Raw genomic sequence first — 72,089 nt, 5'->3', positions numbered from 1 at the left:
CCCACCCATCCATCCACCCATCCATCCATCATTCATAACTGACTCAACATCCTGCTGGGAGCTGTGGAAAAAAGAGACATGAAGTACCCCTGCCTCTGAGCAGCTTTCGGTGCAGATGGTATGCCAGGGACAATATACAAAACAGAATAGAGTTCATCAAAGTATTCTATGTTTTGTTATTCAGTTTTCAAATACGAACCCTGGATGGAAGCAGCCTTTGTTCCCCCAAGTTATCAGCTACAAGGAAAGAGCTCAGCCAAGTGACGAGGTGTTGCCGCAGTGATAACACGATTTTGTGGATTTTAGAAACATAGAAGAAAGGAGGTTGGAAAGAATTGGCTAGCACTCCCTGAAGGGAGGGGGGGGGTCCAAGTTCTGATCTCAGCAGAACTTTGAGGGAGATACAGGGTCTAGGCAAGAAAAACCAGGGAGAAGGATGGGCTTTTAGATGCCCATCATACACAAAACCATGAAATAATCTCCCCTGTCTCCTGATTAGTATTTGTCAGCCTCATTTACCCTTAAGATTTGTTCAAATGAAAAACATTAAATGCAGTTCTTGGATCAGTAATTAAAGATAATTATTTCAGTGGAAGAGATTTTTGTTTTCATAATCTCCTCTTTGTCTGCATAGAGCCAGCTCTTGGTTACATCTGCCACTGATAGCCTTTGCTCTGTTTACTTTAAAGAATAAGCCACTGTTTGATTTGGTTTCTTGTTTTCAATATGTAAACCCTGGTCTCTTGATTCCCTCTTCCAGGAAGGAAAAAATAAAAGAACAAGGCTCTTTAAATATCAGAGCCATGATGACTTAACAGATACACGCAGCCTCAATATTTTATATAACAGCCACTTAGGAAAATGCGTAATAATTTCCCAGCTGGCAGACTTGATTTGGCAGGTGTACTTCAATTGAACCAATCACTTTTCACTTGGCTGTCAATTTGTTTGGTTTTTCTGGCTGCATTGCACCAGAGTCTGTGTGTATTTCAAAAGGTCATTCACCTATTCCATGGTTCAAAGGGTTCATTCTGTTCACTTAAAGGGTCACTGTAATGATATATTAAGACATAGCTAAGGAAGATGAGCTAGAATTTTAGGTAGGGTAAAACTAATAGGAAAAACCTAGGCATATAAACCACAAAACACACACAAAAAAGGAAGATAAAAAAAGAAAACATCATTCTTCAATTAAAAAAAAAACAAATAAGTACCCCAAAAGAAAAATCTACAGCAAAGCACACTGTAGGAGTTTCACTAGATACTAAAATTAGCAATCACAGCTGCTGTAAATACTTTATCTATTTTATTCATATTCTGCACTGGAAGCATATTCCAGTTGCTTGTTTGATTTCGCTAACCCAAAGCAAAAGGAAAGTAGAGATTTATGTAAATTTCCTGTTATGCTCAGATTGTAAGGGAGCCACTAATTGAACTTCAGGTCTTCCGTATTAGAAGGAAGACCTGACTATGAATGGTGATGGATCTTATCTGCTTCTGTGGGCGCGGGGAGAAGGAGGCTTCATGAAACACTTGTAAATGTGTATGTAATTCCCCCACATCCATAAGTTGGCCTACTTCTATGAACAGGAAAACAAGGTAGTAGCCCCACAGTCAATTTTGTAAACCAGAAAATGTCATTCTTGTAGCAAGAATGAGGGAAACTCTTTCCAAAAAGTACCAGGTTTTCCAGATTTAGGGATTATGTTTGACCAAAACATCACTTGTCCTAAAATATTGCTATATTCAGATAAAAGGAGTTGCTGTCATTTAATCTTACTATATTAAAATATTTATACTTACATGGCATTTTCATGATACTACTATGGTTTTCACAGATGTTTGGCTTGCAAAAATGCTAAAGATTACAATCTGTAGGCCACCAACTAGCTGTATTTACGGAGAGCACAGGACAGAGCACAGAACAGCCAGGAAGCCAAAGCACGCTTGAATTACTGCCAGCACTTCCTGCCATGGGACTGAAACCTGAGTCCTTTCTGGGACTTTTCCTTGCATGTAAAAATGGGGGTGATGCCACCTTCCACAGGGATCCCATAACCATACAGAGGGCTTAGCACACTGTCTGGCACTCAGAGGCTTTGCTGAATCCTGATCCGCCCCCTCCAGTCAGCAACTGAGACCCCACCTTGGTCCAACAGCAAACACAGTGATGATGGTTGTACAGCCTGGATCCCGCCAGCAGGTGTGCTGGGGTAGGGAACGGAAGTCAGACATCTTGGTCTCCATACATATCCACTGATGGACACCCTCAATGTCTTTCACTAGGCTCACCCTAAAATGGAGAACAGAGAAATCAGCTCTCACCTCTGAGGCCAAAGTGGAGAGGTGGGCATGAGTGCAGATGTGGTGGGGGTGATGGTGGGGGCTTGCTGCCAATCTGGCTTTTCCTGTTATTGACATGCTCAGATGAAAGTGGGCCCTGTTCACAAACACAGCATCCATTCCTGGGACTCATCCCAAGCAGAACCTCAAATAAAAACCAGAACAAACTACACTAATTTGCTGAACCCCAAACGGAGCCAAATTCAAAGCTCTTATGAAACTACAAACAGAACCACAGTTTCAAAAACACCAGGAAAATAGTCTCAACAAGACATTACCTACATGCAGGATGTCTGAAATCTCTTTCAGTGTAAAAATGCTATAAGTTTGCTCTTCCACTTTCTAAAATTACTGCATTAGTTATTAAAATAACAACCGAAGTAATCTGACTGTAAATTGAGCTTTATTTTATTTACCCTAAGATCTCTTAATCAAATGGAGATATAACCAGGGTTATCAATGTAGGTATTTCTACTGCATCTATTCCTGTAACATATTAAATCTCTGTCTCTGTGAGAGAAGAACATTGATTTTTCCACAGAAGAACTTTTTTTCCAGCTCCAAGAACAGCTGAGGGCTGCAAAACTGAGCAGATGGCCACATGGAAGAATCTGCTTGGTTGATAAGATACTTTAAAAGAAAAATCACCTTCCTGCACATCCCGAATACCTGTCAAAGTAGGTCATGAACACTGTTTGATTGAAACAAACGAAAATATTTAACGGATCGAATCTTCCAGAGTTCATGATAACTGCCTCACCGAAGGTCTGAGCTTAAGCGTTGACGTTTCCTTTATTTATAAAGCCCAGATTGTGAGCAAGGCCAACAGCCCTGCCAGTGTGTTTGTAGGTCCAGACAGTGACTGTGCTGGCTCCACAATGGTCTTTATCACTGTAACTTGTTTGGCCTGACTGTAACTGACATGCTAATTACAAAATGCAGAGTGCGGGACAGGAATAGCCTGAAGATATGAGTCAAGCACTTTACCAGCCTCCAAACCCGAATATGCCTCAAGAATGTTGTAAACCTTACAAAAAGTGAACCCAGGTGTTTATCAGAAAAAAGACCTGTCGTACTGAAGAAAGAGTGTGGTCTGGACCTGAGGAAATAGCAGTGCAGAAGGGAATGTCTTTTCTCCACAGTGATGTGTGGCCGCAGCCTTGAACAGCAGATCTGCAGATTAATGAAGATAGTAAAATAGAGCACATCCTCCTGCCTCCAGGTATAATATTTTATTCATATAAAGCTATGTGAGCCTTGATTTATATGAACTTTCGTTAGTAGGCAAAATTCAATCATAAGGTTTCCTCTTTTCCCCTCTGGGCTTCCTTAAATTCAACACACAGTCAAACAGTGATTGGCTTCCCCTCTGCCTAGGTAATATCCCACCCCCAGCCCCCAAAAAAGGAAGAAAAAGAGGAAAATGAAAAACAAGCCCATTAGAAAGGTGGCCAGACAAAATGGTTTGCATCAACAATGCAACTTCTGATTTGTTCTCCTCTGAGACAGTCTAATGCAGTCTTGTTCAGAGGTGACCATTATTCCACAGAGCGCACTCAGGTCAAAGTAGAGACTTTTCCTTCACAAGTACAGAGATACAACAATAGGCTTACACGAGGGCTATTTCCAATCTTCTTGGAGAGGTAATGTGTTTCCATTGTGGGTCCATCTATTTGTGATGTTTTCTTCATAAACTGGCAATGCTTTCCAAATAGCCCCAAATTTCAAAGAAGCTCTAGTTGGTTCCAAATGGAAATGAGATTACATATTTATTATTACATTCTTCTCAAATGTTAGGTTTAATTAGGTTGGGAGCATTCATTCATCTGCCCATTGGGTTTGTTTACTTGGTTAAGAGACAACAGAATTGCAGGGAAGGCAAAAAACCACATAGGGCCCCCCAAATTGCCATTGTTTTTAGCTTTCATAAACCATTAAAGTGTAAGTCAAGCACATAAATACACCTGCGAAGAAAGGAAGTGGTATTGCTGAGCTCCCTGGTAGATGATGACGGGACTTCTTGGGATTCCACGTCCAGTATTTTCATCTTCAGGCTATCTCGAGTCACGTGCTTGCCAATGACAGTGGACCAGGAATCTCCAAAGGTGAGAAGGCCCTGGCCCACCCCAAAGGCAACTCCAGCTTGGTGAAAGCAGAGAAGGGGTGAGGCCAGGGACACAGCCATGGCCCTACTGCCCTCCAGCTGAGCTGCTCACTTGCCACTCCCAAAGAAAACTGAAGGGTCAACCTTTCCTTATGCAACCTCTGAAATTAATTTGGTGCTTAAAACCAGAGGCGGGTCAAGCGGCGGATTACCTGAGATTGCCTCTGGACTAACAAAGGCGTCTCTTCAGTGTGGTGAATCGCTCTGATGGCCCTGGGCCCGGAGCAGTGATTTGAGAAAATCACCCATGGCAACAATTAGGCAATGAGTCTCCACTGACTGCCAAAATCTCACTGAATATTGGAGGGAAAGAGAATTTATATGTAATCCAATTTAGAGCAACAACAACAACATCAACAATTTAATGTTCCCCAGTTCTTCGTGGGAAAAATTCAGTCCAGCTCCAGAGAGAGCTGCAAGCACAGGGCAGGTTACACGTGAAGTCCGCATTCACGGCTGGCTGGGGTCGGCACCCAGATGGCCCTCCCGCTCTGCCACGCTGTGCACTGCTGTATGATTTTCAAAGAGGCATTTATCTTGCACAGCCTTAGTTTCCCCACCTGTAAAACTGGATAGCCACCTTCCAGGCTTTGGGAGAAAATTCAATAAAAAAAGAATCTTGCCTAGGGCATCATAAGCCCAGTAAATAATAGATGTTGTCATTGTCATTATCCTCCAGGTAGCTGTGATACGTGGGATCCCAGAACCGAGTAGCAAAGGAGGTAGAAGTAGTTAGTACATCCCTCATCCCTCCTCCAATACAACTGAGAGTGCCCCAATTACCCTAATAGAAGCTCCCCTGCAGGAGCGCTCTGTCTTGGAGCTCAAGGAAAGACCTACAAGGGAAAACTGTAGCGCTGTAATCATCAGCTAAAAGAGGAAGGAAATTCTAATCTCACAGAGCCTTTGGAGACTTGTGAACACCTGAAGCTTGGAGGCTTCAACAGGGAACAAACTGTGAAAGCCACAAGAATGAACTTTAGCGGCAGGAAGGAGCACCCCATGTGACCCTGCACCTTAAAGGGATGCAGATATGTGATGGGTGCTTCTGGAATATAGGGCTCATTTTCCAAAGGAAAACCTCCATATGCACATGAGTGTATGGAGAGGTCATAGTCAAGGAGGCAGAGACGAGTGGAGACAAGGGATAGGGTGAGCAACCTCAGCCTGGCTCCACCCTATCTGACGCCCGACACCTAATGAACCACCTTTACTGGGGAAGATACGGTCAAGGATGAAGCAATTCCCCCTTCATATCTAGCTATGATTTATTCTACATAGTTGACGTGGCAAGCAATGTGCTAGCTGTTTTAAGCAGGTCATACTTCTAATCCCCACAATGATCCTGAAAGGTAAGTATTATGGAATCAATTATCTGGATAAATAACATGAGGTTCAGGAAGATTAACTAGCTTGCCTAAATCTAGGTAGGTAGGTAGGTAGGTAGAGAGAGAGATTGAAATATATTTAAAGAAAAAAAAAAAAAAACACTCTGTTTGCCCGACATTCCTTCCTTTAGACAGGATTCTGAATGTGGGGTGGGCAGGAGAGCTGTCAGTCAAGAAGCGAGCCTGCCCACCACAAGACTAGTCATGTGACCCAGGCCAGAGAATCAGGTTACCCCACAGGGAACCTCAGTGATTGGCCCAGGGGTAAGCAGGTGACTCATGTCGAGCCAGAGTCATATATTTGATGTTTCTTATGGAAGTTGGAAAGATCTCTTTTGGAAATGACCAGCTCCAGAGAGGATGTTAGCCTGGGAGTGCTGGGAGCTTTCTGTGTCACTGGGGAAAGGGAGACTCGATTCTCTGGATATCATTGACCATCTGGGTCCTGCGGTGCCTGACGTGCTGGGTCAGTGGTTCTCAAAGTGGGGCCCCCAAAGCAGCAGCAGCAGCAGCGGCCTCATGACCTTGCTGGAGATGCAAATTCCCACCACCCCCCACCCCCCACCCCCCGCCGACGCACTGCATTAGAAGCTCTGGAAGATGAAGCTCAGTGAGATCTGTTCCCAGGCACTTCAGTTGGGCCTGATGCTTAGTTTGAAAAGCATTGTTTTAGGTCAATCTAGGGGATTGTTAATTTCATGAGCCAATAGATATCCCTTTTCTTGCCTAAACTTTGATTATAATAAAAGAAAAAAACACCAAGATAGTTTTGAGTTGTTTTTATTTAAAAAATTACAATTGTTTTTTCATCACAAGTAAACTTCATTATTTTACCGTTAAAATCTCTTCAATACAGAAATTCCTTTGAGGTTTTCTAGTTTTGTTCTGTGTTTGTTTGCATGTGAGGCAAGACACCCCCGGATGCTTGCAAGAAAGAGACAATTTGAAGTGAAATAGGCAGATGTACAATCTGACCCTGTAAGTGACCCACTGCAGAGCAAACAGCTGGACATACGGACATATGCAGCTGCCTGTCATTTCTACATGACAGTTAAACAGTTGGCAAAAGGAGACTGGGCCACAGAGGAGTGAGCTGGCTAGAGGTATCGATCTAGCCATCGGAAAACACTGTTCTTAAAACAACACAAAACTCTATCCAAGGACTGAAAGTGATTGAATACGAAGTATTTGAAGAAAGATTTCAAAAAGTGAAAATGAAATGCTTCCTTTCTTTTGCTGAGTGAGTTGAGAGGGTGATGCAGAGGAGCAGAGAATGAAGAAAACACGGAGTGGAGGGACAGGGCCCACCTCTGTGGCAGCCAGCTTTGCAGAGGCTCCTGAAGACACAAGGTTGAAGGCCCTGGACTCAAAAAGGTCCTTGGATCTGCCAGTCAAGGGAGCCAGCTGTTTCCACAGAGGGTGGAGCCAAGCAAAAGCTGGAGAGTGAACAAGAGATGCTAGGAGCAATTGTCCTCAGGGTGGGGCCGCCAGGGCTGCCAAGTGCAGATGGCAGGTGGTTAATGTGAGGCCTGGTGCACGGGTCGTTGCAGGAGACCGGGATTGCCGTGTGCCTAGAAATGGAGTGAAAAAGAGAGTGCAAAGAAATGGAAAAGTTAGGAGATGTGGCATAACCTGTGAATCATTATCCCAAAGTGGGGAGGCTCATGGGTGTGTGTGTGTGTGTGTGTGTGTGTGTGTATAAGAGAGAGAGAGATCACATGTCTGTGGACAGAGGTGGGCTGGAACCCCTAACTTTCAGGAAACTCCTGGGTCCTTTGCTTCTTCTACCCATAGGTCTGCACTGTTTTTCTAGGGTCACTCATGTATTCATCCAACAAATATTCAACAGGCACCTGTTACACACCGGATATTACATACGTGTGGCTGTGCACGTAACTGCGAGGCCGTGTGCTACGGCTGCAGGGTGGGGATTGGGGCTTCAGCTCCCACCTTGTGCAATGCGGGATCATCTCCAAAGTCATATTGAGCCACCCCACATACAAATTTAATATAAGTAGGCACACTGTGCTTGCTATAAAAGCTTCAAAAGAAGGAAGCCCCTCCATGGATCACCACCTCCCTCCAAGCTGCAGTCCTAATCTCCTCCTATGTTAAAATCAGGGCGTTTAGAGATGAAGACCCAGATTCTGACTGAGGAGTCTCCCAGTGAAGGGACAGAGGCAGATGCTGAGTCACCCGTGACGCCACCAAGCTGAGTGGACCGCACAGAGGGAGCTGGACGCAGGGCACTCCAGCGTGGACCTCAGAGGCCTACGCTGCAATCCAAATCCTCCACGATGGTACACAGGACATACTGGGAGAAACTGAAAGGCCACGGGAGAAAGGCTTGCTCAGGGAAACACAGGTCTTTCCTGGGGCTGGAGCAAGGGAGGAAGAATTCCTCGGACCTCCAGTGCCAAGCTAGTGTTCGGACTTTCTTCTAAAGGCCATGGGTGAGCCCTTGGGAATATGGAGACCAGTCCGGCCCGCGTGGTAAATGGAGAAGGAAATTCTGCCAGAAGCTGGGAAGTGAAAGCTAACCCTGTGGGCTAGACATAAGTGGCATGTGGGTCTGCACGTAGGGTCATGGCAGAGGAAATGGGACAGAGGAACTGATTTGAGTATAGAAATCTTAACTGGGCTTGGAGTAGGTGTGTGAAAAGCCCTGAAAATGTATGCTGATTTTGATATGTGCAGATATTATTTTCCTCCTGGGGTAGATTTTAATTCTCAAAGGAGTCTGCGACCCCCCAAGAAATGTCCTCCCCCTACTTGAAAGTTGCTTAAGTGTCTAATGACCAGGAGTTGGTGTTGGTTGGATACCAAGCGGTGGGAAGAACACCCACTCGTTCTCGAGCCCCTGACTTCTAGACGGAGTTTCCAGGAGGACTTTGGAGATATGTTGCTTTTGAGGTATCTGTGAGGCGCTGAGAAGCGGGGGGCAGGAAACGCAGGCGCACGCGCACGCGCACTCAGAGTTGGCGCGTCTTTAGGAAGCTGCACATTCTCTAATTGAGTTAATTGTTCAGGCACTGAATGGAGCTGTTTCTGCTCCAGTCAGGGAAAGACGTGTCAGCTGTTTCTTCACTTATCTGACCTTGGAGAATCTGCTGTCTCCACCAGACACTGATCCTTGGCACTGCGAGAATCTGATACACTTGACTCTGGTCAGGATTTTAGACCTCACCCAGGAAATGAGCTCCAGTCTCACCCCAGGCAAGTTCAGAACATTTTCCCAACCAGGAGACGCCGGCCCGGGTCACACATTCCAAAGGCAGCCGGCAGCTAAGAAAGCCGCAACAATGGGAATCAAACAGCTCCTTCTCTCCACGCTGCTTTCGGGCAGGTTCCAAACAGAAATGGAGGGTGCCCTGCAAATTAAAAACAACAGCCTGCCAGTCAAAGGCAGTGTTTTTAAGCACAGAAAGCGCAATGCCACCGCAGGGGGCAGATAAAAGAGCTTTTGAGCATCTCGGAAACCGCTCACACACAAAAGCACCTCTGTGCCTTCACACAGGAACTCCTAGAAGTTTCCCAAGGTTTCATAACCCCAATGCCGCGGGTAGTGATGCGGTTTGGAAATTAACCTTGCTTTTCTCCCCACTGCTGTTTTACATATTAATTAAAGTGTTTTCCTCAGATCAGGAACGCCTGCAGGCTGGCTCGGCTCTGCAGAAGGTGCCTCATTTTCCTGCTGCTTCCCGCCCCGGCTCCGCTTGTGCATAGTTCAATGATTAAAACTCCCCCCAGTCAACTGTGAAGGCCTCCCCTCCCCTAGCCACCATCGTGATATAAAACACACACTTCAATGCGGCTTTTAAGAAATCCTCGCTTCCCCACCCCCACAAGAAAGTTGGGTCGTGCAGAGCTAATTTCGGGGAGTCCTTTGGAAGAAATCATTGAGAAGGCATCCAAGTATTTTGCTTCAACTCTGCTTACCTCATTCATGGACCTATTTCTTTTTCTTTTCTTTTCTTCTTTTCCAGTGCTTGAAAAAGGTGTACAAACAATTCATATATTATAAATACATTGACTTGGGCTGGGCGCAGTGGCTCACGCCTGTAATCCCAGCACTTTGCGAGGCTGGGGCAGGCAGATTACTTGAGGTCAGGAATTTAAGATCAGCCTGGCCTACATGGCAAAACCCCGTCTCTACTCAAAATACAAAAATCCGCCGTGCAAGGTGGCATGCACCTGCAATCCCAGCTACTCAGGAGGCTGAAGGAGGAGAATCGCTTGAACCCTGGAGGCAGAGGTCGCAGTGAGGCGAGATCATGTCACCACACTTCAGCCTGGGTGACAGAGCAAGACTCTGTCTCAAATAAATAAGAAAAAATAAACAATAAACACATTGGTTTGCTTTCATTCACCTATTTTGGGGATACGAGGGAGCTTAAAGTTTGAAAACCAAAACGGAGCTGGCCGCTGGAGGTGTGGATTTGCGCAACGAGGTGTGAACTTCAGCAGCCTGCGTCACTCTCAAACGCCGTGTCCCAATTTGAATGTTTCCAAGTCACTTAAAAAAATGGAAGATTCGTAGTGCCATTGAAAACATACCAGGATTAATTATCTATCCGGTACATCAACTTTATGTGTCTGTGACCCAAGACAATAAAAGTAAGTCGTAGTTACCTCCTTAGGTGCTGGACACTTCAGCCCAATATACGTCTTTCAATTTTGAGTTACAATTTGGACTGTCATGAGATTCTTGGAGTACGTTAAATCAACACACTTCTTCGTAATTATTGAGAATCTTTTGTGCCCTGTAAAATCAAGTGTAAAGTAATTTAAACTATAAAATGCAAAATGTAGGGACAATTGGTAATCCATAGTGAAAGTAAATGAAGTCTAAATAGCAAAGAGCAGATTATTCTCAAATTTACGTAACAGAGTTCCTACATGTGGAAGTAGATACAACTATTAGTACATTCAGTTGATTTATTAAAAAATTAAATGAAGCCACTCTGTTTTTCTACTTACCACTTGCTTATAAAATCCAAAAGGGTAAGTAAGAGACAGGATTCATCGCCATGAGTGTAGGGGCGCCATGGGGAGGCGACCTCCATCCCACGTGACAGTGGTGTCATCAGAAATTCTGTGATCGTCTGGACACGTGTCTACAGGGTCCCTCCGCGCATTGACTTGGCGTCCGTTAGGATGCAGAAAACCTGAATTAAACTAGTTTAATGAATAAGGAAACCTGTAAGCCCTGTGGTGGGACCTGCTTTACGGCTGGAGGAGCTAAGAGTTCTCTGGTTCACCAAAGCCCTTGGTTCTTTCCATCTTTCTGCTTTCTGTCACCCGCAGCATCGGCTTTGTCCCCAGGCTGTCCATCTTGGTGTCCCCAGCTCACAGCCAGTAGTAATCAGCCTGCTTGAGAACTTATCAAATCCACAGCAAGGTGCTTCCAGAGGCCTTCTCAGTGGAGCTGGAACCCCTTCCCGCGAGCCCCAGCAAGGCCCTCCTATGCCACTGCAATCCCCTGGATAGCAGGAAGAGGCCTGAGCCGGCCCTGTAGCAGCTGCAGGTGCAGCTGGCCTCCCCACCTGGGGCTCAGTGTTTTTACTGACATTTGTTGAGCTAAGCTCACCAAGTTCTCTAACAGAGGGACTGACTGTGTGGAGCTGCAAATGTCTGTCATTAGAACAGCTCAAGGACAGGAGAAAAGATTGACAGTCAGTTCAGAATGGCATCCCAGGATTTCTGCCCCGAGGAGAAAACTCAGTTCATCTGAGATCTTTTCTAACTCCAAGATTCTGCAATGTTATCTCTGTTTAAAAAAAGATATCCCACTTTTTGAGGATACAAGATTCCCAAAGCATTTACTGAATGCCTACTCTAGTATGCCAGGCCCTTTTCTCAAGTCTGCTGAACCAGGAGTGAAGAAAGCTGACATTACCGTCCATGTCACATTCTGGTAGGAGAGAGGTACAGTGAACACAATGAATCAGTGAAATCGGTCGTATTTTAAAGAGTGACAACAGCATCGAAAAGGAGGCTACGATATACTGACGTAATGGCTGGAGTTTTCATTTTAGATAAATAGCCAGAGAAGGGTTGATGGAGGCAGCAGCCAGCCCTGTAAGGAAGGAGACCCCTGCCATGGCCCTGGGACAAGGATTGAGTGGTTTCCTCTGGAGGCATTTCCAGGAGGAGAAGGAGGGATGGGAAACAAGGAGGGAAAAGTGCCAGAGTGTGTGTGCTTACCCGTGAATGAGTCCTGGGGGACACCCGGCTTCTCCAGCCCAGGCTCTTCAGATCATGAAGGGAGCACGTGGGGAGCCATGTGAAGCCGCATGGAGAGCCCTGGGGAGCATGTGGGCAAGCTCTTGGGGAGCACATTGAGAGCCATGAGCAGGGCGCTGAGGGAGGATGCTGTGGCCACGGCTGTCGGGCACCCCCAGGCCATGGCTGGGAGACCCACAGGCAGCGCAGGTGCTGGAGGTGGAACCATCCGTGCTGTGGATGGTCCACCCGGAAGGCAGTGGCCTCGGGGGTGAGTCAGAGGATGGGGTGACTGAGAGAGGCCCTTGTGGAGACAGCAGTTCCGAATAGAGGCGAGATCAGAGCAGGAGCTGGGAACCAAACCAGAAGGTTTTTGGGACATGGTTAGACTTTGACACTGCTTGAGGTTGGGGCACATCTGACCCACTTTGTCACCAGCATCGTGGTGGCTTCTTAGCAAGGAACAGGCTGAAAGGGGTAAGGCAAAGGACAGGGGGACCTGATGGGAAGGGGCCATTACCAACATCCAGGCCGGGCAGGGGTGGCATAGGTGGCAGGGGGCCCACGAGGCTGGGTGAGGGCGGAGGGCACCCCACTCTTGTCACCGCCGCTGGGAGGAGGGAATTGCCATAGAGTGAGAACGGGAAGCTCTGGGGAGGGGTTCTGCTGTGGGACAGGGGTCTCAGTTTGGGACAATGTTGACGCTTTTGGAGCTCATCAGCCATCCTGGTGGGTGACTCGTGGAGGTCACTGGATATTACAGCTCTGGGGACAAAAAATAGAGTCATCAGCATATTTATAGCCCTGGAATGGATGGGATGGCTGTCGTGACAGGCAGCAACTGCGTCTGAGGCCCCAGCACCTGCAGGGTCCCATGGGAGGCTAGGGCAGTAAGGGAGCAAGCAGAACCCACCCGGAGCAGGTGGGGAGTGAGAACAGATGGCCACTGTGCTGCTCTCAAAACCAAACGCATGGCCAGGCATGGGGCTCCCACCTGTAATCCCAGCATTTTGGGAGGCAGAGGCCGGCGGGTCACCTGAGGTCAGGAGTTCAAGACCAGCCTTGCCAACATGGTGAAACCACCCCCCACACACACACTAAAAATACAAAAATTGCCAGGTGTGGTAGTGCGTGCCTGTAATCCCAGCTACTCTGGAGACTGAGGCAGGAGAATCACTTGAACCCAGGAGGCAGAGGTTTCAGTGAGCTGAGACTGTGCCACTGCACTCCAGCCTGAGCCACAGAGCAAGACTTCATCTAAAAAAAAGTGCAGAGGTGCTTTACATCTTTACATAGAGGCGAATGGTGTAAGATGCAGCTATTTGATCAAACCTATGTGACTGAAACATTTGCATGGAGAGAAAGCGAAAGGATGGAAGAGGACAACATGAACTAAATAAGCTCCCTTTTGATTGCTTGCTTGTAGGTTTGCCTTAATGAACGCCAACATGAAGGTTTGAACCTTAAATTTAGAATAAAAACACGGAATAGCCAACTTCCTAGAGTGAGGGCACCATTCTGAATTTGCTGCTGGTGGACCTGGTGTGGCTTTTGGGGCCAATGTTCTTTTCTGCTAAGACAACCTGGCCTCTTGGAAGGAAAGCTGGACTTGGTTGCCGTGACTCAAACTGTTATTAAATTTCTTATGATGTCTCCACACGTTAAAACGAAATGAATGTGGACTTTATGGGTTTAAGCATAATTTTGAATGAATGAGGGAATTCAGATAGAGGGTTTCTCATAATGTGGTATCAGTTGGTGAGATCTTCTAAAGAAACGTGTACGGTTCTCTTGGGAATTGGTTCATTAAATCCAAAAGCCAAAAAAATAAAAACACACTTCTGATAGATTTGTCGGAGTTACACATAATCGTATCTTTCAAGAGCAGATGTGCCAAAATATACACCTCGGAGTGTGGCTAGGTGACCTGAACTGCCCGCGAAAGTCATTTATCAAAACTCAAAGTTCGTTTCCCGCAGGGTTGACTTTTCAGACCTACCCATGATTCCTCCAACAAATGATTGCAAAGTGCCAAACATCACATTCTTTGAGGGATCCAATGCTATTGGCACCGACACTTTGATCAGAGAGAGGCTCAAACCCACTGGAGCTAAGCTCTCTGAAAGGCTTTATTCCTTGGCAACCATAAGCCGACCTCTACAGCTGACTTTTTTTTTTTTTACATTTTTTAAAGGATTATCCCTGAATTATAAAACCACAGTTATCACCTTATTCTTGTAACTCTAACATATCATTCTGAGTCAATTTTTAAAACTTGATACATGAGAGTCACGATTCAGGGTCAAAGGGACAGTGACTGATTCTTACCCTCAAAGAGCATACACTTGAATAGAGAATGAAACAAGTGTCCCGATTCAGAGGCAAACACTATAAACAAAAGCCAAAGTGCTTTGGGTCAGTCACTTGTTGGAGGGATCAGGAAGGTCTTCATGGAAGGGTAACAGTGGAGAAGGGCCTTCAAAAATGGTGAAGATTTTCCCAGGCAGAGTTAAGAACAAAGAGAAAGCAGTCTGTGAGGAGACAGGAAGCATAAATGTGCTGGGAGTGAATCTGAGATCTTCCTGCCTCTGGGCTGCGATGGCAGAGAGGACCTGCCCATGAGCTCTCCAAGATGAAGCCGAAGGTTTCACGGCCCATGTTATGAGGCGCTGGAACACTGAAGTGTAGAATTTGGACTTTATTTGGTAAGAATGGGAAACTACTGAGGGTTCTTGAGTAGAGAAGTGCGATCATGCAAGCTGAGCATCGGAATGATTCGTCAGGTGATGCCTCAGAGATTCTCTGAATGGCACATAAACCAGAGACAAGAAGGTGAGTCCAGCTGTTTCTGTGGCCCAGCAGGAAGCAACAGGAAATAAGTAAAGTGACATCAGTGGAATGGCAAGGGAGGGGTGGTTACAAGTGACATTTCAGAGAGGAATTGATTGGATGTGGGGAGGGCCCAAGGGAACTGTTGGAAATAAGTGTCTGTCTCTAAATTTTAGCCCTAGTGACTCAGAGAAAATGGTCAAGAAGTGGAATTGGTTTTCAAGGAAGACACTGATCCATTCTGGACATGTGGAATTTAAGATGCCTTTAGAAAAAACAAATTAAGGCACCCTGCAGGCAAATGGCACATGTAACAGCCTGGCTTCTGGGATTTGAGAGGTGGCTGCAGAGAAGAAGGCAGTAAGGGATCTCCAAAGAAGGAGATCACACAGGAAGGAAATGAGGAATGAGAAGGTCATTACTGGAAGCTCGGGCATCAAGGACATTTAGAGAGCAGAGGGAGAAAGAGGGGGGGGCATGCAGTAGCCGAAGAAAATGTACAGCCACCCACCCTGCAGGGAAGATGAGAGCAGAGTGGCTGTGCATAGGTGTGGAAGTGGCCAGACTCAGGGTGAGGCACTGATTCTGCTAGTGTGGTCTTGTCACCTGAGACATCTATCTGAGCACCCTGTCAGCGCTTCCCTGCATTGTAAATGGGAGTTTTTGCAAGGGTGAAATAAGATGCAAGGTGTTTGGTGCAAGGTCTTGTGACAGCTAGCACTGAGGAATGGTGCCTCTGAGCTTTATGAGGCAGGGAGGAGTCAACCGGGTGAGCTGCTGCTGCGGGAGGGTGAGAGCTCTTGCAACATCGTCGAGAAGGCTGTCAGCACAGCCCTTTCAGCGGTGGAGGGTGGCAAAAGCCAGATCGCAAATGGGCAGGGCGTAAGTGGCAGGGCAAGAAATAGATAGATATTTTATTTTTTCCCTTCTCTATCTGGACAAAGGTCTTTTTCCTTCAAAAGTATAGCTGACATTTTCTCTCTCTAGAGCTTCCCTGGGGACTCCCTGTTTTCTAGTGTCTCCGTGGGTCTTTGTTCTTTGTATGAGGTCCCAATGATGCCACCCAGTCATTTACTTTCCTACAGGCATGTTTTCCACCAGCCACCCACACTGATTAGCTGGAGAGTGACTCAAGGCAGGAACGATGTTCTTGTCATAGAACAGACTCTACTCGAATGCTTGCTGAACAGCTGGCTAGCTCTGAGCACGAAGCAGAATGCAGGAAGGTGGGGTATGTGAGGAGCAGGGACAGCTTGAAGAAGGTGGGGGCTCCTGCTTGGGTCACCTCACCTCCTGGATATGAGACCACTGTGTGGAACAGGTCCAGTAGCAAGTGAGTGGGCCAGAGGAGAGAGAGTGAAAAAGTCCATGTATGGAGTCACCTGAGGTGCATTAAAAGAGATAGGAATAACGACACATTAATGGGACCTAAACAGAATTACAGACTTGAGGCCGGATGCGGTGGCTTACACCTGTAATCCCAGCACTTTGGGAGGCCACCCCGGCATGCAAATCATCTGAAGTTGGGAGTTAGAGACTACCCTGACCAACGTGGAGAAACCCCATCTCTACTAAGAGTACAAAATTAGTTGGGCATGGTGGCATATGCCTGTAATCCCAGCTACTCAGAAGCCCGAGGTAGGAGAATTGCTTGAACCCGGGAGGTGGAGGTTGCAGTGAGCCAAGATGCGCCCTTGCACTCCAGCCTGGGCAACAAGAGGCAAAACTCCATGTCAAAAAAAAAAAAAAAAAAGCATTATAGACTTGACTTAACTTGTAGTGTCACCTGCCACCCAGAGTCAGGAATACTGCTTACCACAGGTTACCTGGGGCCTGGAATTTGAAATCTATCAGCCTTTCTGGGCTGGTCTCTTGCCTCAGTTTATGCTCACACAGCCACCTTGGGATCAATGTGGACAGAAAATCACGTGAGACTGTGCAAGGGAGATGGGCTGGGAGGATGAGGGAAAGGAGAGGGACGGGAGGTGCCTACCAACTGGACATGGGACTGAACCACCACACAAGCTCATGGCAGACACCAGCACACCTTGACCTTTGCTCCCGAGTCTGTGAGTCAGGATGGGGGTTGGCGAGTGCTCATCCTGCTGGTTTCCTGCGTGTTTAGGACAACCAGACAGACTGGTGCCGGCTCTGTGTGGTCTCTCCTCATCCAGCAGATTCGCCTGGGCTTGTTCCCAGCAGACAGCTTCTGAGGATAGGGTTGGGACCGGCACCTGCCACTTCCTCCACATTCTATTGGCCAGAGCGAGTTGCAAGGCTGGCCAGACTCAGGAGCAGAGAGAAATACCCTCCACCTCCAGATGGGAAGAGCCACAAGGTGACATCACTGCTGGCTGGATGCAGGGTGGGGCCAGATGGCAGAGTGCATGGGCTGTTTTGACAATCAGTCTACCCTGAGATGCTCCAGGAAGGAGAAGGGGACAAGGATGATGGGTGCTGCAGCCAAGCAGGGGAACTTCTGCCTTTGAAATCTTAGACACGGATCACTTTCAGTTCCTGATAAGGCCTCATGAGTGTCCCTAAGACTTGCCATTTGCTGCTGTAATCTGTCACATACAATGTAATTTAGTGAATTGGGTAAAGGGTCTTCAAGATTTCTTACATGATTTATTTTGAATGTTTGTCATTTATTATAAAAAAATTATTTTATAATAATTTATCTAATTGGCTGGGCATGGTGGCTCACACCTATAATCCCAGTACTTTGGAAGCCCAAGGTTGTGGGATCATGATATCAGGAGTTCGAGATCAGCCTAGTCTACTAAAAACACAAAAATTAGCCGGATGTACTGGCACACACCTGTAGTCCCAGCTACTCAGGAGGCTAAGGCAGGAGAATCACTTGAACCAAGGAGGCAGAGGTTGCAGTGAGCCAAGATTGCACCACTGCACTCCAGCCTGGGCGACAGAGCGTGAGAATCTGTCTCAAAAAAAAAAGAGAAGAAAAAAGAAAGAAAATGATTAAAGACAGAACGACACTAAGTTTCATAATGATTTTTATTTAATCTATGTCTCCCACCAAAAGCATTATGCCTACTGTACCATATTATATAGAATGAAATAGATGATCCTATAAGGGACCAGATTCTATGCCAACTTCTAACACCATGACTTGAGAAGTCAGACCCAAGAATGTGGTTCAATTATTTTATCTTGAGCCTAATTTTTTTCCACCCTGGATTTTTCCATGATAACAAATTCCACACTTACTCTGGATCCTCTCTTTCAGTTTCAGGATTCAGAAATGGCTTCAGGGAAAGAGAACCCTGATGTTTTTACTTTCAATTCACTTGTCGGTGTTTCCCTTTGTCAAGAAACAAATGGGGACAGCACCCCTAAACTGTGTAATGTACTTGGCAGAGAAAAGCCCCAGGCCACAGAGGAGTGGTGCCTGCAGAAGACAGAGCGAGAGGAAATAGCTCAAAGACAAGGTTTCAGAATGAGCTTGCACCATGGGATGAAACCAGTGGATAGCGACATGACCGGGAAACACTTGTGGTGGCAAGCGGCAGCGACCAGCATGTCCGAGGTGACTGTGCCAGAACTGAATGTGCAGCCACTCCTGCTATAAAGGAAAAGAGGAAGGTGCAGGCAAAGGCTCTTATTCTCATATGCTGACTATGCCAATTCATCTAGATGACGCCTGTGTGGGCGTTCAGATAGGCATTTTTAACTCAAATGATTGGGTGAACGTGAATCACTTAATCACAATTAGATCTTTATTTTCTCCCTTCCCCATCATTCCCTTAGCTCAATAACATTTAAAGGTGAATGCATGTGCCATATTGGCACAAATGGGTGTGGCACACAGTAGGCCTCTGTGCACCCTGGGAGGGTGGATTCTGCTCCAAGTGTGCTGGAAGCCGCTGGGGAGGGATTTGATCCAGCTGGTGCCACACTGTGGCAGGGAGAAGAGTGGAGTGAGGGGAAGGATGCCGGGGGAGGCCACATAGGAGGCTGCTGGGTAGCCCAAGCAAGAAAGTATGGCAACTTTTCTATCCAGGGAAGGGATGAGAGGAGGTAGGATTGAGGCCGGGATATGCTCTGAGTAAAGGCCACAGGGTTGCTGAAGGATGGAGTGCGGGGAGATGGAGGAGCCCTGGCGAGGGTGCAGCTGGTTGGCCTGAGTGTGTGGACAGTGGTGGTGCTGTTTATGGGTGCAGAGAAGGCTGGTGGGAGAGCAGCTCAGGGATGGGCTGGGTGGGTCTGTTCAGGAAAGACCACACTTTTTATGTTGGTTTTGAGGCATGTGCAGGGTAGGCATGTGGAGATGCAGAGTGGATTTGAGTGCCATCGGCATGCAGATGGGCTCAGGCCACGTGTTCTTGTGAGATGCCAGCCCAGGTCCAGCCCAGGAGGAGGCAGAGGATGTTTGGCTGCAATGGCTGAGTGGGGCTTATATGCAGGAGGAGGAGCAGGCCGTGGCAGGGTGAGGCCTTCTGTGTGAGAATCTGGGGATGGGATGCCCATGGCACAGCCCTGGGTGTTGGCCTGCAGGTAGCGGTTGATGTGAGAGTGAAAGTCAAAGCTGAGGATGTTGATGAGGGAGTTGAAGTAATGAGGGGGATGAGTGCACCTGGGGAAGGGGTGTCAAGCAACAGAGCAGTGCACAGATGAGTGTTGAGTCTGACCAGCAGCCTCAACTGAGCGAAGGATGAAAAATGGACCCTGACACAGGCTTGCCAGTCAGCATGGCCAGGGGACCTCTGCCAGAGTCAGCAGCAGCCCCCATAAGCTGGTGATGTTTGCATTTATTTACTACAGATTAAATGACAAAGATCTCAAGTAAACACCATTAGAGGGTAATTAACATTGCTGATCCCCCAAGTAGAGAGCAGTTATGTGCCTGCAGATGATCAAAGGAAGGCCTTAGGACCACATGAGTTATTTAGACAAACTCCTCTACATTCCTTTGTATCTACTCCTAGCTATTAGCTCAAGGTAAGAGGATTAGGCTGCCTTCAGCCACAACCTCTTCCAAGAAGAGGCCTTCCAAGAAGGTTTACGTTTTCTATAATTTCTCCGACCATTCTGATCGATCTCCTACAGATAAGAAACCTGATCTTTATGAGACGGGAGACAAAACTTTGTGGATGAACAGTGTGTGGTGTCACGCGAACTCCAGTTGAGAGGCAATAAATATCTCACATCTTCTCAGCTGTGTCAACTTTCTTACCAAATGTGGAAATTCTGTCCAGCAAACTGACAGGCATATTTGCAGAAAGGGAGAAGGAAAGTCATCCAGGGCCACACTGGACTAAGACAGGGTCAGCAGGAATGGGAAGAATCAAGACCATGATGTTCACATGACTTTCAGTTGCTTCTCCCCAAGCTCCAGAAGGCAAATGTCATGTGGACCGCTGGGATACACGGGTGACTGCAGAGAGGCCTAGAGAAGAGCAGTCATTTGGGGTGAGGCTCCTCCTCTCTTTCAGGGTGATTTTACAGAGATCCTTCCAGCCAGTGGGTCTGCACTAGATCCTCCATCAGACATCCGTAGTGTGGACCGAGACTCGCAGCATTCCAGCAGCACCCTAGCCTCAGAGCCCAGACAGCTCGGGGTCCCAGCTTCCCTGCTGCCATGTCTGTGAGTCCATCCTCATGTTCTGCCTCGGGGCTTTTAAACCTTATTACTGTGCCCCCTGGGTAAGGCAGTTTGAGGAAGAATAAATAAGATGAGGGCCACTGACTTTCAGGAGCTGTCTCCTCTTCTCAACATGCGTTTCCTACCTGCTGTGTGGCTCACATCACCTGCCCTCTCCATCCAAATTGTGCAGCCTGGCCCAACACCGGCATCACCCAGGAGCTCCTTAGAAATGAGGCTCTCATCCTCCACTCAACCTCCTGAATCAGAATCTGCATTTTAACAAGATAGCAGGGAGATTCATGTGCATGTTGATATTTTTATTAGGCGCAGTGGCTCATGTCTGTAATCTGAACACTTTGGAAGGCCAAGGCAGGGAGGATCACTTGAGGCCAAGAGTTCAAAACTAGCCTGGGCAAAAAGGGAAACCCCATCTCTACAAATTCTTTTTTTTTTTTTTTTTTTTGTGATAGAGTCTCGTTCTGTTGCCCAGGCTGGAGTGCAGTGGCATGATCTTGGGCTCACTGCAACCTCTACCTCCCAGGTTCAAGTAGTTCTTTTGCCTCAGCCTCCCAAGTAGCTGGGACTACAAGTGTATGCCATCACACCTTGCTAATTTTTGTATTTTTAGTAGAGATTGGTTTTCACTGTGTTAGCCAGGCTGGTCTCAAACTCCAGACCTCATGATCTGCCCACCTCGGCCTCCCATGCTGGGATTACAAGCATGAGCCACCACACCTGGCCAAAACATTTTTTAACATTAGCTAGGCATGGTGATGTATACCTGTAGTCCCAGCAACTCAAGAGGCTGAGATGAGAGAATCCCTTCAGCCTGGCATTTCAAGACTGTGGTGAGCTCTGATAGCACCACTGTGTACCAGCCTGGGTGAAAGAGTGAGACCCTGTCAAGAAAGAAAAGAGGAAAGGAAAGGAGAAGAGGAAGGGGAAGAGGAAGTGGAAGGAAAGAAAGAAAAGCAGTATTATATATTATTAAATGACACTTCACCCAAGGTTTTCTGAATAAAAACTTCCAAAGAAACTAGACAACAAACATTCTTACCTCTCGATAAAGGACCCTCCTGACAATATTACGTATGCACCAAAGCACCAAAGCGAAACAACACAGACTGTTGACGTTCGGCTTAGTGACTGACATGGCTTCAATACCTGCCTGGTACAGTGCTTCACTCACTCTTTAAAGTCTACCTTTATGCACTTTTACTATTTCACTGCCACCCTAAAATTCTAAGCGATCATATTCTCATGCCTACTGATGATGAAGACCAGGAGGTTCCAAAACATCAACCTTTTTTCGCCCACCGCCCCACCGGACTTGAACCAAGGTTTCCCGAGTTCATTTCCTGGGGCCTTTGATAGTTCCGTGCCTTCTCCACGGGCCAGAGATTGAGAAGAGTGAGCTCTATCCTTTTTTGCAGTGTACTAGTTTTGCCTTTATGATTTAGACAGCTTCAGATCAGCTGGTTCCTTGTATACCAGTCACAAGTGGGTTTTTATTTTACAAAGGAAACATACAAGTTATCATTTTCTAGAAAAAGGTACAATAACCATTTCAATATACACTTTAAATATATTTATAGGCATACCTTGGAGCAGTTCCATAATTAAAAGTTTTACCTGTCTGCCTGGCCGCCAATGCGAAAGAAACATAATTAAAAGTTTTTCTGTTCCTTCTCCAAGATAATAGTTTATAGAGTAGCTCAGTGAAACACCGAAACTCCAGAACGGAAGAGGATGTGTGAAATCCCCTTTCCGGTGTGAACTTATTCTTAAACAGTCAAATGAAAGCGCCCGTCCGCCTCTGCAAGATGCTAACCATCTGGCCCCTGCATCCTGCCTGAGTCACCTGATAAATAGCTGCAGGTTGCTTTAAGCACACGGTGCCCGGCACAAGCTGTTTTGCTCTGCTACTCACTGCCTTTAGGTGTAGATATTTACTCCCAGGGTTGAGCATATTTTCAGCCACACCTGGATGCCTCCAGCTAATTAGGAGGAAACTTTTAGTGGAAAGGAAACAGCATACCTTTGAGTAGCCAGAATGTGTATGCTGGAGAAAGGTTAAGTGGGAAGAGAGGGGACTTGTCTCCTGAATTGAGTAGCTTTGCTTCCACTGAAAGGAGGTAGAAATGCTAAAAAGCTCTGTGGCTGCTTCCTGCTGGATTCAATTAGCCTTCCAGAGGATGCCAGAAGGAAGGTTCAATTATCAGAGCAGATCCAGGACTTAAGAGAATGCTGGAGGGCAAGCCAAGGAGGCTGCCATCTTGCAGACCTGGTAAGACCAAGGCGGGGCAGCTGTGTGACTGGATTATACACAGAAGCATTATTTTAGTTTCTGTTGCACTGGCCGGAGCTATGCATGCTACCCTTTGCATGGGGTATTGAAAAGTCACCGAATTTTAATAACTCAGAAGAGGAAAGTGGTCAGAAGTGGGAGAGCACATCTCTCCGAAATGCCCAAGCATTGGCCTTGCTGGAATGGGCCTCATCAGGGGAGCGGGGCCATTGCTCTGGGAGCAGGGGAGGAGGCCCAGGGCTGGCTCCGGCCTCTTGGCTGGACGTCATGGTTTCAGACCTAGCAGATAAAAGCAGGAGGCATTGACCGTGAGCCAAGAGCTCAATGTTTTCAGAAAATGGACCGGATGGGAGGAAAGAGTGTGAGTGTGCTTTCAGAGCAGTAAACAAAATATTGGCCGCCTGCCAGGGAGGAGTGTGCTGACATCTCCAAGCAGGAGATCCTCGAAAGCTCCACAGAGCAGCTGAGGAAGCCTCCTTAGGGTTATGGATAGAGTGGCCGGGCAAGGGCTACCGTGCCCCCATGCAGCAATGGGCATAAGGCCTCAGCCACACCCGGCAGGGAGGCCAGCAGCAGAGTCCCAGGCAAACACCTCTGGGGTTGGCTCCTTACGCCTCCACTCCCCGGCTCAGCTCCCTGAAGGGCAGGGCGGTGGAGGAGAAGCACAGCCAGGCGGTGCCCTCGGCCAGCTCTAGCTCACAGGCTGTTGGGGCTGACAGGTGGAGCTCGTGTGGATGAAGGCTCTTACCCCTGAAGTGAAGGTTATGGTGTTTCCTGGAGGGAGGGCATGGGGCTCTGCTCTTAACTGAGGCTTCCCTTCCCCTGAGGGAGGGTGACAAGAGGTGTCCAGACACATCCACAGAGACAAAGGGGGTTGCCAAGGTTGGCCACGGGAGTTTCTCATCTAATGCCTTTTAAATGAACTAGTCTGTGTCGCTGCTAGGGAACGCCTGCTCTCACACACCCAGCACTACACAGTTGCAAAGCAGATCCGACAGTGCCATGGCGGACCTCATGGTTTCTGGGCAGTCTCTGGCATTCGTGTGAAAAGACAGCCCGAGAGGTTAAATTCTTCGAAAGCCTTATCTTTGGTTATTTTAATAGGATATGACAATCTCCTCTCCTCAGGATGTCGATAAATGTTTATGACCCTTTACTGTCTGAGTGCAGGGGTCCTGCCATTGCTTGTTTTTATTTTCTTTTAGATAGCATGAACATGTTTAGCAGATGTAACCAATGATGGTAATTAAGATTATAATAATGCCGATAGCAATGTTTATATCCGTGGATACAGAAAATACACAGCCTGATACGTTTTTATTACTTGTAGTCATAAAATTAAAGATCTTAAACATGTGCGGGTGGGTGCGTCTGCATGGAGATCTTGTTAGAGTGAGTACCCAACCCATTCGGACACGGGTTTCATCGGAAGCCTTTTGAGTGATCAGACAGCAGTGAGATAGCACCTGTTATCCTGCAGCACAGAGCTGCGCCTGGTCATGGCGGGGTGCCCTGGCTCTCTGGCTTCAGAGAACAGCTTATCAGGACCGTGCCCGTGTGCAAGGACAGCACTCCTTGATGCCCTGGAACCTCCACTCCGACAAACTCTCCTTGGACACATCTGCACACAGAGAATCAATCGTACTCACAGCTGTGGTTTCTGCAGCAGCTCTGGGTCACAGGAGAAGCCAGTGCATTGTTGAAACAGCAGAGACCAGGCAGTGCCCGGATAGAAACCAGGTATTGAGCACTCGACCCCATTCCTATGCAGGCGGGCGTCACACACACCTTCTGCTGGAAGACACACTGTCTACGTGAACGCCCGGCCTCCCTGCGCCCTGCCTTCTCTCACAGAATATGTCGGCACCCCCAGAGAACACACCTTCAACGCCAAAGGGGAGTTTCTGTCTGTCTGCTTCACACTGTCCTTCCTCCTCTCCCACCCCTTCTCTGTATGAAGAAGTGAACAAAGCTCTTAATGATCACCCTTAAATGGCAAGACTTTGATAGACTATTTCTATAATTGGTTCTCATTTAAACATGGGAGTTCTAATTAGAGAACTGTAAGAAGCGGAACAAGAGGGCAGCCACCGAGTCGTGGCCATCTTTCCTGGTCTCTGCCCCAGGGACTTTGCACCTGCTGAGCCCGACTTCCTTTGGGTCCCCACAGCAGGCCCCTCGGAACTCCTTCTCAGAGAGGCCTCCTCTGACGGCCCCAGGAAAACAGCCTTCTCTCCCAAACCTCTGGGCTATCCCTCCCTGTCTTATCTTCATCTCGTGATTTATATTTGTTTATTTGCTGATCACTACAAGAAGGCCTTATGAGTGCAGGCACTCAGGCTTCTTCCCCACTCTATCTCCAATATCCAGAAGCATATCGGATGAGGAGGAAAATGCAATAGAAATTAGTTGCAGAAATCAATCAGGGAGAAAGGAAATGTGCTCAGGGAAGTGTTTCAAATATGCAGCCTACAAGACTTAAGCAGAAGACTCACAAAGCAGCTGACTCGCCCAGCAGGGGCACCCATTTTCACACTTTCCTCTTTCACCTTTCTTGTGGATAAAGCCACTGTGATGGCTGGAGCTTCAGGAGCCACTTTGGATTATGAGGCAACCTTGAAGACAGAAAGATGCGCACTGAGAATGCTGAAGCTGAGCGATGGCGGGAAGGTGGGTCCTTGGAAGTGATGGAAACCCCGTGCCAGCTTTGGAATGCCCACATCTGTCTAGTTCCACCTGAGAGAATAAAATATTGTATGTTCCAGCCATTGTTGCTTTGGCTTTTCTGTTATATACAAAGGTTTCCTGTACATGTAAGATATCAGAGAACCACTGGGATTCAATATTGGTCACTTACTGTAATTCAAAGAATGCGATTTACTTCTCTGAACAATGTTATGCCTTCCTAAAGCCAATAAAACGGGGTAATTGTTGAATAAATTGTGCAAATATACAATACAATCATTCAAAGCAACCTACTCTCTTAGCGAGTGTTCTAGTCGTTTACAAGACAAATGCATTCATTCAAAATATTCAACAAAGATTCGTTGAGCACCTACTGTGTGTCATGTATTGTGTTAGGTCCACTAAAACACAGTGGGAAAGAGTTGGAATTGAAATAATGCTTTGAATTCTGACTCACTGCTTATTAGTTGTGACCCTGAGCAAGGTGTTTAACCTTCTGAGCTTCAGTTTTCTTGATAGCACTTAGCTCTCAGATGTGTGTGAATACGGAATAAGAGGTGGATAAATGTCTTAACAGAGTTACAGTAACACAGTTGCAGTAACCTGGTTTTGCTACCATGTCTGCAGCGTGATCTTTTCCATCAAGGAGCCCCCTCGTGGGAGAAACATAGGTAAACAGGTAATATCGTGAAACTTGGAAGATGCCATAACAGAAGGATAAGCAGAGTGCCTTGAAAATCTGGAGAAGTGAGTCACTAGCTCTGTTTAGGTGAGTTGAAAATGGTTGCATTAGAGTCTTTGGACCCATTCACTGGCTATTTCCAGTTTTGTTTCTCCTGACACATGATAGACTTGTCTTGAAGAGTCGGTACAATTTTCTAGATGAAGAAAGAGGTTTTGACACTCTAGGGCAAATGAAACAGTTTTATACAAAGCACAGAGTCATAAAACGGTTAAAATTTGGTGATGGGCTCAGTGCAACTGTGACCAACACTGGGTTCACGGGGCGGTAGAGGTAGAAGGTGAGAATGGTTAGGAAGATGGGTTTGTATACTTAGGGCACCTTTGCACAAGGTGAATTTCCCCAAAGTAATTTGAACTTGAAAACCATTCATCAAAGCCTCTTGATTCAATAAACTAAGAAGGCTGGAGAAATGGCACCGAGTTCTTTGGAAAGGAGCACAGGACCAAAAAGTGGTCTCCACAGCCCATTTGTTGCTCATCTATAAAGACAACAGGCAAATCACCTCTCAAATATGAGAGATGTCAGGGAACAGAGCATATAAAAAAGTTTCTGGAAAAAAAGTTTTGAGTTGTTTGCTTTCAGTAACAAAATCCAAGCAATTAATAGATGGATAAAAATAAGCATGTTCAAAGAACCAGTGGCAGGAAATGAATCAATGTAAGCGAAGGATAACTATTTTAAACTCATATAAATTACATTATAGAAAAAATGTTTTTTTTTGTTATCTTGAAAATGCAGAAAACAACGTAACTGACGTAAATGTGAAGGAGGGGAAAAAGGAGAAAAGAGAGGTGAATGGAAATGAGATTATGAACGTCCTCGGATTTCAAAGGAATAAGTGAAGCAATGTTGCAGAGCATTTAAATGTGTATTTTTAAAAATGCTTCTAAATTGTTGCATAACTTTCCTCAAGGGATCTTTTAGGAAATAGTAACTCCGGGTAGATAAACATTTATTTTTAGAAGCAGCAATTCTTTGTCTTCTCGTTTTGTTATATGGTCTCTTCCTTCCTTGAGCTGGATATGCTTTATGTGCTCTAGGAAGGCTTAGGTGCAGTCACAGGAGGGGCGGAGTGGGAGGGTCAGGGCCTGGAAGATACACCTGGGGAATTGGGCAGAAGCCGGATCAATGGTGCCAAGTGTCTCAGGTCTACTATGTTCAGGAATTTTGACTTTTCCTAAAAGATAATGGGTGGGTGGGGAGGAAGGAGAATTTGAATCATACATGCATTTATTTTTTTCTTTTTTGAGACAGGGTCTAGGTGTGTTGTGCCATCTGGCCCCCAACTCCTGGGCTCAAGTGACCCTCCCACCTTAGCCTCCTAAGTAGCTGGGACTACAGGGGCCAGGCACAGTGCCTGTTTGATAAAGATCACTTTGTCGCTTTGGCTGTCTTGTCTTTAAAAATCTCTTCAAGCAACGTGATTTAGAGATGATCTATCTGCATGATCTTACGAACCCGGACGACAGTCAGAATTGACCTCACATTCTGCTCCTTCCTTCAAATTTTAGATCTTTCCTTCAGCTTTCTAAATACTACTTTGGTAAGTAAACACTTTACAGACTAAACTAGGCATAGGAAACTATCGTGCTTCTTTTTCCTGATTCAATCCAGTGCTCCGTAGTTCTCCCATCCTCAGAGAAGCCAGGACAAGGCATGGGACCAGGATCTCAGGCTTCAGGCCATGCCCTGGGCAAGTCCAGGGCAGCTGCTGACAGTAACAAAGCAGGTGGTGCCTCCTCAGTTGAGTGATGTGGAGCCCACAGGGGAGGGGCCGGTTGAGTTTATGTGGTCTATGTCCCCTCTCCCATCGCTAAGAAAAAAGACAATGAAATTGACAATTGTCTCAAAGTTGATATTTAATAACGCTTACTACTATTAAATTACTTTTTATGGAAATAGAAAATGTTTTTCAGATTGTATTCTACCCCTTTCTCTGGTTTTCTCTTCTTTTGAGAAGGTCAGCTGACCAGTCTTCACTTTATCCATAGCCCCAATGTTATCAATACTAATCAATCATCCTGTCCTAATGTTATCAATACTAATCAATCATCCTGTCCTAATGTTATCAATACTAATCAATCATCCTGTAGTTTCCTCTTTTCCAGTCTAAGTAGTCCTAGCTCTTTCATGTACCTTCAAAGGTCCAATTTTCCAATCCTTTGTATCTTGATGTTTTACAAGACAGCTTCCCATGTTGCACAGAATTTAATAACAAAAGCAAAGATATGTGAAGCCCACAGTGGTAGAATTATGCTCTGAGTCAGGAAAATAACAATTCCGTAAACATAAGCCAATGACGCCCTCCTCTTTTTGATCATGCTAGATTCATACTTTGTTCTACTTGTACTCTGTTATAAATCCCCCTTTCAAGATTGCAGTTGATGGAGATAGTACATTAGCAATATAATTGCCTTTGAAAAGGGTGGCCCTTTCATTTTCTGCTGCTGTAGCAGACACTGTTCATTGCTACTGAAGGGACAGTACTCCTTCTTTTTCCTGGTTACCAATGCCCAGCTTTTGTTCAACTGTCTCTTCATGGGATGCTGACTCCTCCCAGCCCTGGAGGGTGCATCTCCTTTAGTGTAAATCAACCATCCCCTTCCTCATAATCAATGAAACCAGGATCATGGGACCCAATCCCAGACAATGGGAAGTAAGGCAGAGTCAGCTGGGGGTGCGGTGGCTCTGGGATCATTTGCATCACTGCAAAAAGACACCCAAGGAACACACACTGTCTTAGCTGGACATTATTCTAAGAGAATATGCTTCCTGGAGCTGCTGCAACCACCTTAAAAACACAGGGGGCCAAGTGTAAGAAATGAAAGCACAGATCTGGAGGATGGCTGAGTAGAAAGATGAAGAGATCCAGGGCTTCCGTGCATGCCACTTAGTTGCCTAATTGACCAGCCCTGGACTTCCTGTTGTGAGATCATACAACCCTTTGCAATTTGGTGATTTTCATTGTGTGGTCCCGGACCAGCATAAGTATCACCTGGAAATTTTTAGAAATGCAAATTTTGGGGCCTTTCCCCAGACTTGCTGAGAAGAATCTAGGAGGGGAGTGCAACCATCTATTTTGACAATCCCTTCAGATCATTCTAAGAAGTCCTGAAGTTTGAGAACTACTGCTCTGAGCTTGCTGTAGTCTGAATGTCTGTGTCCTCCCGCCATTCAAATATTAAAATTCTAATCCCCAAAGTGATGATATTAGGGGGTCGGGGTCTTCAGGAAGTGATTCAGTCATGAGGGGAGAGCTCTCATGAATAGGATTAGTGCCCTTATGAAAGGGACCTCAGAGAGCTAGGTCACCCCTTTTATCATGGGAGGGCATGGAGAAAGTGCGTTCGTTCTATGAACCAGACACCAGGCCCTCACCAGACACCACATCAGCTAGCAGCTTGTTCTTGGACTTCTCAGCCTCCAGAACTATGAGGAAAAAAAACTCTATTGTCTATAAGCTACCCAGTCTATGGCATTTTGTTATAACATCGCAGATCAGCTAAAAGTCATTGAATTGGGGATTCAATAAACTTGCAGCTAAAGACATGCTAATTAATACAGCTCCTTGTTTTACGCATCTTTTCTAGCAAAATCTATCAGTCAGTGTTTTCTGTCAATGTCATCTGAGAATTAACACATCATAACTGGAAAGGTCTGGAGAGACAGGAGCAGGTAGTACAGTCCCTGATATGTGTTTGACACACCCAGACAGTCTGGTAAAGAGTTGGGGTAGGTTTCCTGGGGTGTAAGTAGTTTTGGTAAAAATTTAGAACTTCTTGAGTTCCAAGGTGAAAGGAGAGGATTTTGAAATACAGAAAAAGAAAACTTAGGAGGCACAAACTCAGACAGAGCTACGGTCAGAGGAACCAAGTGCCTGAAATAGGACAGAGTTTCCACATGCAGCGGAAAGACCGTGAGTAATCTGAGAGCTCAGGTAGGAAAGTAGGACCAGTGTGAAATGAAGGAGGCACTAATGATAAGCAGACAGGAAACCACCAAATCGCTATTTAGGGTGATTGGGATCTGCGGAGGGAAACGAGGCTGAAGAGACAAGAGGAGAGACACGGCTGGGAAGGTCGAGATCTAAAAGGAGCTCCTAAAGGGATGTTTTATGTTTTCAGGCTATCAACTGCAGCACACTAGTTCTGTCATCTGTGCATCACTGCCAGAGCAAGAACCATAAACATCAGATTTCACTCGGTTACAGCATTCAGAGAAATGCTGCTGGAGCAATGACAGAGAAGAGACACTGCACATTCTCAGTGGAGGACGCGTCCCCTCTGTCCTTCAACTGGTGCCATCAAAAAGCTGCTATAACAAGTGATGCTTGCTTCATTCAAATGCTATTGCCCCTGGTCAGCTAACAGTGATATGCACAAATGAACAACCCATCTAATCTGTGAAGCAATGCGTAAGGAAGGTTTGAGGACGGACAAGCTGCAGATCAGCTCAAGGAAGGGACTCAAATATCACGACAGTACCATGAGCTAAGGCACAGCTTGCAAGCTGCCTGCTGAGGCCACCAGTGGGTCAGAACCAAATTCTTCCAAAATTATTGCAGTCTGCAGTCATCTCATCTTGTCATGTAACACTTAACATTCTGGAAAAGGCCCTACATTGGTTTTGAGTGATCTTTCCAGGATCTGTGAACCTCTGAAACAACTCCATTTCCCTGTCCTTTATCCACAATGCTCTTTCAGGTAAATCACTTGTCCATGCCTACCTTAGAGGAGGCCTCTGGAATGACCGCATCATTTGCCCTGTGGTTGTTAAAATGGTTATCAGATTTCAGGTGTATCAAGCCTTGCAGATCAGTCTCTTACTCTTTGTGACTAACAGGCTCCTGCAGAACAAACCATCCAGGCACAAACAGGGGATGCAGCACGTGGCTCCCCCATCACAAGTTTCCACACCACTGTGTGTGCCCCACCTTGCCAACTCAAAAACCATCATTTTAAAAATCACCTTCCAAACTGCACTGATTTTATTTGTTCAAGAGGTAACATGCATATTACATGACTATCATTTTAGGGCAAAGTGGATGTACGGACAAACGTTTCCAGCAAGGAGGCAAAACTGTCCTGGATAAAATTTCACAGCATCATTTTTGTATTTTCTGCTTCCTGAGTTGCTTTTTCTTGGATATGATGATTTTGTTCTTGGTGTTCTTGATATACGTATTGGTACACCTTCTTCTGTATGCACGTCATGGAGGGAGCATTCTTGATGTACGCATCAGTACATCTTCTGTGTGCACATCACAGGTGGCATTGTTGACGTACACAGTGGTAGGTCTTCTGTGTACGTGTCATGGAGGGAGCATTCTTGATGTATGTATTGGTGTATCTTCTTCTATGTGCACATCCCCAAGGGGGCATTCTTGATGTACGCATTGTTGTATCTTCTTTTGTGTGCACATGATGGAGACAGACTCCTTGATGTACGCATCGGTACATCTTCTGTGTACACATCACGGAGGGGGCATCCTTGATGTACACAGTGGTCCATCTTCTTCTGTGTGTACAGCACTGAGCAGAGGTGCATAGGCAGATTCCGGTCCTGGTTCTATCACTCATGGACTGTGTGCCCGCAGACAAGTCTCTGAGCTTTTTAATCTCAGGCTCCTCCTCTGTAAAATGAGGATGGCAATTCTTACCTCCTAAGGTTGTCACGAGCTATGGTGAAGTTAATATTTGTAATACATTTAGAACAGTATCCAGCACGTCATAAAGACTCTATGTCGTATAGAGTAAATCAAAATGATCTTTTTTTGTTGTTTTAACACATTTGTTTTTCATAAATGTTGCTATGTGGCAGGTATTAACTGGCTTCTAGAATAAAAGTTTTAAAATTAAAAGGTATCAAAGTACTTTTAGAAGTCTAGTATTTGCTCACCTACTCACAAACTCTAAAAGTAGATTGGCTTTATGTTAAACAGAGAATTCATACAGAAAAAAAAAATCTTCAAAGCTGTATTCATTTCATAAATAATGTACTTTATTTTATTGCATATGGCTATTAAGGAGGGCATCCATGATCAATACAGACTAAATACAATGCACTATTCTAGTCCAGTTTATTCTCGTCTCCAGCAGCATCACATTGACCCCTATATACAGCGTGTACAGTGGAAGACAGAGCAAGATAAGTTAAGTCTCTTGTCATATCACAATAGCAAGAAATATATTTAACATCTTGATATCCAGAAACAATACGTACCCAAAAAGAAAACACTGTTTAATAACCGTTAAAGTTTATATAGCAAAAAATATTTTAAATTTAAGGTAAGTCAGGCAAAATGTACAAAGACCCAATATACATTGTGAAGTTTTAGCAAACATAACATTTATACATTTTGGTTCCATTCTGTAAACTAAATTAAAAATGTAAATATTGCATATGCCTTTTTTTTTTTGAAATGTACAGGATAGAGGAAAATTTAGTATATTATCATATGTGTATTTTGCTTGTTTTAAGCTGCAGTATGAACATGAACCATCTGTATAGTGTCATGACTACTCTAAGCATAGAGGGCGAGTTAACTATGCGCCAATACGCCGCATTCAGCAGGGTGCATATTCAGTCCCTGTCGTACCTGGGGGAGTTACAAAGCAAATACACCCATCGATGCCAATTCCCAAAACTAAATACAGCTTCAGGATGTTTTCTACATCTTCATAAAGCAGATCATACATTGAAACTGACCTTCCAGCTAACACTGTATGGCCTATGAGCTGCTGTGATGTATAATTTCAGAAAAGTAAAACTTTAAAAATGCTCAGGGAGATCACTTTACATTCAACTTTGTCTTGCAATACAATCCTCTGTTCTAAAGTTCAGCACGGAAGCAGGAAGACTTTTGCATTGCCATTAAATATATTTTTAAGACATTGAATTTTTTGGTCTTCCTCTAAAAAAGCCTCATTTTATTAATGCATTATTCTATAGTGATATATATCTATATATTTATATATTTTTTTTCTAAAAACAAAACAAAACAGAAAAACAAAACCAACAACTCACATCTCCAATGAATTAGTGTAACCTCTCCTTGACTACCAGAGAAGACAGGCACTGGGGAAGCCCCCGCGGGAGGAGAGGTCAGCAGCCCTCCGGTCGAGCGTCGGGGGCGCGGGAAATGGCAGGATGCCCTGCTGGTCAAGGTCAGCAGCTGTAGGCGACACCTTCGAGAACTGCCACAACACTGCTGTTTTCGGAATACTGAAAACACAGAACACGGGTGGTCTTGTTTGGAATTTTTCGACAAGTAACACGTACTGCGAGATTGCTCTTCTTTTTCTTTTTCCATCGAGAACATACGGGCTGGAATGCCTCTTTTTATCAGTTTCTTTCTTTTCTTTTTTTTTTTTTTTTTTTTTTTTGTTGTTGTTTTTCAGGGCAGCCTCACTGGTTGACATAATAACATTATATTAAAGGTAACAGATTTTTTTTTTTTAATTAAATCTGCCAAACCCGGACCACCCTGGAACTGCCAGCACGCCTACAGGGATTTTTGGTTACAGAAAGGCATGCCCAAGATTCAGGAGAGCAGAGACATCTGAGCTTGTAAATAGGAGAAAAGGCGTTTGCAATGTGAAGTACCTATATCAACATCTACATCGAGAAGATTAAACAAGTCTGTTAAAGGTAAAAAGAGATAGTCATCCCCTTCCCAAATCCCTTCCCTCCCACCCCCCACCACCCAATACAGTTGATTTTCAAAAGTAGGTTGCTTCAGTTATATATAATAATTATTATTTAGTAATCCGTCTTCTAAGTCCAATCCCAAATTCCACTTCCATTGAGAAATGTCAGCCCCACACTGGGCTCTGTGTGGACGTAAACATGGCAGGTACCTGCACTGGAATCCAACAAGCAGCTGTCTACTTGAACCAGTTCACTAAGGCCGAGGACCGCGCTCCAGACGCACAGGGCAGGGGCTACTACAGAAGGGCCTGCCGGACCCCCGCCGCATAAATCCGGCTTTACCTTGAACTGAGGTAGGACTGTGGTCGTTTTGAGTGTAAGCCAGTAAATACCAGATTGTACGACTTTCATAGGTACGGGTGCACTCTCTTAGCATGCTGAGGGTTACGTCTGCTTTGCCAAAAGGAAAAGAAGGAGAAATTAAGACACTGGCCACAATTTCAGAAGGCCAGTGAAAACATCCAATTTTCTTGAGAATAATTTCTTCGGCTAATTTTGTTAAAAAACAAAACACAATGCAAACAGCATAATGATGAATGCCCCATCCGGGAACAAGGGAGAGAGGCAGGTCACCGTGCCTTGTTGGTGCCTCGTCTAACAGAGTCCACAGGTGTTTACAAACGCAGTCAGCACTCAGGTCCAAAAGAAAACTGTAAGCAGCTTTGGGCTGAGACAATGCTGAGTATCTTCTTTGAATGATGTTCTCTGACGTGTGACATCCTGGTGACAAAGCCAGACAGATCTTCACTCTGAAAAAAAAAGGAGGGAAGTCAACAGAGACCCTCAGGAGAGCAGAGCAATCTCCAGAGTTCCAGAAAAGGCCCCTCTAACCCGCGGCTAGAACCTGGGTCGTTTTCGTAAACAGATGCCCTCTGAGAAGCAAACCCGTGTTCATTCTGTTTTCCGGAAATGAATTTGGTGGGAAAACTCTGATAGAGTTTTCCTAGAAGCAGAGCTGTTGGGTTCACGGTGAGTTGTCTATACAGTGAGGTTAGAAAAACACCCGTGCTTTTGTGAATCATTCTGTCCAATGATAGAAGAGAAGGGGCAGTTCGCACCGTGTGTCTGTGTGACCCGAGAATCACCCCTCTAACCCCCTAGACCTTATGCTTCCTGTGTTGTGTGAGATACACAGAAGCCACTGCCTTCCTCCCAGGGCCACAGAGATGAAAAACCATGACACACGTTTATTCTGCAAATGTGCATCACGTTAGGAAAGTGGAGGAACTGATAACTCCACACGTCTACCCTCAGAAAGCTTCCGACTGGACCATCCATGCCCTTTCTGAAAGTGCCCAGCACTGGAAGGCTCCGGCACTGCCTCACATGTTGTTACGTAAGCCTCAACATTAGGAAAGGGTTATTTTTATCCACCCAACTTTCGTATGATCCAGTTTAAGTAATTTACCCTTTCGCTGTGCTCAGAGGGGGCAGGGACTGAGGACACTTGGCCAGATCTAATTGCTTCCTCCCTTCCAGGTTGAAGGAGCAAAATTCTTTAACTTTTTCTCAATTTCCAGTGTTTTAGGCCTATTTTTACTTGATATATTCCTTCTTCAAGGACCAGAAGAAATTGGAAGGTTTTGACCTTTCACAGCGTGTTGTTTTTTCCCTTCTAAGCTTCTCAGCTTTTTAACCAAAATGACACACCGTTCATTTTCATCACTCACCCCCATGATGGTGAGCACTGCTTTGCTCTCAAACAGGTATATTTCCTTCCTGTGCAGATGCATTGATACAAACTGCATTTCTGGACACTCTTCTATAATCATTTACAATTCTGATCCTAGACTCTTACTCCATGACTTACTTTTTTGTGAATCAAATTCTTTCCTATTCGTCTTAAGTTCAGAGGACTGAACGCAACGAGACACTTCCAGTGTGCCCTGAAGCTGAGAATGAGTCCCTAAAACCACGTCTCACTATAAACTTGGGGCACTACATCCCATAGCCCCCGAAAACCCCAAAAGCTTGTACAGAAACAATACTTGTCAGTGTACAAGGTAGACATTTTAAAATTCCCTACAATGCGACATTCTGAGATTGTGCTGCTCTATCTTATTTTTTCTTATTATTTTTGAGACGGAGTCTCATTTTGTTACCCAAGCTGGAGTGCAGTGGCGTGACTGGTTCATTGCAACCTCTGCCACCCAGGTTTGAGCAATTCTTGTGTTTAGCCTCCAGAGTAGCTGGGATTACAGGTGCGTGCCACCACACCCAGCTAATTTTCGTATTTTTAGTAGAGACAGGGTTTCACCATGTTGGCCAAGCTGGTCTTGAACTCCTGACCTCAGGTGATCCACTCACTTAGGCCTCCCAAAGTACTGGGATTACAGGCGTGAGCCACCACAGCTTACCTACCTTATTATTTTTAAAAAGCTTTATGCCCATTAAACATTTTAAAAGTAAACAATGTTCTTCTGCCAATGAAACTTAACAGAGTTAATTTCCTCCTAAAGAAAGATTCGTCTTTCAGTTATTTCATTCATTATTGTTGTGATTTTTCAATCCCAAGAGACGTCAGTAAAACTCTAATTGTTTGTATCCCCTAAAAAAAACAGGCATTTGCTAAAATATACCTTGACTTGTAATTCACCTAAAATGAGCTTGCATTCTGTCCCTGAGGCCCTGATTATGGGAAGAATCCCATGGCCACCACAAAGCAGGTAACTGAGACTCTAAAATCTGTTGACAGAAATATTTCTAATCAATTGTTTATTTTACTTTGACACTAACAATTAGCTAAATATGGCTGAATTATCTCATGTTAACTCTAAGTCTGTTATCTTGAAAACAGCTAAACAAGTAAGTTCTTCAATTTCTCAAACTTAAACACTTTGTCATATTAAATTGTGGGTAAATTATTGCTGAAAAAAATTACTTTCCGTTTTCATTTGTGAATTCATGGGGCCACTGACATTTTCATTGTTTTTTAGGCTGCTGTATCGCTGGGAAACTCAACTCTTATCATTAGATCTTTGAGAGCTCTAATTAAGTTGAACGTGTAATTTTATTTTTTGGAAGTAGAATACAGTTATCAAAACCTTAATTTCTAAGCATCAGCATTATGCAAGCAAAGAGCTGATAAATAGCAAGGAAATAATTCATCCATGTATTTATTCATGCAATGACCTTTCAACAATTTTCTTTTTAAAATCTACTCTGGTGTAGGGTCTCACTGATAACTTGGAGGAAGAAGGCTGACAAAAAGGAAAAGAAAAAGGAAAGGAAAGGGGGAAGGGAAAAGAAAAAAGGGAAGGACAAGGGAAAAGGAAGGGAATGGAAGGGAAAAGGAAGGAAAGGGAAGGAAAGGTCAAGGGGGAGGGGAAGGAAGAGAAGGCAAAGGAGGGAAGGGGGAAAGGAGGGAGGAAGGTAAGGAGGAAGGGAAGGAGGGAGGGAGAGAGGGAGGGAAGGAGGGAGGGAGAGCGGGAGGGAAGAAGGGAAAGAGAAAGAAAGGGAGGAAGGAAGGAATGAAGGAGGGAGGGAGAGAGGGAGGGAGAGAGGGAGGGAGGGAGGGAGGGTTATTACGGGAAGATGAATCTGTTCACGGCACACTCAAAGGAAGCAAGAGAGCTGAGGCAAGGGAGACTAGAAACAGGATGAACACCTGCTCAGAGCCAGGCCTGGGGCATCAGCTGTGCAGCATTGCACACACATCTACATGCACACACATGCACCAGGGCAAGCACCATGTGGATGTCTCTCACCTAGCCTGTCTCCTGTTAGGTTAAAATACAACCGCTTCCTATGGCCACCTCCTTTCATGGTAAAGGGGGAACTGTGGTCTGGGTGTGCTCAGGAGGCACAGGCCTGTGGTTCTTGACCCTCAGTGCCCTGCCTCTCAGAGACCTGCTTGCTTAGACATCCCCCTACCACAGGAGGCTGTGGCTGATTCCGGGCCACCCTTCAGGATGCTTGGAAACACTCTCGCTGATGTAGACAGAATTAACCACCAGAAACAATCCCTTGTGGAGCTGCAAAAGGGCAGCAAGGAAAAGGCACACCCCAGATTAGACCCAGATGACTACGACCTGCCAGCCACCGCAGAAGGATTAGGATACAACGGAGACCTAAGAAGCGTAAGCACTAAGAATGCACGGTGGAAAAAAGGGATCTGTTTTGAAAACCCAACTATAATTTTTGTTCATTTGTTAGAGAAAGAAGGCCTAAGACAGAAGCTTTCTGCCTCAACTGATGTCTCAAATACCTTTTTCCAACTGAGCTGGTGGTAGAATCTGTGCCACACATACAGGCGTAGAGCTAAAATGGCTAGCACGTGCAGTGGCTCAGGAGGGCTGTCTCTGGTCCAGACACAGCTTTCAGACACCAAACACCAAGCGCTGGTGCCCCTGGTTGAAGCCACCACGGAAGCACGATACCTGCCACCTCCCTGACAACCACCCACTCATCAACGGCACTCCCCTGCCCCAGGAAGAAGGAAGCTGGAAAACACTCTTGTAGCTTCAAACCTAGGAAGGAGAGTAAACTTTTGCCTTGAAATTCATTTACCTTCAAAGTAAGTTAAGTTATCCCTCCCCCTGAAAATCAGCCTGGTTCATCCTAACTAGGGAAAAAAACACACAATTTTCTAACACTAATCATCTGACATCCTCAACCTTTAAATATGATCAAGCTTTAGCCTTCCTAAAGATGAGATTCCAGCAAACATTTATTTATTTTATTATCTGTGTTCATTTTAACAGAAGTGAAGAATTACTAATTTTATGGCTGTTCTACTCTGATATTCACTAAGAAGGGAGACATTTTTTGAGTTCATCAGCTGTAATGGCAAAACCAAAAAGAAAACAGTAAGAATTACGTGTTGCTCCTGAACACAATTACAGAACACCACACACCAATTCTGCTACTACAGGCAATGTATGTAAAAAATGTTAACTTATTGATACTCATTGAATTTGTCCCATAATTAACGACACACTGTATTACTCTGTCCCTTAGATGTTGCTTTGTAAAGAAATCCATCCACAGACACAACCATGTAGAGTTTTTGAGCAAATAAACTAAACAAACGAACAGAAACCCTTTTAGCAAAGAGGTGAGAGTTGTTCCATATGACCTGTTGTGCAGGGTCCCCACTCTGCATGTCCGTTCTGCTGTTGCTTGTGACCGATGACATTCATGCATGGGACACAGTCCCCTGTACCACTCATCACAATGCCCTACAGACTGGCAGTAATTCCACTCCTTTTCTCTTCCACTTAAAAGACCAATCAGAATGCAAATGAAGGAGAGAGCTGTCAGTAAAAGCTCCACTTTCAAACTGCTCAACTTGACTGCCCCAAAAGAGAGAAAGAAGAAAAGAAAACAAATCACTAAAAAACACTGTCATTGAAAGCTTCCTTGTAATATATGGAACAATGTCCCCACACTGACAGGTCACATGGAGCTGGGCATCATGACTGCAATCACAACATGGAAAACTGAAGTGAGTATCCAGCCTAGAACATGTTATAAGTAAGGGGAAAAACCGAAATAAAGAAGATAAATTTGCTCAGCCAATAAAATCAATCAGCATTTCAGACACAAGTCTGACTCACCAATCCTTTTTCTTCATGATTTCTCATGACAATTTGGGTTTGGACATGTTTGCTTCCAAGGTCGTATTTCAGTGTTCAAAATCCAGGGCCAAATATACCTGGGTCATGGTAGCTCTGCCCAGGTTCCCTCTGCAGAGGGGCTTACGGCCGCCACACAGGGCCCCATAGCACGACTGTGGGAAATGGGGCCTCACAGGCCTTTGGTGAGCAACACTGGACCACCCAAAGGGCAGACTCATAGAGTAGGTAAAGATGCTTTCACACTTTCAGTCATAGCTGCATTAGGAGTGTTACCAATACTGACGTGCTTGACAAAATGAAACGATACGCTTTTTAAAATCTGTATTTCTAATCCAGCAGCAAATGTGATTCAGAAAGCAACTAACCCTTCTGTGAGCTCAACTATATCACACAGGTACATTTTAGGCCTTTTATGTTAAACACAGAATTATGAGGGAAAATTAACTTCTCAGTTGCAGGAGCAAATCTGAGAAAAATAAACCTGGTAATTTAGTATCTCCTGACTTTACTAAAGCAAGACAATCTAAGAATATGGAAAAAAAGTAAAGTTGAGTATGATAACAAAACCTAGAGATTCTAAGAAAAACAATTACTTGAATTTTTCTTTTAAATTAGAAAAAATAAAATAAAAGGGAAATATGGAAGAATAAGCTCCCCATGACAAACAGGGGCAATAACTTACCTCCCAGCCCTCCTTGAGAAAGACTGACAACATTCTTTTATGTGAGCTCATCACTTCCACTGACAATTAAAATCATTTCATTTTGAATACTTGTTATTAAAAAAATTCCTAATATCAAGTTGCAACTTGATGTTAATGACACAAAACAAAATAGGATGAGACAACCTAGTTGTCTCACAGGCTGGGTTTAGTAAAAGGTATCTTCCCCCTGTGACTCCTGTTTAATCTTTCACATAAGACTGATCTTAATCACCCAAAACTAGGAGCAATCAAACTTTTACCTACTTTTACCTATGGCACTTCAGATTCCCTCTATGCATTCAAAGTTTCCTGCACAGGAGCCTGTATTAGACAGTGCATGTCTACAGCAAACTGTAAAACACAGAATGTAAACAATTCTTTTCTGGGCATTACTGTTAAAAGCCCTGCCATGTGCCTGATGTGAGCTATTTGTGTCTACGGCAAGAGTTGCACACCGCCCTTCCAGCGCAGCCAGGCCATAGAAGAAACATTGACTGTTCTCCAGCACAAACACCTGAGACACAAAACGTCCCCAGAATTGCGGGTGGACCCTTTCTTTTAAATTATAAAATGTTAGACACTTTTCAGTTGAAACCCAGACCAGGAAGCATAAACAACTTTCTGAAGCCTCCCTGCCAGTCTGTGGAAGAGCAGAGTCCTCAGTTTCTCCCGGAATACTTTCCTCTCTGCTCCCTTTTGGTGACAGTGAGACGGGGCAGGAGCAGAGACACCTTCAACTGTCACCTGAGGCCCCAGAGAATCAACTTCCACACTAAACCGCTACCTCTTTATAAAACTCTCCTCGAAGGACATAAAAAAATACACTAGCATTTCACACGATTCAGCGACGCACACGAGTCAATGTGGGCATGCTCCCCAGGGCTGACTTCCTCACCAGGGGATGCCCAGGCCCTGCCTTCTCACCTCCCTGTCCCCAGCATCCAGCACCCTGCTGGCCAGGTCCTTAGTAAAGCTTATAGGTATTAAATTGAAGTAAAAGTCCCATGTGGTTCATGCCTTTTCTCACAGGCAGAAATACTCTATAAAGTTTTCTAAAAAAGAACAAAGCTTTAGAACTGCGTGAGACTCAGGAGAAAAGAAAACCTTTTCCAGTCCACTTGAAGAGTGACTCTAAGGTAGAGGTCAGTAAAGTAAGGCCAATCTGGCTTGCCTGTCTCTGCAAACAAAGTTTTATTGGGACACAACCATGCACGTGCATTTATACATGGCTGCTTTCACACCATAAGCAGAGTGGAGCAGCTGTGACAGAGACTGCATAACAATAACCCTAAACTCTTTACTACCTGACCATTCACAGAAATGTCAATCCTTCAAGAGCACGTGAACACGGTAACTTTTACTAAGGAAGACAATGAGAAGAAAAACAGGCAAATTTGCCAGAACAACACCATATATTTCCACCTGGGTGTTACACTGGGAAACTAACTGATATCCCTTTAAAAATTATCTGCAAGCTTACGTACTTTAGAAATGCAATACTGTCTTCTGAAAACACACTATCCTGTTACAGACCCTACTGAAAAAGAGGACGCAAGTCACAAAATCATTGATGAACCGGCACACTTTCGGGATGAATTTCTCTTGGCTACCGCTGTTCTATTTGTTTTTTCATGCATAACACAAAAGTGCTCACTAAATCTAATCATTGCTGAATACATCCTCCACTAGCATTCTTTCTGCAACAGAAGTAAAGGTTTACATGTGAGATCTGCAATTCATAAAGGGTCCAAATCTTTCCTCTTTCTTGGGTCATTTGAGAATGTAAATGTGAGTATTCGGCCCTAAGACTATTTGGGCCAAGTGATATAATGCACATTAAAATTGCAAATAGCCAATGAACGATGTAATTCTTTCCTCAGATTTACCACACACTTGTGCGTATGGTTTTTTACTAACTTAAAAAATTTTATGTACACCATAAAAATGTTTATATTGTTTGTATCTGAAACTATAAAATCTAACTATTATATTTTTGCTACCAAATTAAGGGAACATAGAATAATTGGTTATTCAAAATACATCCATCTCCAAATAGCCTGTTGTTATATATCATTTCAACTGGACCTTTTTTTCTACTTCAGAAGTTTAAATAATTATATCCCCCCTTCCCTGATCCATAACATCTGTGTGATATAGGATTTCAGCTTTGTCTCTCTGGGGACAAATCCAACTATCTAATTTGAAAGCCTCATAAGAATGACCACGTAGCATTTAACTGAGCCATCTAGTAGAATCAAGGTTGAAGGTCCAACTCCTATTTAGTCACTGAAGTGCAGGCTGTGTTTGCAGAGATCAAAGTACACATTCTTCCCAATCGGCCACACCAAAAGCATTCTGCTCTTCCCTGGGAGCTTAGGAATGGCTCCATGCCACCATCTCTGTGCTTTAAACTACATGCCATTCCCATGACTCTCGTGATACAGGTGTGGAAGGTGCTGTGGCCACACCAGAGTCAGACTCCCAGGGCTGGCATCTAGGAACCACCTCTTACCAGCTGTGTCATCTCTACAGTGACATCTCTAAGTCTGCTCCCTCTTATGAAAATGGGGACACGATCTCTCCCACCCTGAATTCCCCAGCGGGGTCACAGGGAATCTGTCAAATGAGATTTCATGTATAAAATATAAAAATAATTAATACAAAAAATATATTTTTTCATTCATAAAGAAGCGGATGCTACTAGCACAGCTGGCATTTTGTGGTTGGGTTCCCTTTGCTTTCTTCGTGCACCTTCAAATAATGTATACGTGTAACCACATGTTGTGCTCTGAACTAGAGACTTCTGAAGACCAGGCAGCCCTGTGCTGCCAGGGAAAGGCAGGCTCCTCCCACCCTCCTGTCCTGGCTAATTTTCGAAGTGGTGCCGTGGTCTCTCTCAGTGCATTTGTCATCACAGCTCTTCCTCGTTCAAAATTGTGTTTGTGAATGATACCACGAGCAACCACAAGTGCAAGCAGCAAATAAACAGCAGCCGAATGCACGAAAACAATGGCAAACAGCTCGCAGAATAAAATGAATAAACTCGTTTTAATTGGACAGAAGTGGAACAGAAGTAGAATTGTTTTTCTGGGGGTAACCCTAGGCCATTTAAAGCTGCAAAGAGTGCGTTTGCCTAACTGCTTTCTTCATGCCCAGAGGACAGGACAAAACGCCTGGGAAGGGGCCACACATGTCCACCACGCAGACAGCTGCCCCAGAGAGGACATGAATCCCTTGCCATGTCACACGTGCCAAGCACACACAATGCATCATCAGCAGGCTGGGCTCTGCCTGGTGCGGGCCGTCGGAGGACAGCACTTCCCCTCTCTCTGCTCCATACAAAAAGGTGCACTAAAATCCAGGTCAACATTGAAACTCCTCTGCCACAGGTGACAGGGATTTACATCTAAATGAAGCAATGCAAATTTCAGTAATGCAGGATGGAAAGCGCCAAGTTACCAACTGTATAAAGTTCATTTACTAAAGAAGCAAATAAGATAAGACAGCAGCAGCTGACAGCCAGGCCTGCTCAGGGATGTGGAGACAGAGGAAATCCACATCTTGGGTTCCTCGTCCCCAAGCATGTAGATATCCTGAGCTTGTCCACCATGGCTCTCACTGCCCACTTCATGTGACCAACTGGCACTGAAACAATGCACAAGTCATATTCTGTTAATGCACATGCCCATTCAGCCAAAATGCCAAGTGTGTATACAGTTACTCAAAAACTGAAGTCCAATCAGAGGAAACATACATTGTTCAGCCTCGGCAGAACCTAAAATGGCAAAGACCTTGTAGACATTTTCAAATGCTGATGGGCTGGGAGCAGCCTCACACACCAGGGGACACAGACCCCAAAATGCTTTGGTCGGGGACATGGAGGGAGGTTTGGATGAGCGGGCAGCCTAGAAACATGCGCCCCAACTTCTCCTGGAGGGCCCAGTGGGGTGCAGTGACCTGCCCTGAGCCACTAGCAGTTGGACTCAGAGCGAGGACAGGCCCCTTACTCCTGCCTCTCAGGCCCAGGGACAGAGGCCAGAGGCCGTGCAGATCAGTATGCAGCCTGGCTCCTGTCCAGGCAGGCCACACTGGGAATGTGGCCACAAACACGTCTCCTGTCCTCCCTTCTTTTTCAGCAAGGAGGAGGAGGTGTGGAAGAAGAAAATACCCAGCAACATAAAGATTCCATTTCCCAAATTGCCGAAAGTTTGGGAAGGGGAGAAATTATCAATTAATTATAAATAAAACATTTCTTACATCAAAAGGAAGTTGGACTGTGTGTGATGACTGACACAGTCACATGTCCAGGTTTCCCAAGGCTGTGCCTGAGTCCTTTAAGGCTTTTAAGAATGGATTTAAGAGAGATGTGCCTTTCTAACCACCTCGTTAGTAACCAAGGTGACAAAACTCAGGATCAAGCAGATATGCACTGAATAGACAATGGTTCTATCCTGTGTGTACAGACTTAGTACCTTCTCTTCCAGGAGAGCATCACTAGTGATATTCCATCCTGGAAAATCAGCTCGATCATATCAATATTTCCAGTTATATGATTTTGTGATATCCAATATATATGAAATTCCTATAAAATAACTGTCATTCCCCCCATTTTCCTTAGAGAATGATGAGCCATTTTACCATTTCTACTTGGAAGGAATAACTAGCAACACAGTTCAAGCAGATAACTAAAGAATGAGGTCCTCCTTCACAATTAGTTTTCTACGTATCTTGTGAAAACCAAGTCAAATGGTGCCTAAATTCTAAAGACAGACCTAAACGCTCAACCACGCTTTTAACATTATGCAGGCCACGATTATTAGAACTGCACACGTTGGCTGGAGCCCATTTATTAAACATGCACTTTCCTCACCAGCAGGCTAAGAGGACATGAGGGCAACTGCATACACCGCACCCTCACCTTCCCCAAGCTCTTACGCCCTCAGCAAAACCCATGCCCTCAGCTCTTTCCTGTGAAGCCAGGATCTCCATGAAACAAATGGAATAATACATTGAAGTAATACATTTCCTGTGCAGTTTTTTCTATCTTCTATCATTTTCATTTCTAAATTAGCTGAAAAGTGAAACTGATTTGTTTGATAAGCTGCTGGTTAGCCAGCCCTACAGTTAACTGTGATGCAAGGGGCGCCCCACCTCAAGGCAGAGTTCCGAATAAGCAGATTCAGCTTTTAGTTTGTCAGAGGGAAAGATTTTGTCTTTTTATAAATGAAGGCTCTGTGTCACTAGAAGATGCAGAATCAGGCAGCAGCCAGACTTGCCAGGACCACTTCCTCGCTCTACAGCCTGGAAAGCTCCTCCAACAGCAGGAGCTGGGCTCCACGGTGGGGCAGGCACACACCTGGCTTACCATCTCCAGACCTCAGATTTTCCAACAAAAAACAGGGATAACAACAAGATCCAACCCTACGCGGAGGTTATCAGGGTTCAATACCATTTTTAAACGTCTTATAAACTGTGTTACAAATATAAGTTTTAGAATAAGGCACGCCATTCTGTGATTACTGACTTGTGCTTCTGTTTATCCCGTAAGCACGTCCCAGTGGTCCCAATCTCAAGGACATCGAAGTGTCTTCATTCTACTAGACCACTTTCAGTTCTTGTCAAATTTTATATACTTTTGAGAAAGAAATTTGAGTTGACATAGACTTTACCAAGAAAACACCACCACCCAGGAATGCCATTCCCCATGATGATGGAATTGCCAAGCCTAAACCAGGAAGAAGCCGAAACCCTGAATACACCAATAACAAGGGCAGAAGTTGAGGCAGGAATTAATAGCCTAACACCCAAGAAAAGCCCAGGTCCATATAGGTTCACAGCTGAATTCTACCAGACATACAAAGAGGAGTTGGTACCATTCCTTCTGAAACTATTCCAAACAATCCAAAAAGAGGAAATCCTTCCCAAATCATTTTATGAGACCAACATCATCCTATACCAAAACCCAGCAGAGACTCAGCAAGGAAAGAAAACTTCAGGCCAATATCCATAATGAACATAGATCCAAAAATCTTCAATAAAATACTGGCAAACCAATTGCAACAGCGCATCAAAAAGCTTATCCATCACAATCAAGTAGGCTTCATTCCAGGGATGCAAGGCTGGTTCAACATACGCAAGTCTATAAACATAATTCATCACATAAACAGAACCAAAGGCAAAAACCACATGATTATCTCAATTGATGCAGAGAAGGCCTTTGACAAAATTCAACAGCCCTTTATGCTAAAATCCCTCAATAAACTAGGTATTGACGGAACGTATCTCAAAATAATAAAAGCCATTTCCAACAAACCAACAGCCAATATCATACTGAATGGGCAAAAACTGGAAGCATTCCCTTTGAAATCTGGCACTAGACAAGGATGGCCTCTCTCACCACTCCTATTCAATATAGTATCAGAAGTTCTAGCCAGAGCAATCAGGTAAGAAAAAGAAATAAAGGCTATTCAAATAGGAAAGGAGGAAATCAAATTGTCTCTATTTACAGACGACATGATTGTATATTTAGAAGACCCCATCGTCTCAGCCCAAAATCTCCTGAAACTGATAAGCAACTTCAGAAAAGTCTGAGGATACAAAATCAATGTGCAAAACTCATAAGCATTCCTATACACCAATAACAGACTTAAAGAGAGCCAAATCAAGACCGAACTGCCATTCACAATTGCTACAAAAAGAATAAAATACCTAGGAATACAACTAACAAGGAACGTAAAGGACCTCTTCAAGGAGAACTACAAACCACTGCTCAATGAAATAAGAGAGGACACAAACAGATGGAGAAACATTCGACGTTCATGGTTAGGAAGAATCAATATTGTGAAAATGGCCATACTGCCAAAGTAATTTACAGATTCAACACTATCCCCATCAAGCTACCAATGATCTTCTTCACAGAACCGGAAAAAAACACCTTAAACTTCATATGGAACCAAAAGAGAGCCCACATAGCCAAGTCAATTCTAAGCAAAAAGAACAAAGCCGGAGGCATCACACTACTGGACTTCAAACTATACTACAAGGCTACAGTAATCAAAACAGCATGGTACTGGTACCAAAACAGAGATATAGACCAATGGAACAGAACAGAGGCCTTGGAGGCAACACCACACATCTACAACCATCTGATCTTTGACCAACCTGACAAAAACAAGCAATGGGGAAAAGATTCCCTGTTTAATAAATGGTGTTGGGAAAACTGGCTAGCCATGTGCAGAAAGCAGAAACTGAACCCCTTCCTGACACCTTACACTAAAATTAACTCCTGATGGATCAAAGACTTAAACATAAGACCTAACACCATGAAAACCCTAGAAGAAAATCTAGGCAAAACCATTCAGGACATAGGCATAGGCAAGGACTTCATGACCAAAACACCAAAAGCATTGGCAACAAAAGCCAAAATAGACAAATGGGCTCTAATCAAACTCCACAGCTTCTGCACAGCAAAAGAAACAGTCATTAGAGTGAATCGGCAACCAAAAGAATGGGAAAAAATTTTTGAAACCTATCCATCTGATAAAGGGCTGATATCCAGAATCTACAAAGAACTAAAACAGATTTACAAGAAAAAAACAAAGAAGCCCATTCAAAAGTGGGCAAAGGATATGAACAGACACTTTACAAAAGAAGACATACATGAGGCCAACAAACATATGAAAAAATGCTCATCATCACTGGTCATTAGAGAAATGCAAATCAAAACTACATTGAGATACCATCTCACGCCAGTTAGAATGGTGATCATTAAAAAACCTGGAGACAACAGATGCTGGAGAGGATGTGGAGAAATAGGAACACTGTTACACTGTTGGTGGGAGTGTAAACTAGTTCAACCATTGTGAAAGACAGTGTGGCAATTCCTCAAAGAGGAATCCCATTTGACCCAGCAATCCCATTACTGGCTATATATCCAAAGGATTATAGGTCATTCTACTATAAGGACACATGCACACGAATGTTCATTGCAGCACAGTTTACAATAGCAAAGACCTGGAACCAACCCAAATGCCCATCGATAATAGACTGGACAGTGAAAATGTGGCACATATACACCATGGAATTCTATGCAGCCATAAAAAATGATGAGTTTGTATCCTTTGTAGGGACATAGATGAACCTGGAAACCATCATTCTCAGCAAACTGACACAAGAACAGAAAATCAAACACCGCATGTTCTCACTCATAGGTGGGTGTTGAACAATGAGAACACATGGACACAGGGAGGGGAGCATCACACACTGGGGTCTGTCCAGGGGAAACAGGGGAGGGACAGCAGGGGGTGGGGAACTGGGGAGAGATAGCATGGGGAAAAATGCAAGATATAGGTGATGGGGAGGAAGGCAGCAAGTCACACTGCCATGTGTGTACCTATGCAACAATCTTGCATGTTCTTCACATGTACCCCAAAACCTAAAATGCAACAAAAAAATAATAAAATAAAAAATAAAAGCTCTGTATATTGTTTACAAGGAGTCTATCACCCTCACTCTGTGTGACACGTGAACTAAGGTCAGTAGCATGGCTGAACAGGCTCCATCCTTCCTGGTCCCTTACTGTCTCCTTCTCTTCACCTTCTCCTTTGAGCCTTAGCTCTCCACACCAGCCACACTGGCCTCCTTCCTGTTCTGGAACATTCTGAGCAACCTGCTGGCCCGGAGCCTCTGCACTGCTGTTCATCCTCTTTGCCTACTTCGATTCTCCCCTTAACATCCATAAGACTGGCTTCCCCGCTCCTTCAGGTTGCTTGGCTCAAATGTTCTCTTCTCCCTCTCCCTTCTCTGCTTCATTTCTAGAGCATTTCACCACCTGCAATGCTTCATGTCCTAAATGCACATCAGAATTAAGTTTACTTCCTAGGTTTCAAAGGCAGACGGTCCACTGAAGACTCGCCCACTTTCTGTTGTTCTTTTTAGCTTGAAAAAGCAATTCTGTATCTCGCTAGTCTATCCTTTAATATTGCTCAAATGGATGAAGATTTTTTTGAAGTATTCTATCTGTAACAGTTGTCATCTTTGTAATGGAAAAAAATGCAGAAATTGAACGGTTTGGATGAATTTAAAAATTAAAGGGACATCTCATCATTTTTGCCACTGTCCTTTCTGCTCCCAACTTTACATCTTTCTCTAGCACCCAATAAGTAAAGTTCCTATTGGTTTTTTTTGTTTGTTTTCTGAAAAGAACCATAAAAGGTGGCAAAAGGTGAGAATGGCAGGGGACTCACCTGTGACCAACTTCCCCATCAGCCTCACGGATGGGTGACTTGGAGCTTCCTAACCCAATGGGACTTCCTTCTTTCACCTACATTGGCCAACACCAGGGAAGGCGGGGTGGGGCAAAAGTAGGAAGTAGCCCTTTGAACGCAGGGGTTGTGGCTGGCAGAAGGGAGGGGGCTTTCCTGGACAGGCCAGGGATGCCTCCAGAAAGCACAGGGTCAATACTCTTAACACAGGCTTCAGGTCCACTTATGGATTGCACATCTGCTGGAGGTGAGACTTCAGAAAATACAACCTTATCTGGAAGTTACTATGACAATGACCATTTGTAAAGCAACTCTGAAGCATAACGTTAAAAAACCTAGGATGATATACGTATTTGTGGCTGATATCTAACCTCTAATGGGTTGTGTTTACAGTGGCATGCAAGTAGCTGAACTGAACACCTTTTAGACATGAGCTTTCTTGCGTGTGCATCTAGGAAAGCCGAGGGAAAGGTTATGAAGAGAAGGCGTGCGTTCAGAGAACTATTTCCTTTTCCAAGAAGGAAAGTGGGGCATCTTTGTTACGCCATCATTGAGGATAAGCAGAAAAGAATCAGGAGGAGTAGGAAAAGGAGCCCAGAAACCCAACAATGGGGAAAATTCTGGAACACTACCATTTATGACAAAGACTGAGCACAGAATGAAATACCAAGAGAGCTTGGAGGCAAGGCCAAGAGCTCAGGACAAGCTAACATCTAGGAATCAGGATAGCAGCAGAATCAGAGCTACTATTTTTCAGAGAAGAAAACTCACAAACACCATCTCATCTGATGCACCCTAGGCTGGCGCAGGGGTGAAGGAGTGAAACATCTGAGGGGTCCCAGCTATGAATGGGACCAGTACTGTGAGTGCTCCAGCAAGGACATCCACAGTCGCAGCAGAGACATCCCATGAAACACCCCATTCTCTGTGCTCAGCCAAGACTGCCTGCAGGGTGGACACTGATGAAAAGGATCAGAGGGGCTGCCCAGAACATGGCGCTCGGTGGAACGCTGCCAAGTTGACTCTGAAGGCACCTGGGGACAGAGGCCCGGCTTCGCGTTTCTTCTGCATCTCCCAGGACATCTACTCTTGCGCTGACACACGCTGAACTCTCAATACACTGATTGGCTTAAAACATCAACAGTGTTCTGCCTTTTGGTAATGGCTGCAGACCCAATGAATTCTAAACAGTCCAGATGACCTGGACGAACCAGCACTCACACAAATGAATGCATATCACCCAGACTTGTTCTAGGAACTTAAATGCTTCCTGCTGGGAAAACTTGGACATTTTATTGCAGTGATCATTTCACCTGGAACTAGGAACAGAGATAAACTAAGCTGCAAATAATAGTAAGATGGCAAAACGAACCAAGGTGCATCCTTTCTGCTACACCACTGAAACTTTTTAGTCTGTCCCTAAACACCAAAATGCCCGTATGTTTGGAAGCTACAAAACCTTCAGGAAAAACTTCTCATCTAAAAAATTTCTTGAAACAAATAATCTCAATGATGTCTACAAATTCATTGATGTTTACATTTAAAAGGATTTTGTGTAACTTTTGTATCTAGCATTTCCATACAGTTCATTATTAAAGTTTTAATTTTTTCTCTTTTGCTTTCTCAGCCAGCTAAATTAAAGCCAGTTTTCTGAAACTGACTGCAATTAAAATAAATGTACAATCCTGGATTTAGAACACTTTAAAAGAGAAAAAAAGATTTGGTACTTTTGCAACTAATACATTTTGCTAAAGCAAACCCAAATATACTTTCATTTGAACTATAAATTGAGTAGATGTCTACTTGACAACATAACAAAAGTTATTTAAACAAGTTTCAGCATACTCCTCTGATATACAGAACTGGAAGAAGGTATGGGTTGCTTGTGGATGTGTTTTCTGTTTCATTTGCATATGTAAAATGTTATTTTAGGTCACTTTTATGCAGGAAGACAATGAAAGGTGAATACCTACTAGCATACCAGAATAAAACTGAAGCAAAGCACTTTAGTAATTTATTTTTTAGAAATGCACCCAAGTTGTGGAATAAGAAACTGACCACAGACTCTCCTTTTCCAGGAATGTCTGCTGTCTAGGAAGTTCAGAAGCCCCGCAGTGCGCACAGTACACGAGGGTCCCAGTACCTCCATTTCTGACTTCTTCCAACCAAAACAAGCTGCTCGATATACTCTAATCCATGACTTGCTTAATCCTGCTCATTGCCTGGAGTTTCTAAAGGATTATGTGCATGGTTTTTAAATTTAGTAAGGAAATTCTGGCCTATTTCCAAAACTTTTCTCCCTGCTTCACAATTCCCCTTATTTATCCATCCATCTGGGGATGGGAAGTCCCGAACAAAGAAAGGAGGGCAGAGAGCCCCACCCAGCATGCGCTGGGCCAAGGCAGGGCAGGGCAGTCATGGGTGAGGGTGGCCATTGAGATGATGGGATCAGGAGTGGCTTCTACCGCAGACCCGGGAGTTCACGGGGTCAAACGGTCCCTGACTTCAGTCCCTATTTTGGTAGCTTCGAAGCGTGGAGCAATGCAGGTGCATGCTCTTCCCAGGTCCCATGCAGAAGCCGAAAGTTTGCAGAGGGACCCAAACCTCACTGGAGAAAAGGCTTCTGGCCTATTCATGAACACCCCCATACCCCACGTTTGGATCAGTTTTTCTGGCTAACTTGGTGAGTGTTCAACAAACCCATCACTGCAAGACAGGGTGCTCTGAGCTTGGCTTCCTTCTTAACCGGGAAGGAGGTCATTCACCCCGATAGCAAAATGCTTTCCTGCTTTGCTCATCCTGCCAGGTCTCCAATCTCAGCTGCCGTCTGGTGGGTCACGGGGCTCACTGCTGGGGGTGCTGGCCAGGAAGGAGGGCTCTCTCCTGCTGCTCAGGGCCCGACAGCTCACAGAAATCAACACTGCGCTGCCCACAAGAGCTCCAGGCCGTGGATTTGCCTATTATATTTTTTAAAGTGTGAGTATCAGGAATTTTTATGTGTTTGCTAAAGTGTTTCTTTCTGTTTTTGAAAGTGAGGTTACAGCCACGTCATTAGAAAGGCGGCAGCTCCTGTGAACTTAAATTTGTATGAAAACTATTTATCATCATATAAAAATTCAGCTAAATGTTTTTTTTTCCTGAGAACTGGAAAAAAAGTAACAAAAAACAACAAAGGCTCTTAAAAACAAAAAGGCACTGATGAAATACTCAAATCCCCAGAAGATAACCACCTAGCAACAACTGATTAGTTACTTATTGGTCCTTAGGCAAATTCTAAATTGGTTAGTTTTCAAATAAACTCATTAAATAGGTTAATGACTCATTTCTTAGGAAAATGTTAATGGACTTATCCATAATGGGAAGTGTATGATATTTCACTTAAAGAATAGGCCCCTGTCTTAGAGACACAGAGAGCAGTGACCAAAAGCAACCACTGACTCATCAATCACTGTGTCACCGCCCAGGCTGAACCTGTTACACAGAGCAGAGACTTCAATCCTGCTAGATAGTGTGGGCCTTTAGATTTCACTTAGCCCAATAACTTTGTTCCCTTTTCTTTAACAAAGTAAATACATGACCTTAAATATTTGCCACATCTTCTCCCCCCTCAGTAAACACCATCCCCATGGTCATGAGCAGCCATATTTCTCTGATTTATAATGTGTTTCAATATTAGGAATTCTGCATTCTCTTATTTCTGGCTTTCAGGATATCTTTTAGTCTATGTATGAAGCAAATTACTAAAATGGTTCAAGATAAAAAGACTAATCTCACTTCTACAAATACTAAGTTGACCTAAGGAGCACAGGTTGCATCCTGGGAGAAAGTTATTCATCAGTATACAAAGAATCAACTGAGATGTGTCATTGTTTGTATCACATTCTCCTATTCTTTCTTGATGATACCTACAAACAACTCTACCATGAATTAAACCAGTGACCCTGACTAAGACTCCCGACCTCCCACAACCTCTGTTTTCACAACCTTAAAATAAGTAAGTTACATTATATCAACAGTTCTCAACTCTTTATTCTCAAAACCACCTTGTGTATATTTTTCTAATTGTTGCCACCTGAATTGCAAGAGTTTTAATGTATTTGATGGTGGTAGGGGTGGGGAGGTGTCTTACCAAGTATCATATACAGTTTGTTTTACTAAGATATAATCAAAGACAGTCAGGGGAATCTAAGTTTTCCACTTTGTCAACACACCTAGAGGTCCAGGAAGCATGATGGCAGTCCCCGGAACAGATCCACCACCAACTTGATTGTCAACTCTAAAATCCACTAGCAACATGACAGCCTTGAAAGCAGTATCAAATCCTAAATTCTCCAAATCGGCGGATATAAAAACTGATTCAAATAAATAGAGGGCTTTCCTACAATGTCTAGTCTTCCTCCTCAACTGTCCTCATTTTACTTTGAATTGATACCAAGTGGAAAAAAAAGGGACAGAGGGAAGATCTAAGTAACTATCACTCCAGCAAAATATTAACTTGAATGTTGCTTGAGGTAAGGGTCTAGAATAAAATCCCAATGTAATTATTGCATATGAGCTTTCCCAGCAGGCAATATGACACAAGAGAACTGAGCTAGAGATACTAAGATGCTATGAGGTTGAACCTGACACTCCTTCTCCTTTTGGCTCAGAGATCTTGGGCAAGTCATGTGGCCTCTCCATGCTGTGGGTCCTTGATTCCAGAAAACGGGGTTTATGGTGGCTCTCCTACGCCACAGGATTTTTTTGAATATTATATAATACTGTGTACAGGAAAATGTCCTAACACTATAAAGGGAAGAAAAACACTTTTTGAATTTTACACAACTCTTTTACCCAAAGAGGAGGGGGCAGGCAATTCTCTGTCAATATTGATCCCAATAATGGCACACTGTCATTAGAGTCAACTTCAACAACGTTTTTTCAAAATCTTCAGTTGCCAGTTGTGTACCAAGTTCTAGGATTACCTGTTACACTTAATAGTTTGGAGGCCAAAGATCGACTTATTTAAGTCCACAGAATGCACAGAGAAAGCACTATATCATATTATTAAATATTAAAGATCCTACATTAATACCATGCAAAAGAATGAGTCATTCTTTTCTTTTACTTATTTATTTATTTTTTTGAGGTGGAGTTTTGCTCTTTGTTGCCCAGGCTGGAGTGCAGTGGTGCAATCTTGGCTCACTACAACATCCGCCTCCCTGGTTCAAGCAATTCTCCTGTCTCAGCCTCCTGAGTAGCAGGGATTACAGGCACACGACACCATGCCCCACCAATTTTTGTATTTTTAGTAGAGATGCGGTTTCAACAGGTCAGCCAGCCTGGTCTCGAACTCCTGACCTCAGGTGATCCGCCTGCCTTGGTCTCCCAAAGTGCTGGGATTACAGGCATGAGCCACTGCGCCCAGCCAAGAATGAGTCATGATTTCAAGGTAACAAAATCGCATAGTATAACAGAATTTTAAGGTAAAAAAATCACATAGCATAATTAACTCTATCATAATATCTGCTTTTATGCAATGAAAAACAATTGAAATTTCATGCCACACCATAACTGACTCAAGTATTTGTACCAACTGCATGGGGTTAAAGTAACAGTGGACTATGCTGAACTTATAAAGTTTCAGCATGAACAGAAAACACACCATTAATGCTTGAATTTCAGTTACAGAAAAAAAATCACATGGAGCCTCTTGGAGCATGACTGGATAAGATACTATGGAACCACACACACACACACACACACACACACACACACACACACACCGGCCCCAAATATTTATTTCTGGAAAATCTGATACTCTTTAAAATGAATATTAAAAGACCCAGCATTTACAGAGTGCAATGCATGTGATGACTTATCTTTAAAAAATATATTGTGGGTCAAAATAGCTGATCAAATATTCCAAATTTTAGTAAAAACACAGTAAGCAAGGAATATTTTATAAACCTTCTTTGTGTATATAGACATCATATATGACAAAAGAAAACTGGACAAAGTTTCCAAAGCTTCACCTTTATCCATTCAAGTTTTACGGTGTCTTTGGACACATAAAAGTGACTCTATACAAATTTAGTATTTTTCTAGTCTAATACAAAATTAATCAGAAACACCAAATTGACTATTTTCTCATTTGTAAACATGCAATCTGTAAGTTTGAATCCAATCTATTACAGAATTCTTATGTAATGAATTCACTAAAGTAATAAAGCCGTAGCACAGAGGAGTATCTTGCGTTATTTACACCTACAGAGCAGAATGCTGGTATACAACATATACTCCAATCCTCTATATACTAACCTGCACCTATGCATTTTATTTTAGCACCCAGTTAATGTAAGTCTGTAGCTACCTTGAAAGAAATTGAAATCAGTAGCATTCATCATCTCATCATCTCCTTCATGCCAAATGACTTTACCAATTTTCTTCAGAAAAGTCTAGCACTGAACTCCGTGAACAATAATCTACCTTAAATGAGTCAGAGTAACCACTGCAATCTTGAAGAACCCACTCAAACCAAATACAGAGTGTCCCTATCTAAACTTGGATAGCATTATTTTCACAACAATCATGATCTGACAGTTAATATGCTTATAACCAATACTTTTGAACATTCAGAAAATTTTGTTTTCATTTGTTCATGAAAATGCCAATATTAAAATGCTTTGTTCATCTTGTACAGAAATATTCATTCTGCTGTCATCTGTACCAGAGAAATTCCACAGAGAATCCACCCCTATTACAGTCGTCCAAATGCAGGACGGGGGGCACAGCGCTTTGCTTCACACGGTTTTCCTTACTCTAATTAGTAATGCAGATAAAAGAATGAAGTTCCATTTCCCTTAAGTTTCTAACGTGAAATGGGAACACTTGATTCTGTGCTACTCCCCCGACAAAAAACCCAAAACAAACAAACAAACAAAAACCCTTTCTCCTTGCCAAATCTGATACCAGAACTGGCTAGCTCTTAGAACTATGCTTCTAAAGAAAATGCATTCGTGGGAATTTTAACAGAAAACCCATTATACTCACGCTGTTACTAAAACTTCTGCAAGTTCTTCTCTTCAGAAAAAAGAGCCTCGTTTTAAATACTGATACTTCTAAAGAAAATAAAACATCAATTCTCTACTAAGATTCTTTTTTGGGGATAGAAAAACAAAAGAATCACATATTTTCTAAAACTGCAGAATGACTACCCTAATTAAATCAATCCCAAAGAATGAAACCCCAGACTAAACAATGAGTAAACAACCGCAGGGTTCTGTTTTTCTTTCAATGAGTTCGGCATTAAGAGACGATTTTTAAAACGTGTATCCAAATTGTGCAGTTTCACCTTGTCAACATCTGTTAATACATAAACAAGTTCTAAAAGGTAATCGGAAGTTCAGTCTCCATATAGTTTCAGGATTACCATAGTGTTTTCCCTAATTGTTACTCTACTATGTAATTTAGAACACCACTTTGTTACAATCTGTTCCTAAATATCTATGAACAGATCTTAAGTTAAATAAAGGAGAAAAACAATGGCTGTTGGGAGATGGGAGTGGAACCAGCAATGAAGCAGTAAAGGTAGCATTTTTTAAGGTACTGGCTCCACTTTCAGACTACTCTGTTACTGTTTGTTTCAATTTAAGGTCACCCACTTATAAAAGTGTCTCTCCTGTATACATTCATGGTTTCAAAGTAGTAAGTATCAACAATTGGATTTATTAGCATCTTCCTTTAGAAGAGCTTAAAACACTCTTGATGTTTATGATCTCATTTACCTTCCAGCTTGTGACACAGAAAGGGGAGGATTATAATTACCCCCATTTTACAGACAGGGAAAGTGAGAAGGGAGGATTAAGTGGCCCATAGTCACACAATGACTCACTAAGATCAGCAACTAGAAACCTGGTTTCCTGATTCCTGGTTTAGTGTTCCACATACTATGCTTCCTTCTATGAAGTACTATTTTTGTAAAGGTTTCTCTTTCAATAAAAGAAACAGAGCAAGTCATGTGACTTTCATTCACGAAAGCCCGTGTGTGTTTTCATTAGCACCTTAGTTGCCCGCTCCTGTGACTAGAGTGGGAGCAGTGCACACACTATTACCTTATGACGGCCAGAGCCAGCCAACTAAAGCAAACCAGCACCTGCCACAGCAAACACAACGCTTGTGACGTTTGCCAGTCATCTCACTGGATTTCCGAATTTAGGAAAATTCTCTCCTTTATGACTTCAAAAGGCAAAACTTTTCAACACAAATTGTGATTTTATTGTCAGTTTGGAAACATGTCTCTTATCATTGTTTCACCATAGGATAAGAATGGATAGTCCTTTTATTAAACAAAATTTAAATATGGATACTTTCAGTGGTAATTCTTATCTAACCTGTTTTATACATACATACATATATATGCCATTTTTAGAATAAAATCCCACTAAAGAGGAACACTAAAACAGCATACTTTATGGCATTCACCAATCTACCATCCTAACACAAAAACATATAGCGTTAATTTTAAAAATCAGTTTTAAAGCACAGGAAATTCAGTAGCATATTTCCAATTCCCAAAAAACAACAAAACCTAACAGAATGGTTAGAGTTTTCCACAAGCACACACACCAAAAACACATGATAAGTAACCTTCACTTGCCCTCAAATAAGATGCATAATTTAGAGTTTGCTCCGGACTAATAAAAATAGATGTACCTGAGATATACTTTTTAATTGGCTCTTGCACTGAAACCCACCCCTATTCACAATTCCATTGTAAACAACTGCCAGACGTGGCTGGAATCTTACCTCTCTGCTGCCACTTATGCAAATACCAAACATTACCCAAGTAACCCCAAATTATTATGCATCAGCATCGCTAATGATGTCTTCCCACGCAGAACACAAGGAGCTCAGGGTGGAAACACAGGCCACTTCTAAGAGCCAGGCAGGGCAGGGGGCTGCCCAGGAAGTGCTTTCTCTATTTCATCTTCAAAGACATGCTTTGCAAGTCGGCCTTCTACAAATCATTTCCTCAAAGGACACTTATCTACTACTACGAACTCTGTATTCATGAGTACCACAAACACATTTCTAGTGCACGTGTGAGTTAAATAAAAGTGGATGTTCGTCCCAAGTTTCTAAATGTTTCCCTTCTGTCTCAACAGACCACAACTTTGGCGCAACGTGGACTAAGGTGACTGGCCTTTCCTGTTCTCCTGTTCTCTGTGTTCAATTTAGTTTGCTAGAAACCCAGTGGGGCGGATATTGCTGTCTTCAAAAGTCGTTTTGGCGTAGTGGACTGACTGCAGTTACCTCTTTTGATTTAAAGGAGTCCTTTCACTTCTCAGAAGAGGGTTGATCCTGATACCCACACAAACTCGGGACAAGCAGCAGCCCCAGTGATCTCCCATCTTTGTTCAGCAGCCACAGAACACACACTGTTGTTTGGACTTCAGAATCCAGAATCGTATGGGCTGAAAGGAATTTTATGCTGGGGAATTCTTAAAAAGTCAATCCAGTCTCTAAATAAACTTATCTCTTAGAGTTCAAAATTTTCACTAGTCTGAAAAGGGCATTATCTCCTATTTGGATTCCAATTCTGAATGTATCGACTTGATCAGAAAGGCCTTGAGTCCTTCCAGGCGGGTAGACACAAATTCCAGCTCACATCCGCTGCTATGGCAGAGCCCACGGTTGGGGCCCCACCTCCACCCAGTCCAGGTTTGTCCCACCGACTCCACTGAAAGCAGGAAAAGGTGTTATGTTCTCACTGTTCCCACAAAGCCTCTTCTGATTAGAATCAGATTCAGGCAAGATGTCACCGCTTTCATGTTCACTGCAGCATACATCCATTTGTGCACTTCATAAATGTGTGTGTTTCTCCACTCAATTATACTGCTGCTGCTGTGTTTATAATGGTCTGTGTCTCATAAGGCAGCTAATCCTTCAACTCTCTGACACACTCGCAATAGTGTTTAACTCCAACCAAAGTGACTTTCACCTGAGAACCACTGTTCCCGGGATACGTTCTGGCAACTTCCAATGATTTAATTGGATGCTGAAGCACCACACTCCTGACAATTCTCTATGACTCTTTTCATCTTCTAGTCTATGGTTTTAGTTTTCACTAGAATAACAGGAGATTCACCCCACAGCTATAATTTCAAATCCCATGGGCCAACAGTCCTAAATATACTATGAAACAGATACTGGATTTGCATAGCACTAAACTGGTCTATTTAGAAGCAAAAGGCTGGGAATTCCACTTTGATCCTCATCTTATGACCCTTGAAGACTGCTTAAACCTTAGGCTCACATCTAGTCCAAAATCTAAATAATACTATTTGTTGCTTATGTTTCACTGTTCCCACAAAGCCTCCATCCTGCTAGGAGCCCTATAAAGAAAACGGCTACAAAATGAAATAAACGCTCTGGAATTGAACATTCACCTTTCCCTTTCGTCGCCCCCATCCCAAGCACGATTCAAAGTTTACACAGCCAGAATGCACCACCAGCTGCAAAGTCAGCCCAGCTCTCTCTCCTCATGGATATTCGATGAGAACGACAAGACCAGGCACCCTCCTATCCGATTGTTCTTGAGAAGACCTGTGTTTTTTGTCTTTCCCTTGTCTTCTCCAAAGCACTGGTTCTAAATCCTGGCTGCACACTCAGATCATCCGGACAACTCTGAAAAACGCCCTCCCTGCCTCCTAGCCATCTCATGTTTTACCTGAATGTGTCTGGGGTGAGGCCCAACAGGCAATTTTTCACTCCTCCCCAGGTGAGTCTCCCCTGGGACAGGGTCCTCAGAGAGTTGTCCCCGCGGCCAGCAGCATCAGCCCTGTGTAGAGACTCTAGAAATGCAGAGCCTGAGCCCCGCCCCAAAGCTACAACATCAGAAGCTGCGGGGTTAACCCAAGCAGGAGATCCCTGTTTCAGCAAAGTCACCAGGTAACTCGCACGTATGCTCAGGTAGAACTGCATTATTAGGCTGTGCTTAGGCAGCCTCACCGAGTCACCCCTCAAGAGAAAAATAATGCCTCTGATGGAAAAGCTCCTACAGTGGATGTGTCAAATTGAAACGGTTAACTGTGGCCGTTAGCAGCCATCAAAATGGATGCTCATTTCTTAAATGACTTTCAGGTCTGAACCTCCAGGATCACCTAGAATCAGGAGGAGTACGGCTCCAGAAACGTAGGGAAAGGTGCAGGCTGTGGCAGGTCCTCCCCGAAGAACGGACCCAGGTACCCAGAGGAAGACAGCCGGGTGTCCCGCGGCCTCCAGGGCTGCTGGTCTGGGAGATCTTCTACTGTATGAAGGGACTGGGGACTGTGGGGCGCACAGGATGGGTGAGGCCTCAAAAAAATCACTTCCCTCCCACGTGGAAAACGTCACCTGCAACTCAAAGACGAGTTGAGTGTTCCTGGAAATTCTCTGAAGTTAGAAAACAAGGCAGCCCATGGAAAAACAAAACAAGAGCCAGAGTCAGGCTGATGGCTTTTGGGTCAAAGTCCCCAGGAAATGAGGGCCGTGAAACCCAAGGGGCCCCCCACCCGCTGCCCCACCCCTCCTTCCCGCAGACACCAAGGCAAAGGGCCTCACCTTTCACGATGGTGGCCTCCTTTAAGTGGTGGGACAAGAAGTCGATGCTGGCGTACGTGTTAGCAGGGGGCAGGGTTCCGGGACCCGGTCCCCCGCACCCGCCGCCCGCGCTGCTGACGCCCACGGCGCTGATGAGACCCCCGAGGCTTCGGGTCCGGCCCCAGGAGCTCTTGTCTCCCGGCTGCGGGAGCTGCTGCGGTGGGGGCTGCGGCTGCGGTGACGTCACAGGTTCCTCCCTCACGTCGATGGCGATGTAGTTGAGGCCGTTCTGGAAGCCGGCGGAGGTCTCCCTGCGCATTGGGGAGCCGCTGCTCCCAGGACAGCCCACCAAGCCCCCAGGCTGGCCCGGGGTCCACGGTCGGCCCTGTGGGGCCGAGGGGGGCGCCGGCTGCACCTGTCGGGGGGAGGTGGGCGGCTCCTCGCTCCCTCCAGGGCCGCCGCCCACGCCGCCCTCGCTGCTTTTCCTGAGAGACACGTTTTCCACGGAGGCCGAGTTGTGGCGCTTGGGGTTGTGGGCGAAGGACGGGGACACAGGGGTGACCGTCGTGGTGGAGGAGAAGGTCTCGGAGCTGTGGCGGCGGCGGCCGCCCTGCGGGTCCGCACGGATGACCTTGGCGCCGCGGTGGGGGTCGGGGGGCTGGCCGGCCTGCAGGAAGGCCTCCACCCCAGACACCTGCTCCATGAGGCTCAGCCTCTTCACGCCCGCAGTCGGGCTGGCCACGCGGGCGGCTTCCGGCTTCGGAGGGGCCGCGATGGGCTGCGGCGGCGTGGCGGCCACGCCGAATGCCATCTCGGTGTAGTCACCGTTGTCCCCGGTCTCCGAGGACATCGACGAGGCGGCGCCCGGGCCCTGGGTGGCAGTGGCAGTGGTGGTGGCCGAAGCGGGGGGCAGGCGGTACAGCTCCCCCGGGGGTGGTGGCGGCGGTGGCAGCTGCAGCGACAAGGACGGGGACGCGGGCGGACGCGGGGGCAGCGGCGGGTACGGGGAGGAGCCCTCGGGGGACAGGAGAGCGTCCAGGGAGCCCACGGGGTGGCCGCTCCGGGCACCCGGCTTGGGAGACTTAGGGGAGCTGAAGTCGAGGTTCATGTAGTCGGAGAGCGGGGAGCGCTGCCGGCTGTCGCTGCTGGTGCCCGGGGTGCCCGAGCCCAGCGACGAGGCTGGACTGCTGGCGGACAACAGCGAGGACGACGAGGCCGCGGAGGCCAGCAGGGGAGGTGCCGGCGGAGACAGGCGGGCGCCAGGCTCGCCGAAGTCGATGTTGATGTACTCGCCGGGGCTCTTGGGCTCCGGGGGCAGGGGGTACTCGTGCATGCTGGGCAGGCTGGGCAGCCCCTCCAGGGACAGGCGCGTGGGCCGCACCGCCCGGCCACGCTGGCCCAGGAAGCCGTCGGGGCGGCCGCTGCCAGGCCGCGGGGGCAAAGGCACTAGTGGGTGAGGGGGCTGCATGGGGCTGGCCCCCGGCGTGGCCTGAGGCTCCAGCCGCTCCTCCTCCAGGATGCGCCCCACGGGGGAGCTCATGAGCACGTACTGGTCGCTGTCGCCGCCGCACGTGTAGGGCGCCTTGTAGGAGCGCGGCAAGGTGCTGTAGCAGCAGCCTGGGACGCCCCTGAGGGGCTCGCCGCCGGCGTGCAGGGCCGCGGAGAAGAGATCAGGCGGGGTGCCCGCGTCTCCGGGGGACATGTTGAGGTAGTCCCCGTTGGGCAGCAGCTTGCCGTCCGCGTGCTCCATGGGCAGCTTGGAGCCGCACCACATGCGCATGTAGCCACTGTCCTCAGGCGAGCTCTCCGCGGGCGAGCTGACCTTGTAGCTGCCCCCGCTGGCAGGGAAGGTCCTGCCGGCCGCAGAGGTGGGCGCTGGGCCCGCAGGCCCCGCGGGGGGCACAGCAGTGGCGGCGAGGGCCCTGGGCTGCACGATCTGCTTGGGGGCGGACACGCTGGCGGGGCTCATGGGCATGTAGTCGCTCCTGCAGCTGCCTCTCCCGCTGCCCGCAAGGGCCGCGCCGGGCGTCATGGGCATGTAGCCGTCGTCTGCGCCCAAGTTGCTGCTGGAGCTCCGGTGGGAGCCGATCTCGATGTCCCCGTAGTCCTCCGGGTAGGGGTGGTAGGCCACCTTAGGGGAGGACGCGGGGCAGGACGGGCAGAGGCGGCCCGCGCTGCCCGAGAAGGTGGCCCGCATCAGCGTGTACTCATCTAGCGAGGCGGAGGAAGGCTGGGGCACAGGCCGCTGCCGGGCCGGCGTGGTCAGGGAGTAGGTCCTTTTGCGCAGCCCTCGGTCCAGGTCCTGGGCCGCGTCCCCCGACACCCTGCGGTAGGGGCGGCCGCAGTGGCTCAGGGGTCTGTCCATGGTCATGTACCCGTACAGCTCGCCACCACCGCCGCCGCCGTCCCGGGCCGGGGGCGTCTCCGCGATGGACTCGGGCGTGTTGCTCCGGTGGCTGCAGAAGGCGCGCAGGTCGCCAGGGCTGGAGCCGTACTCGTCCAAGGACATGAAGCCGGGGTCGCTAGGGGAGCCCGAGGCGGAGGCGCTGCTGCTGGAGGGCCGCTGGCCGGGGCCGTGGTGCAGCGGGTGCGGCAGGGGCGGGTGCGCGCCCGGCAGCGGCGGGTAGGAGCCCGAGCCGTGACCGCTGCTGGACGACAGGGAGCCAGGGCTGGTGGCGGCGGGTGGCGAGTGCGCCACAGGCATGGACATGGAGCGGCTGTGCTGCAGCGCGCCCCCTGCCGGCAGCAGCGCCACCTTGCTCCCGCGGCCGCCGCAGCCGCCGCTCAGGGTGTGCGAGCGGCTCAGGGGCGCGCGCGCCGGCCCGGGGCTCAGGGGGCTCCCGGCCACCGACACCGGCCTGGCGCCCGCGGCCGCGGCCCCCGCCGCCGCCGCCGCCGCCGCTGCGCCGCCGTCGCCCTCGCTGGCGGTGCGCACCCGGCACGAGCTGCACTTGGCAGCCGGCGGGGTGGCGGCCAGGCTGTCGGTGCGCGAGCGGCGCACCAGGCCCGTCTGGCTGGGGGGCAGGTTGACCAGGTGGTGGTGGCGGCGCGCGCCGGGCACGCTGATGGGGTGCGTGGCCGACGACCCCGACGACTGGCTCTTGCTGCGCGGCCGGAACTCGAAGAGCTCTTTGAGAGCCTTCATGGCCTCCAGGATGGTCTCGTGGATGTTCTGCGCCACCACCGAGTCGTCCGCCTGCATCCAGAGCTCGCCGGGGCCCGTGACGGCCGAGCGGCCCACCTCGATGAAGAAGAAGCTGTCCGAGTGGCCGCAGCGGCGGATGTTCATGAGCTGCAGCGTCACCGACGGCTGCTCGCAGTTGAGCTTCACGAAGCCGATGGTGCGCGCCGACAGGCACAGGCGGTACACGCCCGTCAGGTTCTTGCTCTGGCCCAGACCCTTGGGCTTCAGGTTCACCTGCCACACCTCGCGGTAGGCGGCCGTGGCGGGCGCCACCAGCCCGTAGTTGTCCTCGGCTCCGGCGGCGCCGGCGGAGCCGCCCAGGGCTGCGGGCAGGGAGCCGCTACAGGAGGCGGCGGGCGCGGCGGCGGGGGGCGCGTCTCCGGCGGCCGCGCGGCCCTCGCTGACCAGGTCGGTGAGCGCGCGGTACCAGCCCTCCTGCTCCTGCTCGTTCTCGGCGGCCACGGCGAAGTACTCGTCCTTGGTGTAGAGGGCGATCAGGTACTTGTGCTTGGCGTCGGCGCGCTTGTTGATGTTGAGGCAGCAGTCGAGCGCGATCACCCGCTTCGGCGCGCCCGCCTTGCTCCGCCACTTCTTCTCGCTCTCGTAGTACTCGAGCCGCGGCGGCTGCGGCGCCGACCCCCCGCCCGCCGTCGCCTCGTCGCCGCCCGCGCCGGGCCCGCGCAGCACGAAGAAGCGTTTGTGGCCGTGCTTCTGCTTGCGCAGGTAGCCGCACTTGCGCACGCTGTGGTTGTTGTTGTTGTTGTTGTTGTTGAGGTTGGGGCCGTCTCCGCTCGCCGGCCCGGGCGGCCCCTGCCGCGGCGGGCTCGCCATCGCGGGCGCTTCAGGCCGCGCCGCCCAGGCCCGGCGCCCAGGGGCTGGGGCGAGGGGCGGAGAGGGCGCGGGCGGGGGCGGCTCCCTCCCACCCTTGCGCCCGGCCGCCCGCCCGAGCACGCGTCCCTCGGGCCCAGGCGGCGGGGAAGGTCCGGGGAGGCCCGCGGGGGCCAGCCCCGCTCGGCGGCGCCGCGCCCTCCGCTCTCCGGGGGCTCCCGAGGATGCCCGGCGCGGGCGGTGGCCGCCCCCCGGCCCGGCTGACTGCGGCCGCTGCCTCCCTGGCTCTCGGGCGGCGCCTGGGGACGCGCTGGCTGGGCCGGGAGTCGGGGTCCCCGAGCCGCGGGGCCGAGCCTAAGGCGCGCGCGGCCGCACAGGGACTGCTGCCGCCGCGTCGCGCTCCGGGGAACCGGGGTGCGCCGGGGCGCTCGGGGTCCGCGCCGCCGCCGGGGCTGCTGCTGCTGCTGCTGCCGCTGCTGCTGCCGCTGCCAACGGCGACCCGGGCTCGTCGCGGTCCCCGCCGCACAGTGAGTAACACATCGCGCACCGAGTGACTGAACTAAGAAGAGCAAAACAACATGTGACTCGGCGTTACGCAGGCACACACGGCGCGGCCGCCCCGCCCCGCCGCCCTGCATTGGCGCCGCGCCCCCCGACGGACGGCTCGCTTGGCCAATCGGCGCGTGGCTCGCGGGGGCGGGCCGCGCGCCCCCGCCCCGCCCCCTTTCTCCCCGGGCCGCGTTTCCCGCCGTCCCCTCCCCCTCCAGCGGAGGCCCCGGCCCGGCCGGGCGGGGCGGGGGCGGCCCCGGCCTCATTAATCAGCGGCGCGCTGTGGATGCAGGCGGAGGAGATGCCACCCAAGGCGGGAAAAGGGGCGCGGAGGAGGGGCGGGGCGGGCCGCGGCGCGCAGGGCCCTTCGCTCCAGCCTCGGACTCAATTAATTGGGTTCGAGCTTCCGCCGGGGAGGGGGCGTCGGGCGGGGCCGCGCGGGGCGGGGCGGGGGATCGGGACCGGCGGCGGGGGCTGAGGCCTCGCGGGGGAAGCCAGGGCGGCGAGCAGGGCCGTGCTCTCGGGACGCGGGGTCCCCAGTTTGGGCGAGGGCGGCCGCTCCCACGCTTGGGGTGGGCGCGCCCCCTCCGCATCCCCGTACCCCGTTCCAGTCCCCCGTCCCGGTACCCCGCAGCCGCGGAGCGTGGGGAGGTTCCGGGGCCGGCGGCCGCGGGTTCGCGAGCCTCGCGTTCGTCCCAGCGCTCCGGAACGAGAGCGGCGCGCGCACTTCCCTGGAGGACAGCGGGGCTGCGAGGGGCGCGGAGGGGTGCCAGGGTCCCACCCGCTCGCGGGCGCTTTCCGGGGCGTCCTCGGCGCCATTCACTTGTCAGCTTCTCGGGAAGTTGAAGTCGCGTTTGGGAGGTAATAGGAGAAAGACATCGGGGACGGCAGGCGGAGAAAGTGCGGTTTCAATTACGCCGGGGAGAGGGCGGGCCCGCGAGCCAGCGGCCCTGGAGCCGGGCGACCGCGCGGGCGTCCACGCAGCCCCCGCGGGAGCCCCCTTCCTTCCGCACCGGGGCATCCTCTCTCCACACCGTTGCGGGAGCCCCCTTCCTTCCGCACCGGGGCGTCCTCTCTCCACGCCGCTGCGGGAGCCCCCTTCCTTCCGCACCGGGGCGTCCTCTCTCCACGCCGCTGCGGGAGCCCCCCTTCCTTCCGCACCGGGGCGTCCTCTCTCCACGCCGCTGCGGGAGCCCCCCTTCCTTCCGCACCGGGGCGTCCTCTCTCCACGCCGCTGCGGGAGCCCCCTTCCTTCCACACCGGGGCGTCCTCTCCCCCACAGGAGCGCCCCGCGCCCAGCGTACGGGCAGGTGGGCGTCCCCTACCTGTGTGCGCGGTGCAGGCGGCGATGGCCAAGTTGGAGATGCCCTTGGAGCACTGCTTCGGATTATTCCATCTATGAGGCTTTTGTGACTTGAAAAGCCTGTAGCAAATAAGCACACCTACAACTGCATCTCTTCAGTGACCAAGTCAGGGTGAGGTGAGGGCTCCGTGACTTCAGATCCGAGCGGGTTGCGGACCCTGTACAACGAAGAAAGCTCAACAAAATAAGCCTTGCTTGTTTTTGAAAAAAATTACGTCTTCATGAGATTATTTACAGCAATAATTTATCTTAATAATCTTGGTTATTGTTTTTTAAGTTCCGGATGTTTACCTATGAATGTCCTCTGTCATGTATACAAGTATTTAAAATGTAATAAAATCTTTAAGAGGAAATAAGTAATTTTTAAAGGGTGGTACATATTTTAACATATTTTTGGAACATGTGACTTGAAGATTGTGTTGGCTAATTTTATATGCCAAGAGAGCCCTGACTAGTACAAATATTATAACGTTTTTATTTTTACATGTATACAGTTCGGATTATTGATTAGTAGCCTGAATTTGGGAAGAATATTCAGTATGGCAAATATCACACAATGTGACTCAAAGAGGTGTCTTTAACGTTGATCCATTTTTAAACCATACCTTTAAAAAATAATACTTCAAGGAATGCCATTTTAAGTCTGTGCACCTGTATGTGTGCATGTGTGCGTGTTTGTGTATAATAAATTGTGTATGATTGTGTGTGCGTACAGGTATGATTATGTGTGTATGATTGTGTGTATAGGTATGATTATGTGTGTAAGATTGTGTATAGGTATGATTGTGAATGAGTGTGTGTATAGGTGTGATTGTGTGTATGACTGGGTGTATAGGTGTGATTGTGTATGTATGGTTGTGTTTGTGTGTATAGGTGTGAGTGTGTGTATAGGTGTGATTATGTGTGTATGATTGTGTATGCGTATAGGTATGATTATGTGTGTATGGTTGTGTGTGTTGGGGGCACCACCTTTATGAACGTTGTGCTTTGGCGTTCCTTTAGGTCTTGTTACCTTTTTTTATGTTCACAAATGTTGCCTAGCAATATGTCTACTCAGGAAAGATGAGGGATTCTTATGTTGCCAACAATCCTTACTAGACAGGATTGCTATGTTGCTAAAGGGGCCACCGCTTTTGAACATCATCATGGTTTCTTCTGAGAAAGTATATTTTACAATATTTTTTTCTTTTTCATTTTGACTTTTAATATGAAGTTAGATTTTCATATCTGTATTGATATTTCCTTGCTGTGCCCGTCACACAGTAGCAACTGTCATGTTGGCTTGTTTCTCGGGGTCATCCCAGTGTTAAATGCCGGTGTTTTAAGCTAAGGTGTCAGCAGCTCTGGATTGGCAGTTAGCACTTTCCCCAAGTACTGCCTCAGTTACCGGACTGGGGACAAAAGAGAGAAGGGTAAAAATTATCACCTATATCGGTGATATTCTGTCATAGAGAGCATAAATTTCCTACAGCAAACTGGAAATGTAATTCTGCAGTTAGAACCTCTAAATACAAATGTGGGTGATACAATTTCAATTCTCATTGAGAGTCAGCCCATGAAACAAACCAACAGTAAGGAACTGTAATTAGAAGTATCCCAGTTTTCTTCCTAACCCGAGGAACTTGTTTTCTTTCCCCCTTTCTATTGCCAGATAAGCTATTTATTTATTTAAAGCTTGTTGTACACCTTGTGATTTTCCAACTGACTTTTCAGCAAAAGTCAGCTAATAACATCTGCCAACATACTCTGCACGCAGGACTGGCTGCTGCTGGCATGGCCTCTTGCCAGCAAACAGCCTGGTTGAAATTTTTTCTCATGGTCCAAGATCTTTCTTTGGAACCTTTCTTTCCTTTCACAGCTAATAAAATGGCTGTGTCTTTCAGCAGGGCGTTTGTTTGTTTGTTTGTTTTTTCTATTTTCAACAGAATCATATACAATAGTGATTATTTTATTAAAAGTCTTCTGAAATAATTACTTTTCATGAAAGAATCAATTATATAAAAGTGTAGAGATTAAAAATGTTACAGGTTCACAATACAAATACTGGTATCACTACCAATAATGAACATCATTAATTCTTTTCTTTGTTTCATATAAGAGAGGCGAGTATGGGCGGAGAAAGGTGGATAGCATTTTATCGCTTGTGAAATTTTCTTTCTTTTTTTGGTTCTTTGACCTGTAGGTGTTTGACAGTATTTTGCATTTAGGTGAACTCAATCTAAAAACTAAGCGGATTAAGTGGAATGCTACATAATTAGTTAGAATAGCTTTAATTTAAAAGGTATTTTAAGAGGGAAAGATTTTTAACTTCACAGGTTTCTGTCAAAGGATATATTTAATCTTTAAAATGAATGGCACCATTTCATCATACTTCATTTTATTGGTTAATGTTGTTCAGTAGCTCATTTAAGGAATTGCATTCCTCTGGTGAATGAACTGTGGACAGACACTTTTCTCCATCTAAGATGTATAAGGAGACTTCTTGCACTTTACCAGCAAATTTTTTTCTGCACAAATTTATTTGCTAATGTTTCAACTGAAATTTCACAAGAGTTTTGTAACATGCTAACTCTGTGTATGTGCAACAGAATGACTTACATGAGAGAATGTAACTGCTGTTTGGATCATTTACTGTGCATGGCATTGCAAACATTTAAAGTATCAGGATTTGTTAATGGAATTGATCAGCCCCTTGGAAATTATAAAGGCTTTCTACTTGAGTGTTTATTCTTCTTGTTAAAAATATGGATCAGTCTCTCTCCTAAATGTTCATTGGATGAGGGAGGATTTTCTAAAATAAAGATGATTTAATGTGCATATATGGTAGAGCAAACTACTATAAATTTTTTAAAGTCTATCAATCGAAATAATACTGTTTAGAAAAATATTTATATAGTAGGTACAAATGAAGCTAATCCACTATTCTAAACATTTTTACACTATAAATATGATTAAGTTGAATAAATACATAAGTGCCCAATTAAAAAGTGACTGCAGTTAGTTTAATAATTTTATTAATATGCCTCTGGATTTTGTGTTTGAATTTTGAGAATACGTTTCTAGATTTAAGAAGCAACAAAAACTTTCTTTTCCCCAGAAGGCTTCTATTGTTGAAATGGAAATCACACTTTAATGACCATATAACACTGCTAGATATTTCTTAAATGCAAGAGCATCTTCCTAGACCATTACTTTTCCTTGGAATACTCAGCTCCTGTAATATAATACACTTATATTTTGCATGATTAAATTGATTTCCTGTTTGTTGCTTGATATTGATATCCTAGCTGCTGATTAAAACGTTTTTGTGTTTTTTTTTCATGCCAGAGCAGAACAAAATTGTCTGCTTCTCAATCTGCACATCATAAGCAGATGACATTAAAAATGTCTCTAAGATGACACAGCTATATTTTCCGAGAGCGGGCGCGAGGATGCCCAAGGAGGGTGGCCGGGAGTGTCCTTGTACAGAGTTCAGATGTTATGAAGGGGGGAAGATCAGCCCGTGTTCATTGATTCACCTATTGATTCCAGAAGCAAGCTCACCCTGTTTTATACACTGCTCAGGAGGTAAACAGGAGGAAGGGAGCCAGCCTGCTTTTCTTGCCACATGCTCTACTGTTTGGTAGAACTGTGTTATAGTCAGAAACTTTCCACTTTTCTGCAGTTGTTTGCATGCTGTTTACAAAGGCTAGCCCTGTGAGTCTTTTCTAGAGTTGTTTTGAAATTCAACCTAAAGATAACAGAGGAAATGTGACCCTCTCTTGTGAATGCTGCCACCAACTGGCAATGTTTCTTCCCAAGGCAGAGTCAGGGCTCTGGTATGAGTTGTCACAAATAGAGTAAGTGGTGGTTGCTTTGAGAGAAGGGTGCTTATGGCCTGACATAAATTTGCTTTGTGTGAATCTTTAAGGAAATTAATAGAAGTAATTTAAGATTAAACAGCAATTTTGATAATGAGTGACTGAGCAATATCAGATGACAAATGAGGAAAGAGAACATTACTAAGTGCAAGAATTTACTTTTTATGGTTGAATTAAGATCAAGCAAATATGTTCATATTTTCTAATGCAATTTATATCCCAATGTGCATAGCTACTTACACAGTTTAATAGAAACGTATATCACTGTCCACTTAAGAGTTTAGAAAAACTAGCCAACAAAAGAAAAAGCAAGAATCTAAATTGGTTACCTAATCAAACATAAGTTATAGTCAAGATTTGCTTGTCTTGCAAGCAAAGTTTTTTTTTTATCATATTTCTTGCTTACATTGACCTTTAGTTCTCAAATTCTTTTTAGTATAAGCCAAAGTCATCTTGAAAGATACTGAAAAGCAAAATTTGAAAAAAATGTAGATAGGAAAGAAAACATGCTCTGAAAAACACATAACAAAAATATATTTTGAAAACAAATAACAAATGGCAATAAGTGTCAAATGTCACTATCTTTTTGATTGAGTAAAATTATTTGAACTTATGTTCTCATTACTAATTTAGCAATTCTGAATTTACAAATTACACCTTCATTCTTAATGGTTTTACTCTCAATCTTTAGGCATTGCAAATGGAAGGTATTCAAGTTAGTGAAAGTGTTTAGAGCCGTTATTCAGTAGAGTGAAGGGATCAGAAAACTTGACTCATTTGCTGCCGAACAGGTTCTTGAGGTGCTTTTACGGATGAAAAAACAGCTGGTATATAAAATATCAATAATAGTAATAACTTGTGAGAGCAGTTTGTCAGTATACTCAATAAAGATCTTGAATTTGACTCAACTGTATGAGGGATAAATAAAAAATATTTCATGATATGTAGCTACTATAAAGATATGATTAAAACACAACTGAGAATTGACTAAGGTCTTAATTTTCCTTCTGAGTAATCTTTCCCAACTTGTCCTACAAGTCTTCATGTATGTGCTATGTTTAAGAACATTGATTAGCTATTTACACATGAATTTTCAATTTTTCCTTGTTTAAAACTCTTTCATCACACAAATAATATTAACTAAAGTGACTTGAGGGAGAATGGATTAATGAGGTTCACAAGAAAGTAAATAA

The 72,089-nt window shown here is 45.9% G+C and overlaps 1 protein-coding gene and 1 long non-coding RNA gene across 2 annotated transcripts; one reads left to right on the top strand and one right to left on the bottom strand.

The window, feature by feature from the left end:
- Positions 1–8,173: 8,173 nt before the first annotated feature.
- LOC135268850 (uncharacterized) lies at positions 8,174–9,958 on the top strand. Its single transcript, XR_010337187.1, has 3 exons — positions 8,174–8,454; positions 8,957–9,111; positions 9,882–9,958. It is a non-coding gene; the product is annotated as an uncharacterized LOC135268850 (long non-coding RNA).
- A 22,315-nt stretch (positions 9,959–32,273) lies between these two features.
- On the bottom strand, positions 32,274–65,127 carry IRS2 (insulin receptor substrate 2). The gene is made up of 2 exons (XM_064361878.1): positions 61,134–65,127; positions 32,274–34,754 (listed from the first exon to the last, which is right to left on the bottom strand). The coding sequence occupies exons 1-2, from the start codon at positions 65,125–65,127 to the stop codon at positions 34,750–34,752; spliced, it is 3,999 nt and encodes a 1,332-aa protein (XP_064217948.1). The 3' UTR covers positions 32,274–34,749.
- Between the last annotated feature and the right edge of the window lie 6,962 nt (positions 65,128–72,089).

This window comes from Aotus nancymaae, unplaced genomic scaffold (genome assembly GCF_030222135.1).
Source record: "Aotus nancymaae isolate 86718 unplaced genomic scaffold, 86718_ANA_hifiasm-v0.15.2.pri h1tg000044l, whole genome shotgun sequence".
NCBI classification, from domain to species: domain Eukaryota; kingdom Metazoa; phylum Chordata; class Mammalia; order Primates; family Aotidae; genus Aotus; species Aotus nancymaae.
This window is presented reverse-complemented; position numbering and strand designations above follow the sequence as displayed.

Bases quoted from the DNA above. Each gene is read 5' to 3' on its own strand.
- IRS2 (XM_064361878.1), bottom strand. From the start codon at position 65,127: ATGGCGAGCCCGCCGCGGCAGGGGCCGCCCGGGCCGGCGAGCGGAGAC.